Consider the following 72089-nt stretch of genomic DNA (forward strand, 5'->3'; position numbering starts at 1 on the left):
CCTAGTATCTAAGAGTTTGAAGTTCCAAGAATAACAAACTCAAACCACCGAGGACCTAAGGGTAGCTCCAAAACAAAAGGGTAAAAATGAATCACATATTATGAAATCCTAACTCAAAGCTCAAAAATCAAGCATTAGAGATTGTGGGCGCTGAAAGTAATGCTCAAGAGAGTCTTATCATGGGTTTGTTGTGGCAGAACCGCCTGAAATAACTCACTTTTGGAGGTGCTTGTCTTCCATTAGACACTAAGCACCCCAAGAGTGAGCTAATTTAAACAGTTCCGTCGAGCACACCCCATGGGAGAACCTAAAAATCCACATTTTTCCAATAGGATCACAAATGAGAGAATAAACCTTACAACATTCTTAAGTTATTTCTTACATCACTTTCCATGCAACATCATAGTATAATATTTATTGTTTATAACAGTGGAATATAATCAGGTTATGAGAGTTTCAGCGGAAACAAAATCATTTAATGACAAGTTAAACATTAACATGATGATTTGTTATATAAATCATAATAGGTTATAAGTTTTTCCATTGTAAAATATTTTTGTTGGAATTTTCAAATAACTCTATATCCGCAACATTAAGAAAATCCTTGCTGAGCCGACTAGGAGGTTACCGCACACAAGTGTCAGCTCTAGCATCCACCTGTCACCTGCAATAGGGTAGAACAAACCCTGAGTACTCAATTCTACTCCACAAGACTTACCCGTTAGGAGGAAAGAAAAGACTCCAAAGATATGCAAGACTATCTGGCTTGTGGATTTATTGCATCTGTAGGAGCATTACTAAACATGCGTCCTTATATTCAATTTTATTAGCAGTCATCATTAGTTCATTAATAACCATTCTATCTAAGCACCTATGCTACTTTCAAGCAGGCGGTAAGGAATCAGAACAATTTTACCATCTTTCATATTCCAATTCTTACTATGGTGCTAGATCACAGACAAGTCATACTGTATTACATGATGATTCATGAATCAATGTATCCCAGCTGGGTACCTCAAAACACACGCCTCGCTTATACCCCAGGCACAAGTAGGACCAACCCACCACTCTCCTATCAAGGGGTCCAGGTCCCTGTCCAAACTTGGACTCCAATCCCCCACACCTGAGTCCCGGACTCAGTATGGTGCTTAGACCTCAACCATCCCCGCCTCCAATCAGTCGGTCTAGAAAGAGCCAAAACCAACGACAAGAGAGCAACAAGTCTTCCCGCTCCCATAAGCAAGTATGTGCTTATGATAATAAGTATGTGACCTGACTAGAATCCAATGCAATAGACGGTCCTCAATCGACACAGGCGGAACAAGTGTAATCCGAGCCTCGCTCGAATGCCTAACCAAGTCCAGAACCAAAGTACCATTCCGCCCGATCTCCAATTATCATTCATATATATTCTATGTGATAGTAATATAATAACAACAATAATATCTTTCCTATATCTCGCGAGTGACAGGTAATCACTCGACTTCTACCGGAGTCCTTTAGCGTAGCAATCTAAATGATCCTATCATACTACTAGGACTCATAGGATAAGGATATATATGCAAGTGGTTTTTATTCAACTCCTTAAAACTTAATGCACAAGCATAAGATAAAGTGTAGAATAATAGGGGTTATGCACTAGGGCATGCCTGTGTAAGATATAACCAAAAGTTAGCATTCCATCATGGTGACACGATCATCAAGGCACCATCTTTGTCGCTCCTTCGGTCATCTTCATGATCTATCGTTGTTCCTATTATGATATACGTAGATGCAACGCAGAGACACAATTAATCAATAGTAACTGCAACTCTATAATACGATTACGCTCCATGAGCTAACGAGCTAGCTTAATGACCAACGTACTAGTCTACGCATCCATGTCGCCATGTCAGGCTTGTTTTCGAAAAATGTTTTTTTTTCTACAAACCCCCAATTATTTTTGACATTTGATTGATTAAATATATATTTTTGTACTAGGGCTCATTTAGTTACCTTAACAAACTAATTCCTATAGAGCTACAAAAATTATAGTGAGCACTTAATAATGTTAGAAATCTACTATAAAAATTTTAGGCCAGTACTACTATCAATTCATCACAATAATTCCTACAAGTTCATGTCTTACCCATTTTAAGTGCTTTAAATTAATTAGTCTACTCTTGAAAATTCAATGGAACTAAGTGAACAAAATACATTAGAAGATAGGTCATGATTTTAGCAACCTAACAAAATTGGTTTCACAATTTTTAGATTCCTACAAAATTTTATATTAAATTCACAAGTTTGCCTTAGAAACTAGCTTAGAAAGTGTTTTAGAATTCGAAATGGGCCGGCAGCAACCACTTTGGCCCAGCAGTCCAACGCGGCCCATGCGAGGCGTGGCTGCGCACGAGTCGCGATGGCCCAGTGTGGCCCAAGCCTGGGGCACCCGCGCGCGCTTGGTGTTTTGCAAAAGAGGACTCACACTCTTAGAAAATCAAAGGATATAGTGCGGCACTGTTCCACTAGTCTCGAGTTTTGCACAAAGCACCCCGGAATATCTCGTCTTCACAACGGTCGGGTTCCAAACGTGCCTGTGCATGTCGGCGTGGCCCCGGCTGGCACCGCCCGACCACGCCAGCCTACTGAGGCCCACAATGATGCTTCTACTAGACCGACATGGACCTCCAGACCTACGCGCATAGGTAGAAGGCGGTGGCACACTCAATGGTGTACTAATCCCACCTATCCACGTCGACGGAGGATCCATGTGGCGGCGTGAGTACTCCGACGAGTCTACACCCTATCGGACGGGACGTGATGGCGGAGAAGGGTAAGAGGCTCACTGTGGTGCACGCTATGGATATGGTTGAAGTAGGGGAGGGTCGAGGCGGCTTAGCCATGTGCGCCCGAGCACGGCGGCGACGTTCCATGGCAGCACCGGCACATCACCATGTTGCTGATGGGTTTCCTGGCCAAATCAATGCGAGCATTGGATAGAGAAGGTCAAGGTGAGCCTAGAAACGCCACCAATCGAACCCTTACCTCTAGGTTATGGACTTACCCCCAAACCACAGGTCACGTCGGTGCTCATGACCAATGGCGGTAAAACACCAAATTGGCGGCCCATAGTGCACCGATGGACCAAAGAGAAACAAGGCACTTAGCCAACCTTCTAAGCTATCCACAGGAGCGAGAGATTTAGCTACGAAGCTATAACTTGACAATGGGAAGAGGGAGAAATGATGGCACCTCCGAGCATGGTGAGGCGGTGGAGTGGTCTACGAGCAAACCGAGTAGTTAAGGTGGGTAGCTCCGGTTGGTGGCAAAGCGAGCACGTCGTATAGTTGACGAGATGGGAAGGGTTGTCGTGAAGCACATGGCATGAGTGGCAAGACCGAGCGGGATCGCTGGTGGTATCTAGCGGCAGAGCAGAGCAGGGAGGCGTCCATTACCACTGTGACAGGGGTCATCGTCACAGTAGGTGAAACAAACGGTGGGGCGGTTGCCACATCAGCCGAGCCACAGTAGCAGTAGCAGCACGGCACGGTGGTAGGACCGCTAGGCACAAGGGAGCAGCGGGCGCTATGGTAGGACAGCCAGGCGCAAGTGAGCGGCGGGCGGCGGGAGGATGGCTAGGTGCAAGTGAGCGGCGAGCGTGGTGGCTTGCGGTTGGCGGCTAGCAGTGTGCCCACTACAACCATGCTGCGGCAGTAGCAACTGGCTAGCGTGGCCACATGGGTGTGTGCACACGCGCCCAGCGCACCAACGCCACGACACCGGTGCTGAATGGCCTGGTGACCGAGCCCAACATGAGAAGACGACCCTAGTTCTGCACAGATTTTAAAGCGTTCAAAACGTCTAAACCATTGATCTAATCCCCAAACCACTTTTGCTATACCTTAGAGGGTATATTAGGCTACTAAAACAAGCCATAATACTACCCTACTCCTTAACCCAATTTCTCTACAAAAATTGATAAACATCACAATGCCTAACCTTCCAAAAGTTCATGAAATTTTCTAAGTGTTAAATGGATTTCTATTTCTAGTTGTAATTTTAAGCTATTGAATATAGTACTTAACAACATTATCTCTCAACACCAAATATTTCATTGTCATCTACAAATCTCACATTTCAAACTTTATTAAGGTGTCACATACATGTTCTATAGTATTTTTGTTCAATAAAAATTAGTTTTAAACCCTAAATGATATAACATGACTATTGAATCAACTTTCGTTTTGCATTTTTGTTGATCTTTTTGAGTTACAGAAATTAATCTACACACTTTCTCACATGCATTAACACATAAACATGATGCTCATGACATAGTTTAGCAAGTTGTTTAAGTGGTAACACTGATGGTGTTACATTTGTTTAGCCCTAAATAAAGGAGGCTTGGGGGTATATATACTTGAGCCTCCAAATTAGTCATCACTGTGCATGTTCAGGCGCTTGGTGGATCATATGCAAGTAGCTAGATGCTACTACCACAACATACACTAGAGCTTGGACTAAGTTAGTTGGACCATCCAACACATTATTGGGCATTCGGACAAGGAATTAAATCTAGACAGAAAACCCATTGTTGTACACCCCACTAGACTAACCAATGGTTGTCAAACAATCCAAAAAACCCTCTACATACTCAAATGCTAGTAGTGACGGTGCTTCCTCGTAATTTTAGGTGGTGCGATCACACATGATAAACATAATTCATAGTACAAAAATTTCATATTCATAGCATATTCTTATTAATATCACACAAATAATAGTATAAATGTAATGGCGAATTTTAAAATTGAAGATGGTACCTCTTAGTAAAATAGGTTGCAATATATAGCAGCTCCTTAATATAATTAGTAATTCAACATGCACCAATGACCAAGATCCAACTATCCAGGAGCTAAAACAATCAACCTATCAATTTGAAGAATAAATTAATCATTGTATGGTATATGATTATATGTAATAGTACAACTCAGAATTGTACACAGCTATGAGAAGACATACTACTAGCTTAATAGTAAAGAACTAATCATGTCTGGTCTTCTCGGTGGCTTATGCATGTCCATTGCCCGATTTTTTGTGTCTTGAAAATTTTCCTAATTTTACCTCCATCAAGGCCTTTAAAAGATCTCCTTCTCAATGTAACAAAATGTCAAGTCATTAATCCACTCAGCAGATGTCCTATTGTGCGAATATGTCAATATTCGTATCCTAGAAGTTTTTTTGAACAGTGATCGTTGCCACATGTCGAAGCAATTCTAGCTTAATGAGGTGATAAAACTAATCAAAAAGTGATTTTTTAGTTTTTACCATCTTTATAGCCAAACTTCCTCATGACAAGCCTTGAAATGATTAACTCTTCTCATATGAAGGATGTATGTCTAAAGTTGTTCCCTTATAATAGATTGATCAAAAGTAGACAAATATTAATCATATATTTTAGTAAGTTGAGCAATCATTATAATATCAAACTTAGAAAAGGAGTCTCTTGGATCAAAACATGAGATGCAAACAAGTAATTTCGATGGTACCTCATTGAAGTGAAGATCCATATCGTTGTTAATAGTATCAAGAGCATCCAAGAAACCACACGATTGAATAGTACTATGCTTGTCCTCATGAATCATGGATGTGACCATAACAACATAATTCCATACTGACCCATATGAGCTAATGTTGTTAAATGAGAACCCACCTTATTTCTCCGGCTCTAACTAAATTTGTTTTTTAGTGCTTTCCCTTCCCCCAAAAAATCACCACTTTCTAGTCTTCCTAGTACTTTGCAATTAGCTTATCCTTCCTTTAACAAGATGGGCTACCACTAGTCACAATCAAGATCATATAGTTGAAGAAATCATCAAGGAAACAACAAGGGGGCAAAGCTAGGATTTGACCATAGGGGGCCCGTTCAAGCTGACAACAACAATGAATGACAAAATACATACATGACTAGAGTATATATATTAACTAAATAAATATTTGTTTTACAATACAAAAGAAAAATAAAAAACTAAAAAGCACTAAATATTTTATATAAAAGGGAACAAATTAATTAGTTCTAGGTCTCTAACATTCATCCGATCAACATAATTCTTAGGCCAGAGAAAAGACTCATGATAATACCATCAACAAATTAAGCAGATAAGGAAGACTAATGCCAGATAATATAAATATTGTTAGAGATCAATTCAAAGGGAGAGCAAACAAGAAAGCACTAATTACATTTAACAAGCCAATTAAAGGGTGTACTATGGGGATGGACTACATATTTGGTAGGCATAATAGAAATAACAAAAGAGATAGAGAAAATAATAGGAAGACTAAATTTTAATTATATAAGATGATTAGAGGGTGTAATGTAGCATGTAGGATGAGCTAAACATTTGGTAGGCAATAACAAAAACAACAAAAGAGACGAAGAAAATAATAGGAAGACTAATTCTTATTTATACAAGATGATATTAAAGATTAAAATGGGGAGTGGACAAAAAATAAAATACAAATAGTATTATTAACTAGTTAATTTGAATATCATGTAGCTAATTAAGGGGGCATATTATTGAGGTATAGAAATGTTGGGGGTGTTAGCCCCCCTCAGCCCCCTTCCCTCCACCACTGTGAACAACTAGATGTAACATAAACAATGAGCAATTGCAATTGGTGGGCAAAGCAGTTAAGATAGAAAGCATACACAGTGGTGGGCCCAAGATTTTTAGCTTGGGTACTCAAAATGTGAAAGGATGTAAAAAACAATCAACAACCAAACACTTAAAGCCTAATATTTGGCATGTGTAACACAACATAGTTCTAAGTGTATAATATATAGCAAATATATAACACATAGTTGAGTATGGTTTCATAACTTCGTAGAATGTGATCATAACTTGAAATTGTTTAACTACAAACATAAAGAAGTGCCAATAGCTCAACATACCAAAGTAACAACATTCAAAATATGTGGAAGCTATGAAAATAACAAAATGGTAAGAAAATTTATAAATTACAATACAACCTTATGATCCTTCATGCTTTGAAAATAATTGATGATGTTCTCATCCGTTGTTTGTAAGAAGAATTCTATTTCAATAAATTTAACCAAGCAACAATTCAAGCATTTTTCCCATTCTTGTTTCTTCGCATGATTTTGATATAGTTCACTGTAGAAAAGATCCTCTCAACACCAGCTGTTGCGATAGGGAGAACTAGTAGCAATTTGAGAAGTTTGTAACCAATGTCATACCAAGAAACCTTCCCTATTTTAACAAGCACCACAGACAACTCAGCTAGGCCTCACAAATTTGTGAAGTTTTCGTATTTCCTCACATCATCAATATAGAGGTTCAACTAAGAAGGGAGGTAGTTCATTTCTTCAAATTCAAAAATCATGAGGATAGAACCCAGCAAGCTTCGCCAAATTCTCAGCATTTTAAGCCAAATAGAACTAGCTAGAACTGAATGATGCCATGCATCTAAGTAACTTAGTGTTCACCTCATCAAACATGTTATTAAGCTATTGAACCTGCCTATCAATGACACCCAAAAACATATCCACATGAAACATGTGATAATCAATTGCACCTCTGAAGAATTGCTTTGATCTTTGTATATGCTTATACTTGCCATTCATGTCAACAATTTTAACTTTGTGTTTCTCACAAGAAGAAGTGACCTTCTGAAGGAACTCTTTCCATCTAGAATCATCTCTCAAAATATTCAATTCTACCTTTGTGAACTCAATAAGATCCATTGCATTTGAGGTAAGTCTTTTGCAATAAAGTCCTCAAGTATATTGTACCACTCTTTTTTCATGTTTGAGACCTAAAATTAAAATAGGAAATAATAAATTTGGGGACTAAGTAATTTTGGGGTAAACTAGACCAAGGGACTAAGTAATTTGGGGACAAACTCAGGTCAAGTGATTCACGAATTGCTATCCCTAATACATTGAATGGGAAATTGGGAAGCCAAGAGAGTAGTAGACTTAACTTGAACTTGCAAATTAAGATTTAGAAGGACATAACTTCCCTCATCGGTGTGTTGCAGTGTTCTACTGCTAGTCGCTCGTTTGCTCGCACTGTCCTATGCGAGCGCTTCATAGTTGCAACACTTGGGCGACTAGCGCCATCCTGGTCTTGGCTGCCCTGACTCCCTCGCTGGTAGGGGCTGCTCGAAGTGCAGGCGGAGTCTGTCAATCGCCCTACCGCCGTTGTGCCACCCAGTCATCCTCACCCACCAAGTCGATGCTAGGGTTTGGGATTGGAGAAAAGAATACTATTTAGGAGGAGGGAGGAGCAGAAAATGACGACTACGAGGGTGCAAGTGGGGAGGAAAAGGAGTAGGAACATGTGTTTTTGGACTGGTTGCTGCATATGCTATTCAGTTTGGTTATATTTTCTTTTTTCAATATACATACATGTATACACTGTATATATGATTTTTTGCCAAATATTTTGGGTATTCAACTAAATTCCATTGAATATTAGTGGGCTCGCCCTTGGGCATACGAGTTCTCATCATGAATTTATTTTTGTAATCCATTGAATTCTCATCTCATATGTGAAGGTCCATCTATTCTTGTACCTTAACCCTAGCAATAGAAGCTCCATCTATTCTTGTACCTTAAGCCTAGCAATAGATAATCCATACTTAGAAATCATCTGAAGTAAAATTTTCCATAGTGCAATTTATGTTATGTCCTCCACATGCTCAAGACCCAAAAAACTTTCTATATCCATTCCTTTTTATTCACAAACAAGTGGATGACATTACACAATAAGGTCAGCAATAAAAGTCCATTGATAATGAAACTATTCAATTAAAAGCGATATAGAAACTAACCTCACAATCACAACATTTGCTTTACTATTGAGATATCATGAGATTTCATCAATAACAAAACAAAAGAAAGATTATCCCTAATCTCTTTTTTATCCCTTTTACTAGTTGCTTTTGCACAACTTTTGCAAGGTCCTTTTGAATCTGATGAGAAGTCATACGAGCATTTTTGGACATTATTCATCAAATGTAGCCCTCACCATATCTTTTCTTTTCTTGTACTAGTATAGCATCTCTAAGAAATTCCCTTTGTTTAAGGAAAATTCAAATTCATTGTGTCCTCATAGGTCATAATGCATGACCTTGGGCACAAAAAGAAATCTTGCAAAGTCTATAGCAACGATGACACGAATCTCATATCGCTTCTCAGCATTTATAGTATTGGACTCAAACTTATGCGAGATACTTGTCCTTTGATTACTAAAGTCATCAGCACATTACCTTGCCTTTTTGTGGCAACCACCAATAACACAACAATAATTAGGAAATCATCTATTTGTCACATTCTTCCAATTAGTATACCATGTGTTACTAAAAACAACATGACCAAGCTTTCCAGGCTTGGCTTCTTTCCTAAAAAGAAAATAATGTAATCTATAGGCTTCATCCTTTGACACACTATATTCCAATCAATCATAATCATCAAACCATGATGCTCAAAAGACCATAAAAAATCTTGTGAAGAAATGCATGGCCTAGGTTGGGTTGGTCCCTTCAACGAAGAAAGCCTCTTAGAATCAGATCTAATGTTAGGATGAAATCTATCGATTGGTATTTAAAGTAGGATCATCAATACCATGAACATTTGGATCAATAATTCCTTTATACATGACATCAATACATCCATTTTCTTCTGTCCTGTTCTCATCTAATGCAACTTTGACAACCACGAATTCCACATCAGTGTCAATTTGACTTCATGGGTACTTTTTTGAAGACAAACTATGGAGCAAAGCTCCCTAGCACCGAACAATATATTAAAAAACAAAATAGAAATTACAGGGCTATTTGCTAGGAGCTAACAGTTACAAACCTTACAAGGAGGAAAAGAAACTACCAAATTACAAAGATGCTAGCCATTGAATAATTCCACGATGGTGACTGGGGTTAAAGTGACATAAGTGGAGCTTAACCTCACTTATAAAATGTTGCTTCCAAGTCGAGGAGAAGGGACCTTGTGGTTGAATATGTAATTGTTGCATTCCTTCCAAATGCACTAGGTGCCAATCATAAAAAATCCATGAAGAAAGGTATCTGGAGCTGAGCATTTTTCTACGCTATCATCTGACAAATGCTAACCTAAACCTCCCACTGAATGCTGAGGATGAACCATCTAGTTGCACTTGAAGTACATTCAAAAAAGAGATGCAAAGTTGTCTCCTTGATATCATCATGACATAGTACACATGTATAGTCCTCATCTAAGTGTTTACCTCTTCTTCTTAGAATGTACTTGGGCAGGATGACGATCCCAAGGCAACACACACTTGAAAAAAAGAATTCAAATATACACCCATACACAATACAAGTAAAATATCAATTATCACATTTCTAATAAAATAATAAATGCTAACGAGTCATTGTGGTTACTTGGTTTACCTCTTGTTACCATTTTTTGTTGTCAATTTCCCAACATAGATGTCAATCGATTGTCCCTCTCCCTCAACTTCAAGCTTAGCACCAGCACCTTGTCCATGGTCGTGGCCAGCACCAGCACCACCCGCGTGGAGATCGAAATCCACGCTGTCGGTGCCGCTCCACTCCCCTTGTCTCCACCATCCCCTACCCCTCCATAACTACAGAGGCATAGAGAATCAGAGAAGATAGAGTAGATGAGGTGGTGGTGGTATGTGGTGGCCTAAATGCTCTTAGTGGTGTGTGGTGAATTGGTCGGCAGGTGATGTCTGACACTTGGCAGTGCTAGGGTGTTCCACACCAGTCACCCCTCAATACTCATAATTGTCAGCGCTAGACAACAAGCGAAACAAAGTTTGAGATTGTGAGGGTCCATTGTTATTGTTGCATGTAGGGCTGGTGTGAATGTTGGTTGTGCTGCATGTTGTCGTGTTGGGCTTGGGGACTTGGGCCATGGACCATGGCCACGATAGGCAGTCGCAGTGCTTGTTGTTCCATCTAGCCGTCTTCTTCCTCTGGATGCCACACAAACACATATATAGAACCAAAGTTCCCATGAGTGTTTCGTGTCTCTCATAGTGTTGATTAGTTTCAATTGAGCTTAGATACACCTACAATCACAATGATTTGTATTTTGTCGTTAGTAGGACATACCTATATATACTTAGTTTTGAAATAAAAATGAAATTCAAACCTATCTAAAGTCCACATGATGCTTTTCCTTTGGAATTGGTAGGTTTCATGAGTCAATTTGTCTCTTATACATGTTTAAATATGTACATCACTTGATAAAATTCACTAGTTATTAAGTTGTTTGTCATGAATACACCATAAAATACATTGAAGAAATTATCATAGGTTTTGTATCTTTCAACATAGGAAGCACATATTTATAAAAACAAGTGCCATGGACTACCCTTACATCAAATGCGTGGGGTCGTCAAACAAGTGTCAATAAGATATATATAATACACGATAATATGCCAAGAACATCACACAATAAGATAAAAAAACATTACACCAATGCATAGCATCGTATATCATGGCAATGTCCAAGTACTAGCATCACACATATCCGTACAGAATTTTAAAATTTCACATCTAACTTCGCACCACCACACGAAGTTCATCACATCACAAACAGTCACACACATACAATATATATTACTTGTCCATACCAATTAGGCATAGTTTTATCAAAGCTGAGACACGTCTACATACTGTTGGTGCTGCTTATGCAGATATTTTACAACTAATTTTGGTGGCATTATTGACCATATTCATACACTAGCATGCCACTTGCCTCTTGAAAAATTGAAATAATTCCACATTCGATATTTTGGAGTGTATTGAAAAATGACATGAAATTTGAGGACAATGGGACAATCTTGGAAATGGTATACATGGGCATAGACTTAGGATGATCCAATAAGAAAGAAGAACTCGATCCGGCCCAAAGTCCCACAGGAACAACAGATGTCTATGGGCCATATCTCCCTCATCCATAGGCTGAATTGGATGAATGTGGTATGCAAATTTCTCAACTTAGTAAGGATCTACCAAACATTTTAGTCCAATTTTGTGTGGGCCAGCAGCCCCAAAGGCCCAATGTATGTCAGACCCAGCACAAAAAGCCCAGCTGTCACCGATGTCGTAAGTTTCATATTATGTAATGATGAAGAGTGTTGTAAAAGAAAAGGTACAATGGAAGAGTGCATATCAGTTTGAAGCAACCGTAAGGAGGAAGCACAGAAACTCCCTGAAGCTCACAAAACGACTCCGTGAATATATAAGCTTGATTGATGTAGGGTACCCTACCGATTATGGGGGCATGGACCCTAACCCAAGTTTGGAAGAAGCATCCTTCCTTACTTTCCTTGGCAAACCCAATACCCAATTACCCAAACCTCGCTTGAGCTTGTTTGGTTTATAAGCCGTACTTTTTCAGTTTCTCTCACACCAAATCAGCCAACAGTACTTTCATGCATGGCTTATCAGCCAAACAAGCCCAAACGAACAAGGCGCTAGCTTGCACTTAGCCGTGTGCATGCTACACGTCAGAGCATGTACCCTTGCATCGCTTATTCTCTCCTCTCGTACATAACAATCCTTTCCTTGCGAGCCGGACATGCATCGCCTGCTCGACAAAACTCCAAGACCAACCTGGGGCGTATAAGACGCCTGAAAGCTGCAGCACGTCCATTTCACATTCAGACGAGACCCTTCTCAGTTCACCTGTCTCCATGGACTCAACCCTGCCGCGTCTTCCTCCTCCTCTCCCATCGCTTCATCACCAGCAGCACCGTCCGCACCATCCCAAAACCATTCCAAGACACCGCGATGGCAGGATGCCGCCAGCGGCGTGTGTCAAGACGGGCCGAGGAGGACGAGACGCCGGAAAGTTCCGCGCCCAAGGGCTGTTCGGCAACGGCGGCGGCGGGGACGGGCTCCGGACCGTGATGAGGATGGTGAAGCTCAACTCGGCCATCCAGAACCGGAGCGTCCGGGAGCTGCTCGGCGACGAGTGTCTCTACTTCTTCGGCAACCTCCGGTCCGTTGATGTTCCGCAGCTGGGCAAGGTAAAACGAGCTGAGATCGTACAGGCACAGATCCTAGGAAAGCACTGATCCTGAACGATACAACATGCCTGCAATCCTGCATTTTTGACCCGGCCGTGACGACGTTGTTGCAGGACATGTTCCTGCTTCTCCACGCGCTGATGGTCCGGCACCATGTGTCGTTCGTGCTCAAACCGTCGCCGGACGAAGCAGGCTTCGACCTGGGCTTAAAATGGTCTCTAGGTCAGTCAAACAACAATTCTTGGTCAGTTATCAGTTTCAGCATGGGCTACCAAAACTGAAGCCCTGCTGGAACCGTTTGCTGTGCAGAATGGAAGGGGAAGCTGCCGCCTTGGGACCTCGACTGCAACGTCTCCACTAGCCACGTCTACCGGGGCCTCCTGCTCATCAGGTAACAATCCTAGCGTCTGGTTTCGCATACTTGCATAGGAGTATGCAGCAACGTCAACCTTAGGGAAGTAGCTGCAGGGTCAAAGAATCCACTAAATCGTGTTGTTTTCCTGCTGGTGCAGCCAAGTGAACAAGACCTGCGTGCCACTGCTTCAGAGGATTCTTGGGACCATCCAGCAGGCAAGCATCATGCATGACAAACAGATAACAGATTCTGAAACAAAGTTACCACTGATGTACTCCCTCTCCTAAAATTGTTGATACTTTAGCTATGATGAATCTGAACAAATGTCTGTCCATATCCATAACTAAAGTGTCGAACTATTTTGGGACTGAGGGAGTAACAATGACAACCTTGTTTCCAAAAGGCTAAACAGTTTTTTATTTTTATCATGACTGTAGAATCTGGACGCGGTAATTTTGACCATCGTGCACAAGGTCCTGCCAGAAGGTACACTTGACGAGAAGAGCAGCACGATGGATTTCTGCGTCATCATCGGCCTCCTGGTCATGATACTGTTCTACGCATTGTTCAAGAACTTGTAGGGTTCATCATCATCACCAGGAGAACAAGAAACAAGCATCTAGCGTTGTACAGTTGCGGGGTTTTGTAAATGGTCTGCATCATTGCAGAAACAGAAATACCAAATTCTGGAACATGGCCAGCCACGATGCACAGTAGTTGTTTGTTGTAAACAACTACTGTCCACAAGATGGATATGATGATACAGGGTTGAAGAAAAAGGATGAACATTCAGGATAACGATCTAAACTGTATAAGTTAGGTATCACCTACAACATAACATCGGGGGGTAAAGATGCCTCGAGTCAACTTAGGACACTAGCAATGCAAGAGGCTTCCAGGTTAGCTAACGAGAAAGCGACTTCTTACCAGAAAACGCACCTACGGTTGCTGAATTTACATCACGCAAAGTACATCAGCTCTTGCTGTCCTTTTAAACTTCGCATCCAAGCTGCTCCCTATTTAACAAACTAGAAAGTCAGATGGACTACTATGTCTCACTAGATAATATGCCACAACTGCCATTCCCTTTTCCTTGCTACTGTAAATCAGTCTTGACCAATATGGAAGATACAACACTTTGAGCGGATTTCTTGTCCTTTCATCAGTGCCTACTACCAGGATGTTAGCCCAACTGAATCCAGAAAATGTATCACCTGCAGCCAACAGCTAAACAATCACATATTCCTGCATTACCATATGACATTGAAACTGCATAATGTAAGAAATCTGCAAAGTGAATAAAATGACTAAATTTGGTTAAGTCAAAACTTTACAGTACCAATTTGACTGCTGTCAGTACGCTCCTTTTACTAGTGCAACATATTTAAAAGGGGATGGATCTTCTCCAACAAGTACTACTAGGCAGGGAAACATATTTGACTTAATATTACATAAGCATGCTATTAAGAGAGTCTGATAACTAACCAGTCAGATCTTGGTAGATTGCTTGTAAAGGTGGTCTGAAAGCAACTCAGAGACACCATGAGCAGTAAGACTATCACATCCAAAGAGTTGTTTAAGTTTCGAGTCGCATAGTATCACTGTAGGATTCTCTGGATCCTGTAACCATAACAAGAGAAGAAAACCAATCAGACTACAAACCTGTTTGCGCTTATGCAGACACGAGATGGTTATACAAGTATCTATAATCTGTTTTTACAGAAAATATACCCCAGAAAAATAGTTAACTAATGAAGCAAACCACAAATATGAACAGAGGCAATTCACATGGCAGCAAAACAAAAAAGGAAAACAGAAAGGGCAGGTGAAAATAGAAGGATGCATTATACTACACCATAGACAAAACTAGATTCCTGCAGTACAGTAGACAATAATACAAGTCACCTATTGCTTATGTTCAGATTTATCATTACTGAAATGCAATGATTACAGATCGGACGACTAATCACGATTAATCGTGATTAGTCGTCCTTATCGTAAAAAGGTGCTCGATAAGGGTCCTCGATTAGTTTGGACCGATTAGAAACCTTATCGTCCGATAAGTTGCGACTAATCACGATTAGTCGTCCGATCAGACACACATGACGACTAGTTGGGCCAGTATATTCAGCTAAAGAATTCGGCCCAGCTAAAGAATTCGGCCCACCTAATAGCTGGCCCATTAGGGTAAGATAAGAGTGAGTGTCTGAGTGACGACTAACGAGTGAAGGAGCTGGCTGCAGCCGCCGCACACGGCACATTTCTCTCTCGCTCTGGCTCTGCTCTCTCTCGCAGCTCCGTCCGCGGCCTGCAGCTCCCTCGCCGGCGCTGCTCCGTCCGCCGGCGCAGCTCGTCCGCGGCTTGCAGCTCTGTCCGCAGCGGCGCAGCTCCGTCCGCCGGCGCAGCTCCGTCGGTCAAGCGCCAGGGTGCGGACGATCTACGAGAGCAAGCTCCTGGAGCACGACCCCGAGCGCCACCTCGCTTGTCTCCTCCCCTGTCTCGCGCGGACGGCGTTCACGAACAAGGACTGCGGCAAGGGCGAGCGCGAGGCACAGTGGGCGGTAGAGCAGAGGGCACTCCACGGCCTGAACCAGCTCGCCACCTCCTCCTCCTCCGACCTTCTAGTCTGCAGCTCCGTCCGCACCTCTCGCCGGCGTCCGCAGCATCAAGATGAGCCATCACTCTGCCTCCTCTGCCATGTTTACATATATTTACATCATAATATATATAGTATATACATGGTCGATCAGGCCATCTAGGCACAAGGACGACTAAATGTCCGACTAGCCGATTAGACCGATTAGGACCGACTAATCGTCCCTTATCGACTTATCGGTGGTCATACGACTAGCCTCGATAATACGATCTGAAAACATTGTGAAATGTTAGGTAGCAAAATCATTGCTGGCAAATTACGTATGAAAACACCAAAGGAAAAGATGGGCTTATATGGAACATGCTTTGCTTATGCTTCACTCTTGTCATAGGTCAAAAGGGTAGGCAAAAAAACAACTTGCAAAAAATAATGATTCCCATATATCGTCATGGTGTTATAGTATATTGAAAAGTACACTGACCCCATTTAATAGTTCAAGTTCAAAACTTAAACCACATGTGAAATATATACACTCGGTAACATGTATCTAGAAACAGCCACTGTACGCATCTAGTTGATCAACCAACAACTACCATGCCACCAACCAAACTCAAATCTGATAGAAAATAGAAAGCAAGAGATCTACCAAGTAAGAAAAACAGATATTGACCAAGCAGGGTGTCCAACGGTTCAACTAACAAAAATTGTCATGAATTAGACAAGTTTTCATGTATGACATCAGTTTAAAGCACAGGGAATGCAATTACAAGTTACCAATATTGATGCATTTACATTTTCATCCCAAAAGAAATAGTAATCCAACTTTCTGAAAAACATTATGCCCCTTTTTTTCTACACAGATATTCTGGTACTATAAAACAGAGATAGACATTTCTTTTGACCTTCTTTAGTTTCCCAAGGTTGGACAAAATTACTTGCAAAGCCCACTTGAAGTTTAATATTTTAATATTGGACCCAACATTTCAAAAAGGAACAGTAGCACATAACAGTTCTGATAATAATCATCCAAACCTCTAAATTATTGCTTTTAATGTGATCCCAGACACGCTTAACAGCCTCAGAATGGACCGTTTCTCTTTCTCCCGTACCAAAAAAGGTAGCAAGAGCATCAGAAACCGTAAGGGGAAGTTGGTTAACATCAGTTTCAACAGAAGGAATTGGTTCACCACCCTCTGGCTTCAATTTCTTTGCTTCTCGTTTCGAATCATCTGCAAGAATTTGGACCACAGGTTCAGTACACAAGATATGATTGTTTTGTAAAAGAAGTAGATATGGTGTGTCAGGAGAAACACCTACTTTTACTCTCCAGAGGACGTATATGCTTAGATAGAAGCTTATTCATCTGGAACATGTCCGTGCTATCAGTCTCAAAAACTAATCGGAGCTCATCATTGCATATAATCTTTCTCTTATTGTTAGGATCCTGCAAATTGTTCCTGCGAATGTACGCCCAAAGCTGCTTAACAATCTGCATTGATTAACAGTGTCAGGTTACCTGCCATAATGTAAACATATAGACAAGGCATTAGAAAGATGTGCTAGAAAGACTGGACCTCAGTTCTAGCCATTGCTGGTTCACCAACGATAGCTTGCAGCTCTGGAGACACACCACAGACTTTGTTTAACCCTCCAGGACCACCTCTTCGTTTTGCTCCAGCACTAGCACTGCTACATTGCCACAACAAGAACAGCGAGTTCAGTGAACAGGCTGAACATCAGCAAATGACAGCCGAAGGTGACAATTGGGAACAGGGGACATATCCATATCTTGTTCCAAGAGAGTGAAGTGAGAGTCGAGATTTATATCAGGAACATTGTCACATGCAGACAGTTTGATGTTTGCAGAATAGTAGTACGGATTTAGTACATATAAAGTGTCATAAACTCCTTTCAAGTGAATCGACATAGCAAACAGAAAGGCTCCTTTCTAGTTCCAGCTAGTTGTACCTAAACGCAAAGCCCACTCTGCAAGTCAAATTGACAGTTATGGATAAGTGCCTGTCTAGTTGCACTTCATTTTGCAAAAAAAATTCAAGATTCCCCGTCACATCGAATCTTTGGACGCATGCATGAAGCATTAAATATAAATAAAAAATAAAACTAATTACACAGTTTAGACGAAATTCACGATACGAATCTTTTAAGCCTAATTAGACTATGATTGGACACTAATTGCCAAATAACAACGAAAGTGCTACAATACCATTTCGCCAAAAATTTTACCAACTAAACGAGGCCTAAGCTTCTTTGTTTGAAGTCGGTTGCTTGAAAAGCAAACATTTTGATGAATCCATTTCAACGTTAATGACTTCAGGGGATTTAATTCTGCATGAATGGTTGACATGACTACGGGAGCATTCAAAGGTTTTCACAGGTACACTCGCAAGACGATTGCCTCCCCTAAGCTTGGAAACGGGCATTAAATGTCTAGTACAAGTAGAAATAGCACCACAAAATTCCTCAAATGAACCTATGGAGCCCTTGAAAACAAGTTCCTTCCACTTCACCCCACCCCACTAATCATATCCTGATAAAATATTTCTGTCCACCAGAAACAATCAAGCCCAAATCCGTACCACTACAAACCGTGAATCCAGCCAAAAAAAAAACTTTTCCGGTTAATCCCACCTCAAATCACCAAACAAATCTGGAAAGGGGAAAATTTTCAATCCTAGAGGTTTAGGAGCTTAGCTTCGCGTAGAAGCTACTCTACCTAACTAAATGTAACCGCACGAGCACGCGCATCTGGCACCTAAGTGGATGCTCCAAACCCTAACTCGAAGGGGGAAAAGAAGAGGAACTAACAGTGCAGGAAGTGTCACCTGTCCTTCTTAGAGCCAGCCGGCACCGGTGCCGGCGCTGGCGCACGGGGGCTCTCCCCCGGAGTGGGTGCCGCTGCAGCCGCCGCTCTCGCCGCGGCGGCCAACTGCTGTTGCTGTTGTTGCTGCTGCTGCTGCTGCTGTAGCTGGACGAGCCTCTGCAGGTGCGCCTGGTCGGCCTGCGGGAAGGGCTGGTGCCCGTAGCGGTACGACGCGGGGGCGTCGAACGGCGAGGGAGGCGCGCCGGAACGTTGGTGCTGCTGGTGCTGGTACTGCTGCGGGGCGGAGAGGAAAGACTGCATCTGGTGCTGGTGCTGCTGGGGGAAGAAGTGGGGAACGGCGGGCGACGGGGCGGGGGCCGACGACGCGGCGGCGGCGGAGGTGGAGAAGGGCAGCTGCTGCGCAGGAGCCTCGGCGCGGGCCCCGCCGCCGCCGCCGGCGGCGGTTGCGGGGTCGAAAGGGTCCTTCCGCGAGGCGGCGGGGTCTGGCGCCGGCGCGGCGGCGGGGCCGAGGAGCGCGACGAGGACGCTGCGGATGAGCTGCGCCTTGGGGGAGAGGTCGACGCCGAGCTGCGCCCCGAGCTGGCGCACCACGGCATCCGCCGATATCCCGGTGCCGCCCTGCGCGGCGGTGTGCTGGACGAGGGACTCCACGTACTGGGCCAGCTCCTGGTCGGACAACATCGGGCTGGCTCGGGGAGGGGACGGGGGGAAGGCCTGGCGTTTCCTCCCTCGTCGGTGTCGCGTGGCGGCGGCGGCGGTGCGGCGCCTCCACGCCCTTTTGAATGAAAATTGAAACGGGTCGGGGGGGATGCGGGATCCCTCGCTGCGGAGGGAGGCGCGTTTGGGTTTCGTGGGGTGGTGGGCGGGGGCTCGCGGTGGTTCGGGCGCCTTGACGCTCGGCTTGGTGGTTTTGTGGTTTCCGCCGCTGGGCTTGCGGCTTCCGGTCCGGGCGGGGGATCTTTTGCGATCCAGCACCACGGCCGATAACCCCTACCACCGCCCCGGCCCTTGCGGTCGCCCCCGCCGGGACGCAACGCAACCCCTTTCCCCTGCGCGCCCACCGTGGTGGTTGCCCGACCCGTGCCAAACGACCCAACCCGTGCCATCCTGGGGTTGGCGCTGGCCGCTCACCTGCTGCTGCACGCCTCCGCTCCGTGGCCGGTGGTGACGACAGGCGATGGCGCACAAAACAGTGGCCCCGGTTATATTCTCGCAGAAGCAGCGTGAGGCGGCCTGCCACGGCACTCGCGCCGCGTGCCGACGTAACAACCGGTCTTTTTTTCACTTAAATTATTACTAGGGCCGCGTTTAGTTTGCTACCGAATCCGCATTTGTACAGTAACCGATGTGACGGCAAACACTGTAGCAACTTTGTTTGTATTTGTGAATTATTGTCCAAACATTGACTAATTAGGCTTAAAAGATTCATCTCGCAAAGTTCAACCAAATTGTGCAATTAATTTTTGATTTCATCTACATTTAGTACTCCATACATATACCGTAAGTTTGATGTGACGGGGAATCTTCTTTTTGCATAGTGTCAAAGTTAGGAGTTTTGTGGGAACTAAACAAGGGCTAGGAGAGATCGAGTGACTAAGGCCATGTTTAGATTTCAAAAATTTTCAACCCAAAGTGTCACATCAAATCTTGCGGTACATGGAGTACTAAATGTAGACGAAAAACAAAATTAATTGCACAGTTAAGTACTAAATTAGTCGCAAGTTATGTAATTAGTTTTGTAATTAGTCTATATTTAATACTTTATACATGTGTCTAAACATTCGAGGTGACAGAAATTTTAGAAGCGTACGTAGAAACGACCTGACTCAAGTCGGCTCCAACTTTAAGTTAGCTGTGTTTTCTTTTCCCTTTTTATTTTTGATAAAAGTTAGCTGTTTTTTTTTTCAGAAGTAGGATCCACGTTTATTTTTTGGGCCCAAAACTCGTTCCTTGGTCGTTGGCTTCCAACCACGCCTAGGATGATGATGGGCTGGCCCACATTTTCTCTAGCAAAGACAGACCAACAGAAGAGTAGTCAGACTCCCCGTGGTCCGGACTGGATTAGCAGCCCAAACTGATGCTCCGGCCGTCTAGGCCCATCTTCATGCTTGACAAATGGGCCCACCCTGCTCGTGATCGCGAGATGCCATTATATTAGATCATCCCCGATCTCACTCTCGTGATCATCATTTAGAGAGTTATTTACATAAAAATCGCTTTCTATATCTTTTCATCGTTTAATAGTTTTTCTATATCTCATGCGCACTTTAGAGAGTCATTCTCGTATTCTATTTTTGGCTAGCGAAAATCCAGAATAAAAGATGGTTATATTTGGATGACCATTTAGAAGTGCCGTTGGAGGATAGTTTTTCACCAAAATTTCTATTCCTAGCATTTAGAAAGGATATGAAGAGACTCTTGGACATGCTCTTACCGGGCCGGATGATAAGGATGAAAGAGATCGCAGAAGAACACCGACTTCATTAATCAACGAACATTCGATAGATTAGAAACCAACGTCCACGGCTTTCACTGTTGATTTTTTTTTGCAACTTTTATTTTTTTCTAAAAGAAAGTTACAAAGCTATACTTAACTTTGTGTATGACATTTTGAGGAACAAAATTTATTATAAATTTTTCAATATTATGTTTGCTCATGGAAGGATCAATGGGGTTACCGCCTTTGTGGTTGTATTGTTCTTGCTTTTACCCTCTTATAACAAAATACGTATCAATGGGCGCGTTAAAAAAAGAAGTCCAGAGGATTTATATGGGCCCTGAGATTAGTACTATTGTATTAGCTTTGTTGTGGCTATCCTAACGTGAACTTGGGCGTTCTCTCGTGGCAAAAGAAGACTATGGGCGACGTTCAATTTCTATGATTTTGGGTACCTAATCTTTGAAGTTAAGGGTGTTCCTTATCTCAACACCTAATTATGGTGTGTATATTTTTCTTAGCTGATCAGTTCAACTAAACCTCTTTATATGATTATTATAAGCATGTTGTCCTGCAAATAAATAACTTTTTTTTCTTTTTCATTACTTACACCGACGATTAAACCTTTGATCAGATATTGTGAAGTCATTTTAGATATCCACAAAGTCTGAATGGTGAAACTTTGACTATTGACTCTCATAGAACATGATATGTTAAATTAAAAAAAAACTTTTTACGGATGTTTTTTCCTGTTTGAAATCTAGTGAAATCAAAAGTCAACAACTGTGTATAACATTTTTTTCATGCATGATGAAATATAGTAACACCAAATCTCAACATTGCCAATATCTATGTTGTTCTTTATCTAAATGTTGTGAAAGCTATAAAATAGTTACATTTTAAACTCTTGTGTTAATTTTTTCATATAGTTAAGTAAAAAAACTGTCATAATGATAGTTGAGGAATAGATCTCAGAAGGAAAAGGGGACGGGACGTAGGAGTTCATGGTAGAAATATATATGGGGTCAGATCAGACATAAGTACCTACAGTGTTTCAAAAGAGAGAGAGTAAAATTTCACTGCTGATGGTCTGCTGGATGGTTGGTGCATGCAGAACGCTATCCAAAACAAGCAATCCACATCCACATCATTGATAAGAGGATGAACTAGCTGAAAACAAGAGAGACACGCCTGATCCGGCATATTTGAAGGTCAGGGTGCCCCTGGACACATTAAGGCGCCATTTTTTTTTGACATATTACATGCACAAAATTATCAATAATAGTTGTTTTTTACACCATATCTGAGACTAGCCAAGTTGTCAAGTTGTACTCATTTGACCACTATCAATTCGCTTGATGGCCTATGTGCCTGCGAGGTTTAATTTCTTATTGACTAGCAGAGCAGCAGACTGAGCATAGCTGCAAAAACTCAGCTACTACACACACCATTTATAGAGACGTTAAAAATAATTTGTAGAGACTGTCAAGGGCGTCGAACCCCTGACCGGCCGGACCGCGGCTACGCAGTTCGTAGCCGTCGGCCGTTTTCTCCGGTGAGGTTATTCCCCTCCACCGCAGGCTTAACAGGGAGAGAGATTAGGGATATAATTCTTCTTCCTTCATTGTCAAGCGATTACAAGTATATATGGCCAATGGCCCAACCGAAATAGAGAAGGCTCTCCTTGATTCTGGGAATTTCCAAACAACTAACTAATCTGATTTTCTATCTTTAGCCACTAGAGGATAATTCATGCGGCGCCTGCCCAGCGCGCTCAGCCGCGCGGCGCCCTGGCATATGTGCGCCCGCACATGACATCTCTCCCCGCCTCGAAGTCCAGCTCGTCCTCGAGCTGAAAGGAAGGGAACCGAGCACGAAGGTCGTCCAGATCCTCCCATGTAGCCGAAACTGGTGGTTCGCCCTGCCATTCAACGAGCACCTGGCGCACTCCCCGGGCCAGCCGAGCTCGAGTCACCTGGGCAGGTGCAGGCACCACAGCACCGTGCAGGAGCGGAGGCAGCAGCGGTGGAACGGCCGGCGGGGTACCAACAAACTTCTTGAGGACGCCGACGTGGAACACATCATGAAGACGAGCACCGGGAGGAAGCTGTAGCCGCACAGCCACCTCGTTGATGAGCTCCGCCACCTGGTACGGCCCGACGTATCGCGGCTTGAGCTTCCCTGTTGCCGAGCGTGGGAGGGATGCTGCTGCCCGCTGCCGAAGGCGAAGAAGAGCCCAATCGCCGACCTGGAAGGACACGGGCCTATGGTGCTGGTCGTAGACGCGCTTCTGGACCGCCTGTGCCTGTTCAAGGCGATAGCGGATGTCGTCGAGGAAGGCAGCGCGCTCCTCCATCTCCTGGGCGACCGCTGCGACGCGTGTCTCGCCGGGCTCATAGGAGCGGATGGTCGGGGGGTCCTGACCATAGACTACACGAAACGGAGTTTCACGGAGCGATGACTGATAGGCGGTGTTGTAGGTGTACTCTGCCCACGGCAGCCAACGGAGCCACTGCCGAGGACGGTCGCCGGTGAAGCAGCGCAAGTACATGACGATGACCCGGTTGGCGGCCTCGGTCTGGCCGTCCGTCTGCGGGTGAAAGGCGGATGACATGTAGAGCTTCGTCCCCGTGAGCCGCATGAGCTCCTGCCAGAACGCCGAGGTGAACACTGGATCGCGGTCCGAGACGATGGACTGCGGAACGCCATGGAGGCGAACGATGTCGGTGAAGAAGGCGTGAGCGACGGACTCGGCGGTGTAGGGGTGCGCCAGGGGGATGAAATGGTAGTACTTGCTGAAGCGATCCACGACGGAGAGGATGACCGTCTTGCCTTGCACCTTGGGCAGCGCCTCGATGAAGTCGATGCCGATGTCAGCCCACACAACAGACGGAACCGGCAGTGGTTGCAGCAGACCGGCCGCCCTGAGGTGGTCGGGTACTGCTGACAGGTGACGCAGGCCTTCACGAAATCCTGCACCAAACGACGCATGGTGGGAAAATGAAAATCCCGCCTGAGCCTATGGAGGGTGCGGTGGATGCCTTCATGGCCGTCGTTGTGGACCGCGGCCAAGATCTCCTACAGCAGCGGCGACGTCGGGGGAATGTACAGGCGGCCGTCGAAGGCGACCATGCCGTCCACCAGCGCCCACGGAGCGGTGCGGGTGCCAGCCCGGACCTCATCGTGGATGGCGACCAAGGCCGGATCAGTGGCCTGGGCATGGCGGAGGCGTTCTATGAAGTCAAAGCGGGGTGCCGAAATAGCCAACACCTCCCCTTCGTCATTGTCGCGACGGGAGAGGGCGTCGGCGACGACGTTCGTGGCGCCCGACCGGTACTCCACCTAGAAATCGAAACCCAGGAGCTTGCCGACCCAGTGGTGCTGAGGGATCGTGGCGAGGCGTTGATCGAGGAGGTACTTCAGGCTGTAGTGGTCAGTCTTGACGATGAAGCGCCGCCCCCAGAGATACGGGCGCCAGTGTCGTACCGCCTGGACGAGGCCGATGAGCTCGCGCTCGTAGGTGGCTAGCGAGCGGTGGTGAGGCGCCACCGGCCTGCTGAAGAAGGCGACCGGATGGCCCTCCTAGACCAGGACCGCGCCGAAGCCGAACGTCGACACATCGCACTCGACGGTGAACAGCTTGGCGAAGTCGGGCATGGCGAGGACGGGGGCGGACGTGACGGCGGCCTTGAGCGCTGTGAAGGCCGCGGCCGTCGCGTCATCCCAGGAGAAACCCTCCTTCTTGAGTAGGGCCGTCAGTGGAGCAGCGATCGCCCTGAAGTTGTGGACGAACTTGCGGTAGTACCCGGCGAGGCCGAGGAAACCGCACACAGCCCAGGGCGAATGTGGAGCTGGCCAATCATGGATCACCTACACCTTGGCCGGGTCCATGGCCACATCCGCCGCGGATATGACATGGCCGAGGTAGGCGACGGAGGAAGCCCCAAAAGAGCACTTGGTGCGCTTGACGAAGAGTTGGTGTCGGCGTAGTTCATCGAGGATAGCCCGGAGGTGGCGAAGATGATCAGCCCACGACTTGCTGTAAATCAGAATATCGTCAAAAAATACCAGGACGAAGCGGCACAGGAACGGGCGGAGCACGTCGTTCATCAAAGCCTGGAATGTCACCGGGGCGTTGCACAGGCCGAACGCCATCACCAGGAACTCGTACAGACCATCGTGGGTGTGGAACGCCATCTTGTGCATGTCCTCCGGGCGCATGCGCACCTGGTGGTACCCAGACCGGAGGTCCAGCTTGGTGAAGAACTTGGCGCCATGGAGCTCGTCGACCACCGAGATCGGGAAAGCATCCTTGACGGTGAGCGCGTTCAGCGCCCGGTAGTCGACGCAGAAGCGCCACGAACCATTAGGCTTCTTGACGAGGAGGATGGGCGACGAGAACGGTGAGTCACTATGGCAGACGATCCCTTGATCAATCATGGCGGCACACTGCCGCTCCAACTCGTCCTTGTGCGCCGCGGGGTACCGGTAAGGGCGGACGGCGACCGGTTGGGCGTCGGGCTTGAGAATAATGCGGTGGTCGTGTGCACGCTTGGGGGGCAGACCGATGGGGTCCACGAAGAGCCCCCCAAACGAGAGCAGCAGCGCCTCCAGGAGGGGACCGGCCTCTGTTGTTGCGCCCAGAGCCGGCATAGAGGGGCTGGCCACGCCGGTCCAGGAGACGGGGTGCCCCTGGCGTTGGAAGGACATGCGCCGGCAGCCGAGGTCCCACACAATGGGCCCCAACTAGCCGAGCCACCAGGTGCCGAGGACGACGTCGTACCCGGCCAGTGGCATGACGTAGAGGTCGGCCGGGAACGACTCGCCGGCGATGAGCAGGGGCGCGTCGCGGATGACGCCAGCGTAGGTGACCCGCTCGCCATTTGCGACCAAGGCTGTGAGGCGGGGGCATTGGCGGAGGGGTAGACCGAAGCACCGCGCCGCCTCCTTCGAGATGAAGTTGTGCGTGCTGCCGGAGTCGAGTAGGGCGACGAGGGACGTGGCGCTGAGTGCCACGGCGATCTGCATGGTGCCTGCCATGGGAACCCCAGCCACGGCCTGCAGGGAAAAACAGGGCACCTCAGCGTCGTGCTCCGCGTCTCCCGCGGCGTCCACGGCGTCCTCGATCTCCACGCCTTCAAGGAAGAAGATGCGCCGACAAAACCTGTTATGGCCACGGGTATATTTTTCATTGCAATTAAAACAGAGACCCAGACGGCGTCGTTCCGCCATCTCGTCTGGGGTGAGGCGCCTCTGGTTGCCCTCGCCGTGACCCTGCTGGGCGGCCACCGGAGGGGCAGGGAGCGCCAGCGGCTGGTGGGGTGCCTGGAGCGCTGGCCAGGGCGCGGGGACGGGAAGGAGGCCACGCGGGGGCGCCGAGGGGGAGGCTGCACCGGGCGGTCGATCTCCATCAACTCCAGTTGGCGCGCCAGGCTCATGGCGGCCGTGAGCGTCTTTGGGTTGTGGATGCGGACGGCGTGGCTGAGCGGCGGCAGGAGTCCACCGGTGAAGAGTTGGACACGCTGAGCCTCATCAAGACGACCCGCGCGAGGCAGGAGGGCCTGGAAGCGATTGGAGTACTCCTCCACGGTCCCTGTACGCCGGCACTCGGTGAGCTCGAACAGCGGGGCCGAGCGGAGGGGAGGCCCAAACCGCAAGTTCAGGAGCTCCTTGAATCGCCCCCACGGCGGCGTGCTCTCGTCCTCCTGGAGTTGGATGTACCAGAGTTGTGCGACGTCCTCCAAATTGTACGAAGCCATCCACACGCGCTCCTCCGCCATGGTGCGCTGCTGGCGAAAATAGGATTCGCACTTGTTGATGAAGAGCATCGGATCGGTCTTGCCGTCGTATCGGGGAAAATCCAATTTTTGGAATTTTGGGGGGCGATCAAGATCGCGCGGCCCCTCCGGGCGGCCGCCGGCGCCGCTGTCCGACGATGAGGCCGACTTCTCCTTCATAGCCGCCATGTCGGCCTTCATGGTTGTCATCTCCGTGGTGATGGATTTCAACATCGCCATCACATCGGTGATGGTGGGATCGCTCATGGCTGCTGGCTGCAGTGCGAAAGCTGTGGAGGACTGCGGCGATGGAGGAGGGCTAGGGTGGTGGGCGGCGGCTGTGGAAGAATGGGTGGAGCGGGTGGGAGAGGACCGACGTGACCGTGATACCAGGTTGTCAAGGGCGTCGAACCCCCGACCGGCCGGACCGCGGCTACGTAGTTCGTAGCCATCGGCTGTCTTCTCCGGTGAGGTTATTCCCCTCCACCGTAGGCTTAACAGAGAGAGAGAGAGAGATTAGGGATATAATTCTTCTTCCTTCATTGTCAAGCGATTACAAGTATATATGGCCAATGGCCCAACCAAAATAGAGAAGGCTCTCCTTGATTCTAGGAATTTCCAAACAACTAACTAATCTGATTTTCTATCTTTAGTCACTAGAGGATAATTCATGCGGCGCCTGCCCAGCGCACTCAGCCGCACGGCGCACGTCGTGGGCGCGCCCGCGCCTGGCATATGTGCGCCCGCACATGACAGAGACATTTGTGAAAATCGATTCTATTAATTAACTAGCCTCTAGAAATTAATTTCTAGAGACGACCAGTACATAATATGACCTTTCTTTAAAAGTCCTTTTATAGAAATTTAAAATCAACCGTTAAAAATAGAAATAAAAAACAAGGAGGAGCATAGTTAAGTATAATATTGATTTCACAAAGTACTTCAGAAGTTTAACTCAAAATAAAACTGATTGGCATGAGACAAAATAGAAAAAAATGGAAGATTGGGAAAATAATAATGCGCTCGATCTTTTTGGCTTCTCCATTGCAGATTCAAGTGAGACTAAATTTGTGAAATGCTCAACTGATACTCTAGTTCCACAGCCCACATGTATTTTGTGAACCTTTTTCATGAATTTTTTTATTCAAGTGCTTAGAGTATAGGAGAACACAACCAGCTTTACCTTGAAATGTGTGTTGGATATATTATGGGCTTGGCCCGTATAATATTTAATAAATCAAATAAAACTCTATGGTACGTAACATTAACCGTTGTATGGTTTAATACCATACGGGATTTGACTGAACGTTGACTCAGCTTATATGGTTGGAAATTATTCATCTTAATTGAGAAGCTGAGAAAACGACAAAGGGGTGCCACACGCGTGCGCGCCGCCGGCCGGGCCGGGCCGTGGCCGTGGTAGGCGGTGAGCGGGCGTGCGTGGCCGGTCTTTTGCCACTTAAATCCACATAATCACGGGAGTTTCTCTTCTTGATGGTGGAGGCGAGCTGATTGCGGCAGTTACCGTCCCTTCCACTTTCCGTCTCCTGAGATTCTCCGCTGCCTTTCTTCCTTCCCCGTTGCAGCCATATGTCCGCAGTCTTCCGTCAGTCCTTCCTGACTTCCGCAACCGCTCCCGAGAGAAATTACATCTCAGCAGCCCTCTGGCATCCCCGTCCTGTACCTCTGCGCGCACGGAGTAGCGGGAGAGCAGGTGCCTCCGGAACCCTCGTCCGTCTGAGAACCTTGCACGGGGTGAGCGGCGATTAGGTTTTTGGGGAGCGATCCGCGACTGCTCGTCCACGTACGTCTTCTTCCTGGTGGTGATCGCTCGCGGAACACATCTTCTTCCTGGTGATCCGTTCGCGGGACTGCACTGTTAACACCGTCCTGCATCGACACTGGTCCATGACTTCGAGCAACGTACTATGTCGACTAGTGCGAATAGAGCATCTGATGCCCTCGGCATGGGACCCTCCGCTGGGTACAATCTAATCTCTGTGATTACTGTACTTTTGCGCTTTTACTGTATCGATTTGTATGTCATGTCTGCATGCTGTAGCGTTCATTAGAGATATCCACATGCACATATATGTCGTCATGAACCTGCTGATGTTATATTTCTGGATTAAATTAACCATGAAAATGCCTAAAATTCTAACAATCCAGAAACCTAATCTTAGGTAATTTTCTGTCAGTGGTTTTGCTGCTGCTTTGAAGCCAAATAATTTTGATGGCAAGAATTCCATGATATGGCGTGCCAAGATGGTATTGTGGTTGACTACGATGAACTGCTATCACGCCGCACAGGGGAAGCCTGAACAGTTTACTCCTGAGGAGGAGCAAAAGTTCTTGGCTACCGATAAACTATTTCGAGGCACTGTGATTAGTGCATTTTATCCTAAGTATGAGAAAAACTGCATATCTTGCACATCAGGCAAAGAGTGGGATGCTCTTGAGGCAAAGTTTGGAGTTTCTGATGCTGGTAGTGAGTTGTATTTTATGGAATAGTTGTATGACCACAAAATGGTTGAAAACCATTCTGTAGTCAAACAGGCTCATGAGATACAGCGCGCTAGCAAAGAAACTAGAATATTTCCCATGTTTGTTGCCCGACAAGTTTGTGGCCGACGGTATAATCGCTAAGCTGCCACCTTCTTGGAGGGATTTTGCTACTTCTCTAAAATACAAGAGACAAGAGTTTAGCGTGGCTTAGCTTATTGGATCTCTTGATGTTAAGGAGAGGGCGAGAGCAAAAGACAACTGTGAAAAAGGAGTTGAGTCTTCCGCTGCCACTATGGTGTAGAAGAAAAACTCATTTGCATCCCGTAATAAAAACAAGAAGAACATACAAGAGAACAATAATGCAAAGCTTAAGCAATCTGCACAGTTTAAGAAGAAAAACAACAAGAAAGGTGGAGGTTGCTTTGTTTGCGGGAGTGATGAGCATTGGGCAAGTACGTGCCTAGACCGCAAATATAAGCAAGAAAAGAAATCAGCAAACGTGGTGATTAGCGAGACTAGAGGAGGAACATCTAGGTATGGTAATTCTTTACCTTTTGTTCTTTCAGTTTATCTTTCACCTAAATGGTGGATGGATAGCGGTGCTAATATTCATGTGCGTGCTGATGTTTTTTTGTTTACTTCCTATCAGGCCGGCAGGACTGGAGCCTTACTGATGGGAAACGGTTTGTATGCGCGTGTTCTTGGTGCTAGTACAGTCGTTCTGAAGTTTACTTCGGGAAAGACGGTGATATTAAAGAACGTGCAACATGTCCCCTCCATCAAGAAGAATCTTGTTAGTGGTTCTCAAATGTGTCGCGATGGCTTTAAAATTGTGTTTCAGTCCAATAAGTGTGTTGTGTCGAGACATGGAACATTTGTTGGAAAATGTTATAATTGCAGAGGCTTGTTCCGCTTATCTTTGCTTGATGATGTGTGTAATAAAGTAGTGAACAATATTAATGTTTCAGATGAGTCCAATATATGGCATTCACGACTTTGTCACATTAATTTTGGCTGTCTCACGCGGCTTGCAAATCTGAATTTAATCCCAAAATTTAACTTAGTCAAAGATTCTAAGTGCCAGGTGTGTGTGCAATCGAAGCAACCGTGCAAGCCTCACAAGAGTGCTGAGGCGAGGAACTTGGTACCATTAGAACTCGTTCATTCTGATTTATGCAAAATGAATGACGAATTGACTAAAGGCGGTAGATGATACTTCATGACATTTATAGATGATTATACTAGATTTTGCTACGTGTATTTATTGAAAACTAAAGATGAAGCGTGGCATTATTTTAAAGTTTATAAAGCTGAGGTAGAAAATCAACTTGAGAAGAAAATCAAGCGTTTGCAGTCCGATCACGGAGGAGAATATTTCTTAAATGAATTTTCTAAGTTGTGCGCGGTGCATGAAATTATTCATGAGAGGACGCCACCATACTCACCATAGTCCAATGGGATTGCAGAGAGAAAGAACCGCACTCTAACTGATTTGGTTAATGCCATGTTAGAGACTACGGGACTATCTAAGGAATGGTGGGGTGAGGCTATATTAACAGCATATCATGTCCTGAATGGAGTGCCCATAAAGAACAAAGAAATTACACCATTCGAGGAATGGGAGAAGAAGAGATTAAATCTTTCTTACCTGCGAACTTGGGTTGTTTGGCAAATGTGAATGTGCCAATAAACAAAAACAAAAGCTTGGACCAAAGACTATTGATTGTGTTTTTCTTGGTTATGCTATTCACAGCGTGGGTTATAGATTTTTAATCATAAATTCTAGTGTTCCTGAGATGGTTGTTGATACAATAATGGAATCTAGAGACGCTACATTTTTTGAGAATGAGTTTCCCATGAAAAATGCACATAGCACGACTGGTCATGAATTTATAATTCCCCATGAGCATAAAAATTTTACTCCGATAGAACAAATTGAGGAACCCTATATGCAAAATCCTGAGAAGGATGACACTATAGTCACTAGAAAAAGTAAGAGACAGAGGACTGCAAAGTCTTTTGGTGATGACTATATTGTGTACCTTGTGGATGACATACCAATGACCATTGAAGAGGCATATTCCTCTCCTGATGCTGACTTATGGAAGGAAGCAGTACGGAGTGAGATGGATTCTGTTATGTCTAATGAACCTTGGAAAATTATTGATCATCCTTATGGGTGCAAGCCTATAGGGTGCAAATGGGTGTTCAAGAAAAAATCTTAGGCCTGATGGTACTACCGAGAGGTACAAGGCAAGGCTTGTGGCCAAGGGTTATACTCAAAAGGAAGGTAAGGATTTCTTTGATACTTATTCACCGATTGCCCGATTGACCACAATTCGAGTTTTGCTTTCCCTGGCATCCTCTTATGGTCTCATCGTTCATCAAGTAGACGTTAAGACAGCTTTCCTAAACGGAGAGTTGGAGGAGGAGATCTATATGGATCAACCGGATGGATTTGTAGCAAATGGTCAAGAAGGTAAGGTGTGTAAATTATTAAAGTCATTATATGGCCTAAAACAAGCTTCTAAGCAGTGGCATGAGAAGTTTGACAAAACTTTAACATCTGTTGGCTTTGTTGTGAATGAAGCTGACAAATGTGTGTACTATCGGTATGGTGGGGGCGAAGGAGTAATTTTGTGCTTATATGTTGATGACACATTGATCTTTGGATCCAGCCTCAAAGTGATCGAGGAGGTGAAGGAATTTTTATCTAAAAATTTTGAGATGAAAGATTTGGGAGAGACTGATGTTATTCTTAATATCAAGCTTCTGAGAGAAGGTGATGGTGGGGTAACTCTGTTACAATCCCACTATGTGGAAAAGGTGCTGAGTCGCTTTGGGTTTAGTGACTGTGCACCTGCTCCTACACCTTATGACCCGAGTGTGCTATTGAGGAAAAATCAGAGAATAGCAAGGGATCAGTTGAGATATTCCTAGATCATCGGTTCGCTCATGTATCTTGCTAGTGCAACAAGGCCTAACATCTTATTTGCTGTGTGCAAGCTGAGCCAGTTTGTGTCAAACCAGGAAGATGATCACTGACGTGCTCTTGAGAGAGTGATGCGCTATCTAAAGGGCACTATGAGCTATGGTATTCGTTATACCGGACATCCACAGGTGTTGGAAGGCTATTGTGATGCCAACTGGATTTATGATGCTGATGAGCTTTATGCGACAAGTGGATATGTGTTTTTGCTTGGAGGTGGCGTTGTTTCCTGGAAGTCTTGCAAGCAGACTATCTTAACAAAGTCTACAATGGAAGCAGAACTCACAGCATTAGACACCGCTGGCTCTGAGGCCGAGTGGTTTCGTGATCTCCTTATGGATTTACCGGTTGTTGAAAAACTCATACCGACTATTTCTATGAACTACGATAACCAGACTATGATTACGAAGGTTAACAATTCTAAGGATAACATGAAGTCTACAAGGCATGTTAAGAGACGACTGAAATCTATCAGAAAATTGAGAAACTCCGGAGTAATAGCGTTAGACTATGTTCACGCGTCTAACAATCTAGCAGATTAATTTAGTAAGGGTCTGTCACGCAATGTGATAGAAAGTGCACCGAGAGAGATGAGTTTGAGACCCACTTGAAATTTACTATAGTGGTAACCTGTTCTATGTGATCGGAGATCCCGCGAAGTAGTTTGGTGAAACAAGCTATTAGTAAATTGCGAGGAAATATCCTTAGTAAGACTCATTTCTGATGCATATCTTTCGTTTCGGTAAGGCAGGTTGGTTTTTACCTTAATGTGTTCCAAGTGGCTTGCTAAAACAAAAATGTTGTCCAACAGAACATCTTTTGAGGAGCACGCCTATATGAGTCAGACTGCTGGTCACAGTCTATGAGATTTGGGTGATCTCTAAATACTCATGAAAGGCACTGGAGTATGACTTATATGCTTCAAATAGAGGGGATGCCTTTTGCAGCCAAGTATCAGCTAAGGACTTTAGTGACATTTACCTCACACAAAACTGTCAATTCAAGGCTTAGTCTATTGTTTAGTTGTGACTGAGTGAAACTATTGCTCTAGATGGATGTTCAACTTAACAGTCTCCATCAAAACACTGGTATATAAAAGAAATGTGGCTTTGAGACTACTTTATTACAAACCCTAGAGTTTGGTGGGGATTGTTGGATATATTATGGGCTTGGCCCGTATAATATTTAATAAATCAAATAAAACTCTATGGTACGTATGGTTTAATACCATATGAGATTTTGACTGAACGTTGACTCAGTTTATATGGTTGGAAATTATTCATCTTAATTGAAAAGCTGGGAAAAGGACAAAGGGGTGCCACACGCGCGCGCACCGCCGCCGTCGCTGGCGGGGCCGGGCCGTGGGCGTGGGCGTGGGCGTGGGGCCTCGGCCGTGGCAGGCAGGAAGGCGGGCGGTGAGCGAGCAGGCGTGGCCAATCTTTTGCCACTTAAATCCACATAATCACGGGAGTTTCTCTCCTTGATGGTGAAGGCGAACTGATTGCGGCAGTTACCGTCCCTTCCGCTTTCCGTCTCCTAAGATTCTCCGCTGCCTTTCTTCCTTCCCCGTTGCAGCCATATATCCGCAGTCCTCCGTCAGTCCTTCCTGACTTCCACAACCGCTTCTGAGAGAAACCACATCTTAGCAGCCCTCTGGCTTCCCCGTACCTCTGCGCGCACGGAGTAGTGGGAGAGCAGGTGCCTCTGGAACCCTCGTCCGCCTGAGAACCTTGCACGGGGTGAGCGGCGATTAGGTTTTTGGGGAGCGATCCGCGACTACTCGTCCACGTACGTCTTCTTTCTGGTGGTGATCGCTCGCGGAACACGTCTTCTTCCTGGCGATCCGTTCGCGGAACTGCACTACGAACACCGTCCTGCATCGACTATGGTCCACGACTTCGAGCAACGCACTATGTTGACTAGTGCGAATGGAGCCTCCGATGCCCTCGGCATGGGACCCTCCGCTGGGTACAATCTAATCTCTGTGATTACTGTACTTTGCGCTTTTACTGTATCGATCTGTATGTCATGTCTGCATGTTGTAGTGTTCATTAGAGATATACACATGCACATATATGCCATCACGAACCTGCTGATGTTATATTTCTGGATTAAATTAACCATGAAAATGCCTAAATTTCTAACAACGTGATCTTGAAAAAAATGTAACGCAACGACTGACTTCTATGTGCAAACAAAACATATGAATAGTCAAAGAAACGTACATATTTTCAGCCTGTTCGCTTGGTCGAAAACGATCGTAAATTTCTAGCAAGAACAGTATTTTTCTCTCACACCAAACCAGCCAGCAGTAATAATCCACGATCATATACGATCGTTTCAGCCCCAGTCGAACAGGCTGTTTATAGTTACAATCTTGTGAAACGAACTTATATTGTGATACTTTCACTATCAGTATACTTATCTTAATTTTACCTAGCAATTGTTCAAGAAGAACATCATTAATTAATTAGCACAAATCGGACTAGACTAGCCGATTTGCAAAAAACCGACCTAGCTGAAATTCTCGAGTTTCATCGGAGAAGGGTAGGTATCATGCTTATGTGGTGAAGGACAACTAGATTTCCTAGCAAACTAGCGAAGAACAATCAAATCTCTCACCTAAGAGAGACCTCAGCAAGGCGTGAATGTTGTCAGGTTGCCCAAGGTCGGCCACAAGCCCATGACTTCAACTCTAGTTGTCAGATCAAGAGATAAACAACAAGTAGAATTTAAAAAACTTAGACAAAAGGCCAAACATGATAAAAAAGTAATTGTAGATTGTTTTGGATTGATAGGTTATTTTTCAATTGGCTATGTCTCTTTATATTTATAGGGTGGAGAGATCTTGCCTCGACGGAAATTGGAGTCTTACAAATTTCATACCAAAATCTGGCTTCTAATTCGGACTTGGCTGATAAAATTGGCACAGACAGTTATTTTCTTTGGAAATCGGCATAGCTGGTTTCCACGAGCATGGATCTTCCTACGATGTGGCTAGCGTCCAGACGCTAGCACCCATCCGGGTGCACGCGCCTGCCCCGCATGCTGCAGCGCTTGCTGCTATGCATGCCCGCGTGCTGCTACGTGCCTGCGCCTATTGCTCGCGTGTCGCTGCGCTCCCATGTGTGTTGTTGCGCATGCACGTGGGGACTGCCCTACGCACGTGGGGACCGCCTTCGCCTGCTAATGAAAACACTTGCAACATGAAGCATTTGCTGCAAAATACATCTGAAACATGTGAAATATTTAGTACATAAGCTTGCAAGATTTGTGTATGCAATTGCAACATCCAGATAAACAATTGCAACATACGTCTGAAACAGCTGAAGCATTTGAAATATACACTTGTAACATATATGTATAGCTACTGCAACATATGCAACATCCAGATAAAACACTTGCAACTTACAACATGAAAACACTTTAGATGAAACATTTGGAATATACCCTTGCAACATATGTGTGAAACACATGCATCATCCAGATCAAAATGCTTGCAACAAATGTCTGTTGATGCTTGCAACATTTATCTAAAACATTTGCAACATGTACAACATTACGATCTAATTTTGCAACATCCATACGAAGAACTTGTAATATATTTATGAAACATCTAAAACACTTGAAAATATACACTTGCAACATGCGCTTTCAGCGCAGCACAAGATCTCCTTGCTGCTTGAGAGAATGGAGGCTCATCAGTGTGTGGAGTTCACCGGAGGTAGCGGCCCAGCGATGCTTGTAGGCGGTGGGCCGCCGACGGCAGCAGCTGCATGACGCGGCAAGGAGGCAGATCCGTTGGGGAGTCACTCGTGCCGGGCCTACCGTGCTGGTCCGCCCGTGACAGGGGCCATCGACGTAGCCCGCATCGCACTAAGAGAGAGGGAGGGAGTAGCACTAGAGGCGCGTGAGAGAGAGAGAAAGCGGAGGCAGGAGGCATGAGAGAGAGGAGCGGTGGCTGATATTTTTCAAGGCGCGAACGAACCAATGAACGACAACACATGTGGACCGTATAGGTACAGATGCGAGCGGATCGGGGTTCGTCTAGACGGATGGATGTCCTCATCCTATCATTATCGATCTAGCTTCCTACGGCCAAGATTACAAGACTAATCTAATGACCTGTCTTTCATTGACATTCAGGTATATGTGAAATCTATCTCAATACAATTTCAGTATATCATAGCAAGTTGAAAACTAAGCATAAACCTTCTATAGCAACTTGAACTGAATAGCGCCATGCTTGTTTTTGGCTACACTCTGATCCACTTGTACTTAAATAACAAAACCGAAGTAGGTGAAGTTATTATATCAGCCTGTTCACTTGCTCGTATCTGGCTTATAAACCATGACTTATCAGCCAACGAATATTATTTTTCTCTCACACCAAACCAGCCAACAGTACTTTCAGTCATGGCTTATAAGCCAAATTAGCCCAAACAAACAGGGCGTATATCGTTTTATGCAGAGAGAATTCCTTATTTGACACTAGACAAATGACCCGTTCCTTTCTTGGCCCTGAAAAATTTTTCGTTCCCTATTTGACACCGAGTTCATCTTTCATTCCTTATACGACACCCCGTTGGATTTTCCATCCGTGAACCGTTAACTGCCATGTGAAAAGACGATTTTGCCCTTGTGGGCCCCACCACCCTTCTCCCTCCTCTCCTCCCTTTCTCCCTCATGTCTGCACCCGTATCAGCAGCACGCCCCTTCCTTCCTCCTCTTCCCTCTATCTCCTCTTCCTCTAGATCTAGCGGCGCAGCGGCCGGGCCCCCACGACCGCCACCCCCTTCGGTGTGGCCGGACCCCACCAGTGCCGGCAACCATGGGCCCGTGGCTACTATCCCACCTCCCATCCCCCCGCTGTGCGCGCATCTCTCTCTCTCTCTCTCCTCCCTCCCAATGTGGCCACCCACGTGGGAGGCGTGTCGACGCAAGCATGGCCCCTCTCAGGCGGTGCACTACCGTGGGTGGCCCCCCAGAGCGCATCATATTCCAGATTGGACCCTAGCATGGACGGCCTGAGCGCGTCGGGCCCCTGCGCATGCGGCGCACTGCCGTGGGCGGCCCCCTAGAGCTGTAGCCCCCGGCACGGTCGCCTATGCCACCGTAGGTATGGTCACCCGGAGGAGCCGGTACTCGGCTCGCTACGCCTCCACTGCTGGGCCCCTGCTCCTCTCTCATTGCGCTGTGTGCACTACTCGCCGCCGTAGCCCCTTTGCCATGCGTGGTCTCCTCTTCCTCTTCCCTGCCTGCGGCTCCGGTTTGTGGCTGGCCCTGTCGGCGGCGCGTCGCCACTTCTTCTCCGTCGGCGATGGCGGCGACGCACCTCGGCGGCCGAATCTATCGGCAGCTCACCCTCTTCTCCTCCTCCTCCTTAAAGGAGGGTGGCGTGGCTCGTCGGAGGAGGGAGGGGGCTCCGGCCATAGCGGCGGGGACGGCCGGCGGGGGGCGCGACGCGCCTGCCTTCTCCACCACCGGCGTGCTGCTTATACGGGCGCGGACAGGAGGGAGAAGGGGAGGAGAGGAGGGAGAAGGGTGGTGGGGCCATAGGGGCAAAATCGTCTTTTCACATGGCAGTTAACGGTTCATGGATGAAAAATCCAATGGGGTGTCGTATAAGGAATGAAAGTTGAACTCGGTGTCAAATAGGGAACGGAATTTTTTTGAGGGCCAAGAAAGAAACGGATCATTTGTCTGGTGTCAAATAAGGAAATCTCTCTGTATGGCCCGGTCCAGCTGTTGTAAAATGAAAGAGTCTGTCTACTGTACACACGTGTGTTTTAACATAAACCAACACATGGTTGTTGGTTGTATGAAAAACACACAGATTTCAACATAGGAAAAACCATGTGTTTTTGGACTAGTTAGCACATGGTTGTTAGATGCCTAAGAAACACATGAATTGAAACACTGGAAAAACACATGTGTTTTAAGAGAATGCAACACACAAATTCCATCAGGCAAACAAGGCCCATAACAGTTGTTCAGCCCAATAAAGACATGCCAGAGCGGCCCACTAACTAAGAAGACAGAGAGGCCTAGTTCAGCCTAGAGCCCAATAATTAAGAAGACAGAGATGAGATCAGATCTCTTCGTGGGGAAGCCTCTTCGTGGAGATCAGATCTCTTCGTGGGGGCACAGGGGGAAGCCTCTGCCCTCCGTGGAGATCAGATCTCTTCGTGGGGGCAAGCAAAGCACTGCTCTGCGTGGAGATGAGATCAGATCAGAGCAGGGAAAAGGAGAAAACAACCGACAGATCAAAGATGAAGATCTCCTCTGCGTGGGGGCAAGCAGACCAGAGGAAAGGGGCAACCAACCAACACATTCAAGAGGAACCACTAACCTCAACAGCCAAGGTAAGCACACCGACTTCCTCGTAAAGATGTAATCCAAGATTGCTAGTATTTGCTGCAACCAAATTCAGAAATCAGAAATACAGATTCGCAAATTAAGGAACTCAGGAAATAAAAATACAGAATACCTAAAAACAAATTGCATATTTTAAATACTGCAACTGGTATTTGCTGCTAATGTAATTATACTGATTAAACAAGCATTTTTGAAAAAAGGTAAAGTGAAGCTTATATGTGTTTTTGTTTTGTTTCTCTAAAGTTATTTAAATTTTCCACTCTTGACCTTTTTATTGAGACTCAGCAGCAAGAAATCATAAATAAATTTATATTCTGTATCTGACCCTTGTCTTGAAGGCAAGGTGCTAGCTATAGGTTGACTTACACCTTAGTAACAGAAAACAAGTATGAAAAGCAACATCAACATAGAATGGAGAGTGATTACCTCTTAGTGAATAGAGAGGCATGAAATCTTTAGCCATGCCATCTGCTTCATAACTGAAAGACAATAAGTACCATCTGGATCAGGTTCATTTTTTTTAGATGAAGACATGGGTTTATATATGCAAAACCCCAAATCACAGGTGCCTGATATATTACCCTGATCCTGTTATCCTATGTTCACACTAATCAGAAGACTAATGTACCTAATGCATCTGACATTTGACGACAAGGCAAGAAGAGAGATTATCTTTCTGTCACACCAATTACTTCATCTACATATTACTTCATCTAGATATATTAGGTTGAAGGATGAAAGGAAGCCAAACAAAATAGGTTTCCTTGTCGCTAAAGCAACATTTTTAGATTCCAGCAAAAGCTACAAACCTCACGAGGTCGTAGAGAAACACTTCCCTTATGGCATAGTGCAAAACCAGCCCATCCGCCACTTAGCCCCTTCTTGTAGGCAAGGTAGTTGGTGTCGAATTCTTCATCCTTCTCATCCAGCAAGGTGATAATGGCCTCTTGCTTCAGTATGTAAGTGTCATAGAAATGGCTCGGGAGACCCTTTCGATCATATATACAGAAAAACCAGCACATGGCATAAGTTGCTAGGGAGAGCAAATCCATAAGTGCCTCAGCAAATCTATAGTATGATAGACAAAATACTGAAATGTGTTGCCACAAATCATAAATAATTCAGGCCCCACGAATTCAATATATGTTGCACCTACAAAAGAAGAGCCCCCACAACCAAGCACACCATACCTGGAAGAGAATCCCAAATGAGCTTGTACCCACGACATGTTCTGCCATGTAACTGATGATCTACATTTAAGCTCAGAACAAGAACAACACATGAGCTACTGAAGACAAGATGAGGCTACCAAAAGTAAGCAGGCTACCATGTAACTGAACCACGTTAGAGCAATATTATTTCTCATCAGGACTACATATTGCACATGTTGGGCACCATAATTGCTGAAAATGAAGTATGCAATTTACTACTTATAAATGTGCAATGAAGAAATGGATACTAAACGTAGCCTTCTTGTACACTATATGCAACACACAGTTAAAATATATGAGAGCTCCTACAATTCTACAGTATATGTACAGAATCAAGACCTAATATATAGCTGAATGATATCTCAGGATCAGTACAAAAATGTGCACGTCTCACTCTAACTCAAAAAGACTTATCCAAGGCTATACACAGCTGAGTGGACCATGTCAATCTTCTAGCTTCACCGCTGAGAGCAAAAACATTCACAATTAACATGCCACAAATCACAATTGATAAACTTCAACATGTGTTAGCACAAATGACAAGGACAAAAATGAGATGTGTGTCGGCACAAATCACAAGTAACTAAGTTGAAGGATGTGTTACCACAAATCACAAGAGATAATTTTTTTCTATGAAAGGACAAGGACAAAATTTTGGTGTGGGCTCACTGTTATTTCTTGTTAACACTAGCTGAAGTTTATTTTGATCACCAGCGATGCGCTCTTCGCATTCCTTCAATAGACGAGTAAACCTTAGTACATAGACAAAAATGTAGCACATGGAATTATGGGAGTGTTCATGTATAACTTTTATTGAAAAAAGAAGAGTGCCACTAACCATTTCTGGTAGTAGGCTTTATGTATCGTAGGATCAAGTTCAATTGCTTTGTTAGCATCCGCCACAGCTTCTGCAAGTTTAGTTAGTAATTCCTTTAGTGCTATACATTTATTGTGTTCAAAAACAAATATGCAAGCCAATGATGGTAGCATGAATAACACTACAAACTATGCTTCCTATTTATAGCTGATTCTAACTACTTACAATAGCCCTACTGTGTGTTAGATGCATGGAATATGTAATGATGACAAACCTTCTAACTGGCAAAATATGAAATCTGGATGTTTTAACAGAACATGAATCTAGAAAGAAGAACAAGGCTACAGGAAATGTCAGAGGCACAATATCAGATTCACAATTATGAGGATATGATTCACCAAGAAGAAAGCAACAATGATGTAAAATTACTCCTAATCCAAAACAGTTGACACAAACAATAAATAAATGAGAACTAATGGATTCTTCATTTTCTTGCAGGTTTCAATTGCTTCCCTTATGCAACTAATACAAGCACTAGTCGAGTTTGATCAACTACTTGAGGTAAGAAACACAATTCAATGATGCAATGAAAAACTATGTAAGTACTCATCTGCTTGCTTTTTTTATGAAGCAGAATAATATGTATGTCACAACAAGTAGATGTGATGATTATCCAACATCAGTGAAATCACAAGAAGCAATTAAGGAAGTGCAGTCAGCTCCTTACCAAATATTTGCAGGCACAAATTATTCCAGTGACCTTTCAAATACCTACAGATACAAAAAGGTGAGCAAAATCATTGCTTAGAATCAAAAAAATGCCAACATAAGAAGGTTGTTTTTCGACTAGAATATATTTCAATGCAGGGAGGCTACACTAAACTTATGATGGAACAGATCAGGAACTCTCAGAAAGATGATCAAACTGACTAGAATACGCAGGTAAAATTTTATAATACCAGTACACAAAAATTACAATTCACACATATGTAAATTACACACATATGTGCAATGTAATTTCAGCATAACAGTACTTTAATTTCAAGGCTTCATTATAAACTGTGCAGCAACAAGACTAGTTGTGTTATATTATAAATGGTAACCATTCTCATTATCAAACAAATAAAATAGAATATGAGACTTGAAGATCTAGATGGAATCTTTGGACCACAAACTGACTGGTCAATATCAGACTCAAGGCTATCATATGAGGTACATACAGACAGCTGAGCTAGTTTGATTACATTTATAACCAATACAAATATGTACTGGCATGAAAGTAAAACTTATCTTTGCAAAAACAGGATGGAGAAATGGCAATCGTCGCTGATGATGATGGAGCAACGACAAGCATAGCTGATGATGATAGATCTGAAATTCAACAATACCATTGGCAAACTGATATATTCAATAACATGGACATTGATGAGGTACATAAAAATGATCTCTTCAACTATTTCAGTCCACACTGAAAAAAATATATTTTATTATAAATCGCATTACTCAGAAACTGAGACTGCTGCTAATATATTTACAGGTGCAGCATGAAAATCAAGATGACCAACCAACAATGGGAGAAAATGACTTGAGGATCATAGCAGTAGAACCAACAAGTTCAGATATTACATCAACAGTAACAGATGATAATGAACATGTAAATGGCAGCCAGGAACTGATAGAGGAAGAGATTGAAGAATTCATCAAAAATGAGCAGGTTGCAGCATCTGAAGGCAACAATGCACCAATCAACAGCAAGTACACCCCACAGCTATCGATGGAATTTAAAAGTAGGGATGATGCTCACCATTTCTTCAACTTCTATGCGTTCCTAGCTGGATTTCAAGTTGCCATAACACATACAACAAGAACTCAAAGTAAGAAGAGAAATAATGAGGTAGTCAAAGTAACAATGAGATGCACTCGTCATGGAAAAGAAAAGGAACCAAAGTGTTTAGAGCAAGAAGAAGCTGAAGTAGACAAGGATGTTGGAAAGAAACTGGTAAGAAGAAGGAAAACAAATGTTCAGCAGAAGTCAGATTGTCCTTGTGTTATGATGGTGAAAGAAGAAGGAGCTGTATGGAAGGTTAAAACTCTTGATTTGGAGCATAATCATGAGCTATGCCCTGGAGACAGGGATCAGCTATTTTCTGGTCACAAGTATATGACAGAAATAGAAAAAGGACTTATCAAGACTCTGAACGATAACAATATCCCGACTAGGAAGATGGTTTCTATTCTATCGTATCTTAGAGGGGGGGGGCTTACAACTATACCGATGAAAAAGAAAGATATCAGCAACTATAGGACAAGGCTGAACAGAGAAGTTAGAGGATCAGATATGACACAAGTACTAGATTATTTCAGAAAGAAACAAACTGGGGATCCGTCTTTCTTTTACAAGTTTGATTTAGATGAGGACAAGAGAGTGAGAAACTTGTTCTGGACAGACTGTTCTTCTATGAAATATTATGCAGATTATGGAGAATGTGTAAGTTTTGACACAACATATATGACCAACCGATACAACTTACCTTTTGCACCATTTGTTGGAATCACTGGACATGGGCAAAGTTGCCTTTTCGGATGTGCTTTCCTGCATGATGAGACAGTTGACACTTTTAAGTGGGTATTTCAAACTTTCCTTCAAGCAATGGGAGGAAAACACCCTTAAACAATCATCACAGACCAAGACATGGCGATGAAATCAGCAATAGAGCAAGTCTTCATAAACACAAAGCACAGAAATTGCTTGTTCCACATAAAGACCAAATGCTACAATAAGAATGTCAAGGTCTTTGCAGCAAACGAAGGACTATATGAAGACTTCGAAGATATAGTGAACAATAGTCTAACGGTGGAAGAATTTGAGCGACTTTGGAAGAGAATGATTGAGGAAAGAAACCTTCAAGGGAATAACTACTTTTCCAAGATGTGGGAAATGAGGAAAAGGTTTATCCCGGTCTACTACAAAAATGACTTTTTCCCTTTCATACAGACCACATCCAGGAGTGAGGCAACAAATGCGAGGTTCAAAGACAATGTAGGGCCAACCTATAGTATCATCAGCTTTCTGAAAGAGTACAATCAGATTGTTCATACCATAAATCGAGCAGAAAGGCTAGAGGACAGCTATAGCAAGCAGAAAAGGCCAAAGGAATTTATATTCGGCTACAGAATAGAGCAGCAGGCACAACAACTATACAACAGAAACATATTCAAAAAGTTTCAGCTACAACTGAAGGCAACATCAAGGCTGAACTACAGGGAAACTGAGGGCCTGTTTGGAACACAGGATTGAGAAACGTAGGAAATAAAGAAAACACAGGAATAGAAAGGTATGGTAGGAGGAAAACAGAGGATTGGAAAAATACAGGAACTTCATAAGAGAGGTGTTTGGAACGCAGGAATGGGAAAGTAAATATTGAATTGGAAATGAATGTCAAAGTATCTTCTAACCTTGAAATGACACAGACTAAACACTACTAATCGTATGGTCCATGAATTTATTGGAAAAAAATAAGCAGCCTAGAAGAATCTCACGGCTCATGGACCAAATGCATTACCTGGGGGCCACTGAAAAGGCAGGTGCTCATCTCTGTCGCAAGCGTTTGCCTCGGGCTTCCACGAAAAATTTGAGTCAGAGTAGATGTTCTGGTTCCCGTATTTTGTGAAGGCCACTCCGCATTTCCTTCGAAACGGTAGGATTCATTCCTTTGATCCAAACAGCATGTGACGTCAGCCAACTAAAGGAATTGCTTTCATGTGAAATTCCTACGAGAAACCTCTATTCCAAACATGCCCTGAAGATGGAAAAACATTTGAGGTGTGGCAAAAAAGTAACCAGATTCAGGAGGTTCATAGGTTCAGGAGATATACAGTAAACACTGAACTAACACAAGGAGAAGAAGAATTTACCTGCATATGTGCAAAATTCAGCAAAGATGGCATACTCTGCTCTCATATCCTGAAAATAGTCATTGAAAAGGAAATCAGCACAATTCCAGACAAATACTTCTTAGACAGGTGGAGAAAAAAGGATATGAAGGTACATGTTGAAAGACAAGAAGAAGAAACACTTGAAACAAGCTCATTGTTGAGATTCAACATATTATCCAGGAGATCAACAATACTGAATTCAAAAGGATCAAAAAATGAAAAAGCTATGGAATACCTTATGGCAGAATTCGACAAGATGGAAATCAATTTAGATAGAATGCTATGTGCTCAGCAAACAGGTGAAGCACAAAATGACCAGCAAGGAAATGAAGAAGGACAAACTATAGCAACACAAGCTGGAGATCCACAGACTGAAATAGATGATCCAGAAAGAATTCAGAGAAAGGGAAGGCCACCTAAACTTATCAGAATGAAGACACATATAGAAGAAATAAAGAAGAAACTGGTGGCAGCAGAAAAAAAGAAAAAGAAGAAAACAAATGACATAGACAGTGCAGGTATAAAATTTAAGGACATACAAATAGAATTTGAATCCAAATGCAAAAATTCTTATTTATATGAACTAATAATGTTTTGTAGGCTCCCCGGTGAAGCCAAAAAGAAAGAAGAGGAAGGAAACATCAAATGGTAGCACTGATCCCGAAGCCACACCACACTAAGGACACGGTGATCAAAGACATGCAGCATTTCATAATGATCAGCAGATAGAAGCAAAATTTAAGTAGCCAACATATTTATGTAATTTATGTAATGAGCACCCTCACATAGTCTGCAAAAATAGAAGGTAAGACTTAAGAGTTGGCTTTGTGTATAAAGACAAATGGTGACTGTGGTGACTTAAGACTTAATATTTAAGAGTTAGTCTACAAAACAAAGAGATGGGGAACATCTATTTGAAATCACAGGATCATTTATGCCATTATTAGCTACATTTTAGAACAAGGAAGGTCCTAGGTGTGTGCTGGCACAATCACAATAAACAGAATACAATTTTTACTACAGAAAAACAAAGACAAATATTTCAAATGTGTTACATAAATCACAAAAAACAATTTTTTTCTATGGAAGGACAAGGACAAAAATATGGTGTGTGCTAGCACAAATCACAATAAACAAAGGACAAGGAGGCAAATAGTTCAACGCCAGCATATTGCATATGCTCAGAATTACAATTGCGGTGCCCGATACTTGCAATTTCCATTATAGCTTATTGCAATTTACTACTTATAAATGTGCAATCAATAAATGGATACTAAACACAGGTCTCTTGTATATTATAATAGAGTTAGAAGATGTGAGTTCATGATATTCTACTACAACAACCACAAGACAGCCCAGCTATCCAAAACCATCAGCTACTAGTTTGAGGTTCAATTAGCTGAAGCCAGCATGCTAAACTATCAAATGACTTTATCGGGTAATTATGATGTCAAAAGAAATACAAATGTATTAGCAACCATCAGACAATCAAGTACACAAGTAGGAAATTAACATTAGGAGAATAGGTTAGCATATTAAACTGAGATAACAGAAATACAATGAGTGTATCGTACCGCCTTAGCCACCTTGTATTCGTTAACAACCTTGTGAGAAGTGTAGGAGAACTTGGTGTTAGGGCCCAATTCAGGGACAATAAAATGGCTGTAAAAGTAGAACAAAGTTTGTCAGAAAAATATTCAATACAAAATCTGAAACTGAAATTACCATTAGTAGCAGGCAAAGGACTTACTAGTTGGTGTCGAACCACTTGGTCATCTCCATAGCAGGGACAGTGGCATTGCCCCTGGCCATGGAGAAGTAGGTGTCAAACCCAATCTCTCCTCCAGTCCATGAGTAGCGCTCTGGGACAGCGCCGAGCATGGCGATGTGTGTTGACACAAATCACAATTAACAGATTTCAAGATGTGTTAGCACAAACAAGTCACAAGAGATAATTTGGAGCACACAATAACAGAGAAAGCACACACTAACCGAATCAGACATCATCTTTAGAAGAACAAGAGGGACCTCCACAAATCTCAAGCTTGTCCTTGTCTTCGCTATCAAAGGTTACTACACTGACACATAGTGGACAAAAATAACAAACAAACAAAGAAGAACATAAACTTAGAATAATGGTTCAAAAAACAGTTAACATCAAGCATCCAAACAAACCATCCAACCAAATATTATCATCCACTTTAGTTTAGCCTCTTGACTGTAGATTAATATTTACAACCATTTCAGCACCAACTATTCTCATTAACGTAGCTGCTTCTTTACAAAGTACCATGCACTCATAGCATCAACCTACACACTACATGACAGGAACCTAAACACAAGATCCAAACACAACACGTAGGTCATGCTCTCTTATAGTACTGTTCGTAGACCTGAGAAAAAAAAATTAGAAACAAAAATCAATTGAGTACATGATGGAACAATACACAAATTGACATTGCAACTAGTACTACCTCAGCATCATATTTCATCACTTTAGATCGACCATCTTCGGAACTATTGTATTCATTGAAAATCATGTCATTGATGTACTTGATACGAAGATGCCCAATATCAGCTTCACAAAACTTGTCCATCAAATAGACATTTAGCTCCCAAAGCTCTAGATTCTTCATCGCAAAGATACCACTATCATTGCTAAAGCTGAAACAAAGATATGAGAAAGACAAGACAGAATATTATAAGCACCACACAAAATGATATGATCTAAAAAAAGACTATACATTACCTACTTCTCAGTCTGCTGAGGTACATCTGCATAGATTACTTCATATCCATGGATCCCAAAGTCAATTTGAACAACTTCACTCCAGACCGTGGTTAAGTTTGGTATCTAAAAGCAGGTAGAGGAAATAATTAGAGTGCAGATATATATTTTTTCTTATTTGAACAAAATTTCACATTGCATTCAAACAAAATGATGTGAATCCATGTGCTGCTGCCACTTACAAATTCATCACGGACAGCTTTATGGAAATGTGAGTCTGCTCCAAAATATAGAGTACAGGAATCCAAGATTACAATCAATCTTCAAGTGATATACACAACAACCACATACCACCGATCATGGAAGAGAATTGGAAAATAAAGCTGACAAAATAACCCAAAATGAAAAGGAAGGGATTATTAGCACAACTGCAATGCACACAACATATGTGCTAAAGCTTAAAAAAATTAAAAGAATGTGTTACTCACATATTGGTTGTTTGCTAATGACCTTGCACGACCAGCACCCTTAAAGCATTTCACTGCATTATCATATAGCTCCTTCTCCTTGCTATCATTAGGATCGTGATTTCCAATAAAATAGTCCTACAAAAATAGATTGGTCAATATTATTTTATTTGATATAGTTACCACATGTAATTGAGAAAAAAAAAGAGAAACAAATGACACTTACACCAACTTTAGAGAAGAAATAATGCTTGTAAGAATTCTTAGGGTGTTTCCTAGGGAATAACAATCTGCACAAAGCATTCACTACAAAGTAATGGACCTTTCCTTGAGGCTTAAGAGAACTTGCAAGTGCACTTAATTTCACAACCACTTGCCCATAATCGATTACTACAAGACTGAGACAAATGAAAATAATTCATAATTACTTGATTCAAGTCTACTCAAGAGTGGTGAAAACGGTAAGGACATTGTAAACATTGAAAACTTACTTGGAATGTTCAGTTTCTGCCATCTTCAAAACAACCTTATATATGTCAGTTTCAAGTCTGGAGACTGTTATCTTTGAATGAGGCATCATATAAGGGCTCAACTTGTATTTGCTTGGGATCACTGTCCTCCTAGGACGATGAACAGCTAACTTTGCACAAGAAGAGTACCAAGGACCTTGGTTTGAAAAGGACTCAGAGTTGTCTGATAAACCATTGCTTCCCATACTTTTTGCAGAAACAGAAGTCCCACTTCGATGGGATGGAAGAGGTGTAGGTGCCTGCAAAATCAAGAAAAAAAACATAAACTTGTTCGAAAATCATAAACTAAAAATTGACATAATAGGTACCTCTATTATGTCTGATTTAAAATTGACATAATAGAGGTATAAAGAATGGGACAATAGAAATGCTTCTATTGCCTTCATTGTCTATATATACACCACTAGTACCGCTAAGGTACACTAGAGTATCGATACTACATGACTGAGAGCACTTGTACTAGCTATTACATGACTGAGAGTAGCCCCAACTACTAACAAATTGTTCCAAATTGATAAAACTACAAATCCCATTTTACAATGTCAATGTGTACTCCAGAAGGGCTGATTGCAGCTAGAGGAACAGGAGCAATTGATTCTTCAGGAGTCTCAGTAAAAGGTAAAGACTCCATTTGCACAAGGTCCTAATCAAGAAAAACTACGATATTAGTTACAGAAAAGAGGTCACAAGATATGTCACAATACAAAATTGATCCAATCTAATAAACAAGCTTACAGTTTCAACATTGTCATTTCTTTCGGTCTGAACAGTTTCCTGATTGCTCACATTACCGCCTCCACCAAATGGATTAGACCTCATCCGGTCAACAAACGTCCAACCATCTAATGCAGGGCAAAATTGGAAGTAGAAGCTGCTCTCGGATTGAACCTATCAAAGAGTGAAAGTAACTCAAGTGTTAGTACAATAAGACAAGTTACAAGAAACTCTTTTTTTGTTCTATGACTTCAAACAAAACAAAAAAAAACACAGAAAATACAAAACTCACATTTAGTTGGACATTTTGATGTGTAGTTGGAGCTTTAGAAGGTAGCACTCGGGCTTCTCTTTGAAGATTATCATCTGAAGTACAAGCTGTACCAGATACTGGATCGACAGGACGCCTCAGTTTAGGATCTTCAACATAATTTCCTAAATCATCCTCATCATCAAACATTCTAAAAGATGGCATGCTAGGACTACTAAAGTAGGGAGCATTATTCTTCATACAAGGTTTCTGAACAGGTGCTTTCCCTGCTTTATCAAATACTAAATTGGTAAAGAAGGTTCAAACTTACAGGTGACAAAGAACAGATATTGCACATGTCAAATACCATAATTGCAGTATTTCAAATCTTTGATTTACTGCTAACAAATGTGCAATCTAGAAATAGGTACTAACCAGTACAATCCAAAGCAGGAGTTGTATTTTCAGCCAGTTGAGTTTCTTTTGAATGGCAGGGAATTGTTTTTGGGTCTGAAACATGCAAATTAGGACTAGAAGCATTTTGGACATTCTTCACTGCACAAAGACCTTGATCACTCTGATTCAGAGAACCAATAGGATTCCTTCTACTAGATGCATCTCCTACACAGAGACCATGCTCAAACATGTGTCGTGTTTGTATCATAGATTTTGTTAAACATTTTTTCATCAGTAGGACAAACCTGGAGTGTTCTCAATCGTATCGGTCGAGGGTCTAGCAGCTCCACTAATTCTTTCACCTACCTGAACAATGACAATTTAGTCAGCTCCAACAAAAAACAAAAAATACTTGAACTGAAATAAAATTGAACTGAAATAAACTGAATGTGATCTGAACTAAACCAGACGCAAATACACACAAAAAAGATCCAAGCAATAATCCAGTAAACCAATGTGATCTAAACTAAACCTAGTGCTTTACATACTAAACTGAAATAAAATCGAACACTGATGGATAGAGGCGATACACAGCCTTATGGTGTTCAAAAATAGAGCTGAAAATAAAAATTTGTGAGGTGCACACACAGAAAAAAAAACAGCAAAACACAGAAACTCACTTTTAATTCAAGCTTCTGATGTTTGGTTCTAGCTTTAGAAGCTAATATTTGGGCTTCTTCAACAAGTACAGCATTATCCTTTGTACCTCCAATTCCAGCATGATCCAGTACACTTGCCTAAAATTCACAAATACATATTATTTACTGCTAATAATAATATGCAGTAGCAAGAACCCTTCAACTTTGTCACAATACATATTATCTACAAAAGGAAAATGAATAAGATGTAGAAACATTGACCTCAACATAATCATCTTTTCTGCAACTAAGAGGGGATTTTCCAAGACCTTGAGATAGTCCATATCGAGTCCTAGAAGCTACACTATCAAGAGTGGAAGTTTGTGATGCATAGTTTTTCCTCTTCCTCTTTCTTCTACCTGAATCTGCACCTCAAAAATATTCATAAGAGTATGAACAAGAGATACAAAGTTAACTCAATGCTGAAAAAATGCTACAAAAAACACTTTATGTACCTTGAGCTGATGAGTTATTGGAAGAAATAATTAAGTTGCCTGAGAAACACCACAATTCTCACTACCAAAAACATTGTATGCACTATCTGAATCAACTTTTTCAGTCACAGAAACTTCTTCATCATTATTTTTAGTAGCAGCAGCCATTGTCGGATCAACAACTTCCACATTAAATACACCAGCAGCAGGCAATGTGGTATCCAAAACATCTTCCACAATGGTATGAGTTGAAGCAGCAGGCATTGAGGCTTCAAATTCATGAGCCATTGCATCATCATCTTTGTGACTAACATTGGCTGGAGAAGGGATTCCGGCAGCAGAATTCTCAGGCAGTGGATCATCATCAACTACACGACCATGACGGTTTTTCATGTACTGGAACATTGAGATGACAAGTTTATCAGGGCTCCTGAAACCATGTGCTGTGTGATGTTCTTGGAAAATGGCACACAAAGCTTCATTGTCCTATCATGTCAAATTAATAGTAATTTAAAATGGCAAAAATTACGGATTATGCATATTAAAATAGTAATGAACTAAACCACACAAATATTAAACTAAATGAAATACTCATGAACATACTGAACAAGGCACCTACTTGTTCATCAAATAATCTACAATCAGTATACAGAGAATCCCTAAAAGAAGCACAAGCATCAACCGGTAACAAAGATTCAGCATAACAAGTTTCATCAATAGATTTGACCTACACAAAAAATTACAGTTAGTCAGTCAGTAATCTAAACAAGAACAAAACAAACATGACAACACTTATAAAACCTCAAACCAAGACTTACCGGGCGCTTTCCATACTTCTCACCAGACACACGATCATAAGAAGCATATTTGTTAATTATCGAGCCCTTCCAACAGAGGATCCTTGGCAGATTTGGGGGGAGCTCATTACGTTTTCCAAAGTTGACAAAATCAAGATAATAAGTCTACAAAAGATTTCAAAGACACCACTAAAATAGGGTACATATCCAAGACAAACAACAGAATACAGAAACACTTACAGCAAGAAAATATCTGCAGCCACCAATAGTGCTTCTATTCTTCTTTCTGTAGTTTGAAATCGAAGCAAACAGCCAATCAAACACAAACTTCGACCAATCCCATTCTTTCACCTTAGATACACCAATCAAAGCACCAAGGTACTACGGGCTGGGAAGAGTACTAGAGTTTGCACACAGAAAAGTGGACAAAGCAACAACCATAAAGTACCGAAACACATCATCATCTGACAAAGTGTCACCTAACAACTTCTCGCCAAAGGTCTTGATCAGAGGTAGAGAAGCCTCATCGATTTCACAAAGAAACTTGGTCTTTGCAGAGTCATTATGATTTTCCCTAATGCCTTCACCACCTATTGGAAGGCCTAAGAAAAGATGAACTGCCTCTGCAGAAAATGGGATCACTTTCCCACCAACAACTATGTCACAGCAATTCAAATCAACTTGATCTGCTATCCACTGCACAAAGCCTCTAGGTGCAAAACAACCATCATACTCTAGCAAGGTACTGAAACCGTGATCCCGAATAATCTTCTTCTTACGCTCATCCAATTTCACAATTATCTCTCCAAAATACTTACTATTGAACCTAGAGGATGCTCTCTCTGATGTACTTGCAGCAGCACTTGATTTCCCTTTACCCCTGCCTCTGACAGTTCTGTTAATCTGAAACCAATGCAAAAAAATAATATAAAAATTCCAGTTAAGCTACTGAATTTAGTAAACATGGTGACAAACAAAAAAGAAGATTAGATAGGTACTGAATTTACCTTTCTAGAACGCACCCGGACGCCAGACCGTCTTGATTTCCCTTTGTTGCCAACAAACTTAGAAAACTGTAAGAAAAAATACTTGTTAATCTAAATATTTTTTATATTTGCTGTGCGGGATCATGTGGCATGTGTGCACAATTGATATTCTGACACCCCCTGGAACTCCCCGTGTTCAACTTTAGTATTTGGTATTAGTGCTTAATTTTCCTACTTGTTAATCAATGATAGACAAAATCAACTAATGCTTATGCCCCAAAAGAGTACTTTAAAACAACCTTCACTATGCGTTAGATTGAGCTAACTTTTGCTGATATAAAGCACATTTTTAAAGAATGTGTTATGCATGTGTTTCATTAAGAGGGGAAACAACCCACAGAAGTATAGTACAAAAAAACAGGAAACAGAACAGCACATGAAGTGCCTAGGATGACAAATTTCAGAACATACTCCAGATAAAGCTTCCTGCACATGCTTGAAAGTCTTCAGCATCTCAGCAGTATCAATATCATCATCTGTGGGATTTCGATCCTAAAAAAGGCAACAACATATATCATATTATTATAATACACAAGTGCACAAACAAAACAAAATCAAGTGAACTTAGTACCTCACCAACATTCATAGAATCAGAGTTGTTTTCTTCTTCAGACTTCATAGCAAAGTCATCCTCACTCTCACCATATCGAGAATCACCATCAGAAAGAAATAAATCGTCATCCATGGCTACATAACATAACAAAAAAAATTGGTTAATGACCTCATTGCTAGCTGCAGCCAATAAAAGAAGAAGCAAAACAACTAGCTCGAAAAGTAATTGGACGCTTACAGAACAAATAAAAAAACTGAGAGCCTTCCTGAAAAAATAACCTGAAACTCCAAGATCACTGGAATAACTAGAGCCAAATATATTATATATCATAGTTCAATATAATAATTACAAGCCAGCAATAGCTGGTATTCATAAAAAAACCAATACTTATAATATCAACTAACCAAACTACAACTTAACATCATCACCATCGTTTACACTAGGATACCTATATCGGCACAGAGGGCACGACTTATCGCTACCAAGCCACTCAAAAATGCATATCTTGTGGAAGACATACATACAAGGCAGCACCCTCAGTGTCTCCATGGCAGCCTCTAAAGCAGCTTCGTCATCGTCCTCTTTTCTGATATCTAAGACACCCAAGCAGATAGCACATACCTCGTCGTCTTTCAAAGGCAACTCTACTAAAATAGGTTCCCTTTCAACGCGAGGAGCTGACGATTGAATAACAGGGGGACATGAAGAGCTCCGCATGTGCCTGTCCATCTAAACTCAAACGATCAAAGATGAAAATATTAAATCAATGTGTTTCACTGGGAACTACAAATATTGCATCATCTATGTCAGACCCCAATGTTGTACAATAGAAAATGAGATGCACTCCTTAAAAATGTACTGTCCAGTCCCAAATAGCCCATCCAGAAGAATATCGATGCCCTAAAGCAAGAACAATTGCATGCTCCAAGTTAACTAAAATTGCATGCTCCAATAACAGATATTGCACATGTTACACACCGTAATTGCAGTAGTTGAAGTGTGCAATTTACTACTAATAAATGTGCAATCAAGAAAATGGTGCTTCTAAATAAAGTAATAGAATAAAATCACAGTTCAGTAGAATTCTAATGCAGTATATAATCAAACAGGCACTTTAAAAGAAATGACAAAAAAAAGATACTGGATGATAAGCATCCTACCGAATCAGAAATGTAAAGTTGCTGAATTCATTCATGACTTTGATATCATGAATTACATTTACAGTTGCTGAATTAACAGCCTATCCTACTTCAATTCTTGGACCAAACACAGAAGTTCAAAAATCATGTCAATATCATAATTACTTGATAAAAAATCATGTCAATATGACTATAACAGTCCTCAATCACCTTAATTCAAGTCTCTTGTGAAATTGATAGAAATTGAAAAGGGACAACTGAAAACATATAAACATACAAGACACAGAAATGATAGGACTCGCTACAATATTATTACCTTGCTGACAGCCTTCAGTGGGTACCCTCCTCCAAGCCTTGGATCTCTGCAAGCTAGGGTTACTAGCCATCAACAAAAAATCAGGATGTCAACTAGCCATCAACAAGCTTGATGTACAAAAAAACTTAACGTATCACTAGACCACATAGGATGAACATAAAAGTTTAGCATATAAGATGGACAATCTCTCTTGTGCCTAGTTACAGAGAACAGAAGCACAACAACTTAACGAATCACTACATCATGCAAACCCAATCTTATTAACAAATGATAGGTCACAAAAACTCATAAACAACACAAAAACTCACAAAAACCCAATCTTATTAACAAATGATACAAACCAGGGAAGAACAATAACTCATAAACAACACAAAAAAACTGAATCTGATTGAATCATGAGTTCAATAACTCATAAACATCAAACAAAACCCAACAACACAAAAGAACAATCCATCAAACCAAACCCTAATTAACAAGTTCACCAAAAAACAAGATCTACACAGAGCCCGCAAACCAAACCAAACCCTAACAAGGACTAACAGAACAAACCCTAGACGCATTCGAACCTCACCCACACAGAGCCCGCATCCGCTCATCGACAGACACCGCCTGAGCGAGGCAACACAGCACTGTGGGAAGCGAAGTGCAAGGAAAGCGCCCCCACCCACAACTCCGCCCCACCTGTTCCCTGCCGCGGACAACCTCCAACCCACCCTCCGCCTGCCACCGCCACCGTGCGATGCGGAGAGGATTCGGCTGCAACCTAATCCTCAACCACATCCGCTGCCGCAACCGAAACCCAAACCAAATCGGAACGGAATCCAAATCTTACCAACACAGAAACGGGATCGACTACGAACCTCAACAACGAATCCGAGACGAAGAAGAACGAGCCGGAGCAACTGCCGCTTCCGCCGATCAAATCGCCTCCAGCGCACCGGGAAGCAGCTAGTCGACAGGTCACCGAGCAGATCAACAGGACGAGGCGCCGCTGCCGCCGATACACCGCCTGGTCACCGCGCCGGGAGGGAGAGGGTTGCCGTCGCCGCGATGTGAGCGAGAGAAATGGGACGCGACCCCTCGGCTACCCGGCGATGTGAACGAGAGAAATGGGGATGTGAGCGAGAGAAATGGGGGAGCCACGCGACCCATCGGATACCCGGCGCGACTTCCAAAATACAAACAATAGCAGTGGGACCCACGCATCAGCCAACCAGCGAAAGGCCACCTCACTCTCAACCAACACCAGCGCTCCCAGCCCTCCATCGCCAGATGAACGCGGCAAAAATTCGTGTGCTACCAACGAAACAAACACACGGGCAACCGATAGCAATCCTGAAAATGAAAACAAATTGACGAACCTCCTTCTGGCGTCCCTGAATAGCATATCGACGAACCTATTCGTGTCTATAAATATACATCCCCTCTTCATCTATCTCGTCACAAACACAGCAAACTACTAAATACTCTTTTCCTTTCAGAGCCAACAAATCCTTGCCAATGGCCCATCCTAGCCATGCCCTGGCCACTATCCTTTTCATGTCACCTCTGATCTTAGTCATGGCTACTGCTTCACTTGGATGCCCATGCCCCTATACTTGTGAAAATGAGATAATTGGCGCTTGTATTTGAAACAAGTTGGTGGTACTGGACCAGATCATAACCAGGAAGGAATTTTCGTACCTCCGCATGCTAATCTGTTCGGCCAGACTGTTGTTCAAGATTGGACAATAGTGGATGCACCCGCTCCAGATGCAAAGGTTGTAGTGCATGTCATGTCTGATCTAGCCAATGTGAACTGGTTCGTTTCCCTCAACATAGTGTTTCAAGGTGACAGGTAACTTTTTTGCTTCCTTCTGTTCATAGCATCAAAGTATGCTATCTATTGTTAGTTTTGTATCTTACGTTCAAACACTGTATGGTGCATCATCAATGATGGATTATTAATTTATTACGTATAACATTTTCCGTGCTTGTGAAATAGGTTTAGTGGATCTACACTCCAAGTGATGGGAGTTCTTCCACCAGAGGGAGAGTGGGCTATTGTTGGAGGGACAGGAGAACTGGCTTTGGCGCGTGGTACTATCAAGCACAAAGTAGCTGCAACCACACCCACCACCGATTTCCGGCAGCTGGATATTCATGCGCTCTATGCGAACAACTCAGTCAACTGTAAGTTGTTTTCAGCATTTTATTTTATTACTCGATCCACGGTGGCCAGACAGCCCCCGGTATTCTAGCTTAAGAAGAAGATATTCTTATGTAGATCGAGAAAACCCCTGAACCCCTATCCCACCCATACACAGCGGCACCGCAGCTCCATGAGATGAGCTGGCCACAGACCTGTGCTTTGGATGTGGGGCAGACGAGAGAGTTTTTTTTTCCTTGATCGCTACGGCCGAAGCTACAAATAAAGAGTGAGTCTCTTGGGACTCGAACTCTGACCACCCCAAGGAGAGGTACTGAGCCTGCACTGATCACTCAGTCAGCATTTTATTTTATTACTGTTGCCCAACAATCCAAGCATGTTTGTACTATGATAAACCCGTTGCTTATATATATATATATATATTGTATTTTCTATACTCCCGGAAGTAGTTACTCCTACATGCATGTAATGCAGGTGAGAAGGGCACTGCAGCAGATAACGGGTTTCCAAAGATCCATTAATGAGCTAACTAATCTGTGTGATTTAGTTAATTAATTAACAAATAATTTTTTGTGTGCGTGTAACCCATTATTTTTGGTTGGCTGGCTTATCCGTTGGTTACCGCTTTTCAAAGTTGTGCTAGTGAAAGGATTAAGATGCCCAATAGGTAGGGTGAATTGGGCTAATTCTAAAATTCTTTGCAATAATTAAACCATACACTTAACTCACTTCACCCCTTGTGCCTAGAATATGATTCTATCATTCTACCGCATAAAAGTTTTGTACCCTAAGTTCCAATCTTCCTCTAGCATGGCAATTCTAGAAATGTAAAGACATAAAATAAATTGCTTAAATGTAAATGCTTAAAGTAAAGAGAGGGAAAGGAACACGGCGATGTTTTTGCCGAGGTATCGGAGAGTCGCCACTCTCCACTAGTTCTCGTTGGAGCACCCGCGTAAGGGTGTAGCTCCCTCTTGATCCGTGCAAGGATCAAGTGCTCTCTATGGGCCGATTCTTCGACACTCCATCGCGGTGAATCACCCACAACCGCTCACAACTTGAGTTGGATCATCCACAAGCTCCGTCGGATGATCACCAAACTCTCAATCACCACCGAGCCGTCTAGGTGATGACGATCACCAAGAGTAACAAGCACAAACTCTCACTTGACCACGACAAGCCTAATGAGAAGGGTGGATGCACACTTGCTACTCTCCTTGCACTAATAAGGACCTTAATCTTGGATTCTCAAATGTCAATCACCTCACTAGACTCTTGTTTTCCTTTGCACTCTCAAGGATGTTTCTCAGATTAATAAATGGGCAAGAGACCTCCATTGGACGAGTGGAGTAAGTATTTATACCCCCTCATTCAAAACATAACGTTTGGAGGCTAAGTCATCACTCTGCGGGGTGACCGGACGCTCCGGTAAGGGTGACCGGACGCTCCGGTCAGTTATCCCCACCACTATGTCAGAAAGAGCCACTAAGTTCTGACCGGACTCTGACCTGCATCCGGTCAGCACTGACCGAACATGTTCGGTCAAGAAAAACGCTCTCTGGAACCTTAGTGATGTTGACCGAACGCTGGTTCTGTCTGCTCCTCTGGCTGTGTCTACTGCTCTATCTCCCCCTAAGGCTGACTCTCCACTAAAGAGACACGCCGTCCTCCTAGCATGATAGTCCTAGGTGGACAACCATGAAGTGTCTTAGTCCTCTCGACAGCGGCCCTCTGTGCTGGTGACAACTAATCAGCAATGCGAACGCCATGCCTAGATTCGCCTCTCGCCACTCGCTCTGCGGCGTCTGCCACTGCTGCTGATCTCTCTATATCAGCATCTACAAACTTACGCTTCTTCATCGTAGTCTTCTTCGCCTTTCCTTTCTCCTGAGCAGTCAGGCGAGGCGGAGGCCTTGGATCCTCATCGTCGGGACCACCTCCGGCATTCTTGCAACGTGCCATTGCTGTAGCTGAAGAGAATTACTGCCACTGACAATGTCAATTGACACTCGTGAGGCTTGGCCTCGATCTGTACTCAAAGGCTTGGCCCCGAGTTTACTGACAACTGGAAAGACAACCACAAGAGCACCAACTCGCTGCACGATAGAATAGATAGGATATATAAATAATCATAATATTCATCTAGAGGTACGAAACCCTAAGAAGCAAGTAGTAGATACGAAATTGAAAGCGATGGCTTGCTACCTGACGAGCCAGCGACGGACGAGCAAAGGAGAGGATCACGGGGCACCACCGGGTTGTCAAAGAAACGCCTAGGGTTAGGGTTTGGTGGCATCTGGACAGAAATCACAATGGCGCAGCCAAGATTGCGGTGGAGGAACGATGCGGCCGAAGTGTAGGCAAGGTCGTGGCTAGGGCACATTGAGGCAGTGCGGGGCTGGTGCGGCGGTGCGATGGCAGAGATGGGCGTGGTGGCATGGCATAGGTGCGGCGCAGACGGGCGTGGGCACGTGTGTGGCAGTGCTGTGGCAGTGCGTAGGTGGAGCAGGCGTGGGCGTGGGTGCGGCTATGCTACAGCGCGACGATGAAGGCAGGTGACGGTGGCACGGGCGTGGTGATGGCAGGCGTGGGCTCGGCGGCTCGATGCGACGGCGCGGGGGCGGTGGTTGAGGGATTAGGGCAGCAACACAGCGTACGGAAAGGAATTTATAGTGCCCCCCATGATAGATAAGGAAACAAAATAGAGTTGGAGATCCACCCGATTTCAACTGACCAGACGCACCGGTGGCAATGACCGGATGCTGCCACCTAGAGTCCGGTCGACAACAGAGAGGTCCAAAACCCCTCAAATCACGACCGGACGCGTCCGATTACCCTTGACCGGACGCAGCCAGAGTCCGGTCGATCCTGAGTACGTCTTCTTCGATTGACCGGACGCAGGGACACCTTCACACTAGACGCAGGATGAGCACTGTTTCAGCGTCCGGTCACTCCTGTGCTGCTTCTATTCACCTCCTATGAATAGACCGGACGCTGGAAGTAGAGTCCGGTGCAGCGTCTGGTCACCCTTTTTCAGCGAATCTTCAAAGTTCCTTCACGCTGCCTGTTCCAAATCAAGTCACAACTTCAATAAGACCTAAATAAACACCAATTGGGACTGATGTGAGTGACCTCTCTCAAACCCTCAATTTTTTTCAAAATATTTTGCCTTAGGCTATAATTCCTTTTAAGAAAATATGCAATAAAAAAGGGGCGAGGAGCAACATGTGGTCACACATAGGGTTTTATGATCAATGGAAGCTTCAAATGCTCTCCCTATTTGTGGATAAACACAGTGGGTGCTCAAAAGATAACAAAAAAGAAATGCCAAAGCAACACACATGCATATGCAATGCAATACTTGAAAGTAATTCTAGTTGCTTGTCAAGTTTGATCCAAGGTTAAGCTTCTTCACACGCTTTTCGGCAGTTATCTTAACCATGTTAGACAAGCCCTAAGTGCATTGCCAAAAATTAAACATGTTTTATATTACAATGCAATGCAAGGGACAACACAAGCTTATTTTTTAGTGAAGTTACTAAAATCAAGCACATTGAGCTCATTCCTCAACCGACAAAATGCAGCCTCATCTAGCGATTTAGTGAAGATATTCGGCAATTGATCCTCGGTCCTCACACCTTCTAGTGATATATCATTTTTAGCAACATGATCTCTAAGAAAGTGATGACAGATATCTATGTGCTTGATGCGAGAGTGTTGAATCGGATTATTAGCAAGCTTTACCGTGCTCTCATTGTCACACAAAAGAGGTACCTTTTCTAGAACTACACCACAGTATAGCAAAGTTTGCTTCATGTAAAGAATTTGTGCACAACAAGCACCGGCGGCAATGTATTCGGCTTCGGCGGTAGACAAAGTCACACTATTTTGCTTCTTGGAGGACCAAGACACTAGTGATCTACCAAGCAAATGGCACCCTCCGAATGTGCTTTTCCTATCAATTTTGCAACCGGCATAATCCGAATCAGAATAGCCAACTAGTTGAAATCTAGCTCCTTTGGGATACCAAAGACCAATGCTTGGTGTGTGCTTAAGGTACCTAAGGATTCTTTTAACGGCAACCATGTGAGCCTCTTTAAGATTAGCTTGAAATCTAGCACACATACACACACTAAACATGATGTCGGGCCTAGATGCGGTCAAATATAACAAGCTACCAATCATAGAGCGGTAGAGAGTTTGATCTACCGTTTTACCTCTCTCATCTAGGTCGAGATGTCCATTAGATGGCATTGGTGTCTTGATTGGCTTACACTCATCCATATTGAACCGCTTGAGAAGATCCTTGGTATACTTCTCTTGAGAGATGAAAATCTATTCTCTCATTTGCTTGACTTGAAAACCAAGAAAGAATATAAGCTCTTCAATCATCGACATCTTGAACTCCTTCAACATCAATTCACCAAACTGTTTGCAACAATCTTCATTTGATGATCCAAATATAATATCATCAACATATACTTGACAAATGAAGATTTCTCCATCAAGCCTCTTGGTGAATAGTGTGGTGTTGACCTTCTCAATGGTGAAGCCCTTCTCAATGAGGAAATCCTGAAGGCGTTCATACCAAGCTCTTAGGGCTTGCTTGAGCCCATATAGCGCCTTGGATAACCTATAAACATGATTAGGATATCTAGGGTCTTCAAACCCGGGAGGTTGATCAACATAGACTAGTTCATTTATGAAACCATTTAAAAATGCACTTTTAACATCTATTTGATATAATTTCATTTCATGATGTGATGCATATGCAAGGAGGATACGAATGGCTTCAAGTCTTGCAGCTGGTGCAAAGGTCTCTCCAAAATCCAATCCTTCAACTTGAGAGAACCCCTTTGCAACTAGTCTTGCCTTGTTCCTCATATCAATGCCTTGATCATCTTGCTTATTGCGGAACACCCACTTTGTTCCAATGACTCTTGCACCTTGGGGTCGCTCTTCAAGAGTCTAAACTTCATTGTGGGTGAAGTTGTTCAACTCTTCATGCATGGCATTTATCCAATCCGAATCTTGAAGAGCTTCTTCTACATTCTTAGGTTCAACACAAGAGACAAAAGAGTGCTGTTCAATAAATGAAGTAAGTTTTTGAGGGCAAGACATTACACCCTTTGAAGGACTCCCTATAATGAGATCTTGTGGATGTGCTTGTAGTAGAGGTGAATTTATTCTATCAACCACTTGAGGGGGAGGTTGTGGAGCATCAACATCTTGAGCTTGAGCCACCATTTGATCATGAGAGACATGAGTGTCTTCGTTTTCTACTCTCCCATCTTTATCACCATCTTGTGGCACATTTGATGAAGAAGGTGGATCAATCACTTGTATATCATCTTTATCATCTTTAGGCTTGATGTCTCTAATCGAAATGTTCTTCATGGCCTCCCTCAATGGTTCATCACCTACATCATCAAGATTCTCATGTGCTCCTTGGGAGCCGTTAGATTCATCAAATTCCACATCATATGTTTCTTTAACTAAGCCGGTGGCATGATTAAATACTCGATATACCTTGGACTTTGATGAGTAACCAACAAGAAAGTCAATATCACAACATCTTTGAAACTTTTCTAGGTGTTGTCACTTCTTGTAGATGTAGCATTGGCAACCAAACACCCGAAAGAATAACACGTTCGGCTTCTTCCCATTGAGCAACTCATAAGGTGTCTTGCTAAGAAACTTTTGAAGAAATAGGCGGTTGAATGCATAACATGCGGTGTTGATAGCTTCCGCCCATAGAGCTTCGGGTGTATTGTACTCATCAAGCATTATTCTTGCAAGTGTGATAAGTGTTCGTTTCTTTCTCTCAACTACACCATTTTGTTGAGGAGTATATGTTGCGGAGACCTCATGCTCGATTCCAACTTCATCACAATAAGCTTCAATGTTTGTGTTGTCAAATTCCTTTCTATTGTCACTTCGTATCTTCTTGAGCTTCACTTCAAATTCATTTTATGCTCTTTTGGCAAACTTCTTGAAATATGAAGCCACTTCAGTCTTGTCATGAAGGGAGAATACCTAAGTATATCTAGAGTAGTCATCAACAATCAGAAGACACTAGAGATTTTCTCCCAAACTCTTGTAAGTTGTTGGTCCAAATAGATCCATATGAAGGAGCTCTAGTACTCTTGTTGTTGACATGTAAGCTTTTGTAGGATGAGTGTTTACAACTTGCTTGCCGGCTTGACATGCACTACAAAGCTTGTCCTTCTTAAATTTCACATCCTTCAAACCTCTCACCAATTTATTCTTCATGAGCTTCTTGAGTGAGCTCATCCCAACATGAGCAAGTCTTCTATGCCATAGCCACCTAAGTGATGTTTTGGTGAATAGGCATGTCTTCAAGTTGGCATCTTTGGAGGTAAAATCCACTAGATATAGGTTGTTGTATCTAAATCCCTTGAATATAACTTGATCATCATCTTTCGTAGATATAATCACTTCCTTCTCGGTAAACAAGCATTGAAAGCCAAGATCACATAATTGACCAACGGATAGCAAGTTGAAGCTCATTGAAGCAACATATAGGACATTTGATATTGAATGATTATTTGATATTGCCACTTTGCCCACTCCTTGAACCTTGCCCTTTGAATTATCATCAAATGTTATCCTTTCTTGACTATCTACTTCTTCATCTAGTGAGGTGAACATACGAGGATCACCGATCATATGTTGAGTGCAACCACTATCAATTACCCAATGACTTCCACTGGTCTTATAGTTCACCAACACATAAGAGATCAAGCTTGTTTAGGGATCCAAACTTGATGAGGGCCCTTGACTTTCTCAACAAGTGACTTTGCAACCCAAATTTTCTTAGGCCTATTCTTGTTGGGTGGACCTAAGAATATGACTTTTATTTTTCCACTAGAATCCTTTCTAAGCATGTAATGAGCATTGAAGGCAAAGGGTCTAGCATGTTTGGGCAAGTGTTGTGGTGGTGGAGCTTGACACTCATGGGCAAAGTGACCTTCTTGTCCACACTCAAAACACCTCTTTGGCTTTGGCTTTGGCTTTGACTTGTGTTGTTGTTGATGTTGAGCTTGAGCCTTCTTCTCTTGATGTGCCAAATACCCAATGCCACTTCTATCCATCTTCATTATGATGTTCATGAGTAGCTCACTTTAAAGATATTGGCCTCTTGTGAACTTGCTCAAGCCGATCTTGAGATGTTCTTTCTCCAACTTGAGCTTCTTGTTCTCTTCTTTAAGTTCATCATAATTTTTCTCCATCTTGAGTCTCTTGTTCTCTTCTTTAAGCTTCTCATTCTCAAGAGCTATATCACAATTATGGTCAAGGTTCTCTATTAGAAATTGTATTGGTGGTTGATAGCTTTTCAAGATCTTTCTTGAGCTTCTCATTCTCATTCTTGAGCTTGACATACTCATCATAGTTGTCGGCCTCAACCACCTTCTTGCATTTGCTACTAGAACCTTGCTCAATGCACTCAACAATCAAATCATCACATGATGTAGCTATATCAATCTTAACAACATGGTTAGTAGCATCATGTGGCTCATTGGATAATAGCTCATGAGAAACAACAAGATTATCATGATTAACTTTGAGATTGATATACTCTTCTTTTAGCAAATTGTAGCTAATGGTGAGCTCATTATGTATCCCTTCAAGTTTATCATGTTTTTCTTTAAGCTCCTTTTTAGAGGATTTGAGCTCCTTGAGTTTGGATGATATAGTTTTATTTTCTTCTCTAAGCTCAACACTAGCTTTTTTGGCTATGTCATATTTTGCTAAGAGTGAGTCATTCTCAGGTTCTAGCTTTTCATTTTTTACTCTTGTCTTCCTAATGATTTTAGTATATTGGTTTAACAACTTGACAAGATCATCATAAGAAGGTGATTCAAATTCATCATCACTATCACTATCATCATTGCTAGCATGATCATCACCACTACTATCATCATCATTTTGTACCTTTCGTTCACCCTTGGCCATAAGACATAGGTTTGTAGAGGATGACGACGGTGGTGTCGGTGAAGATAGTGAAGAGTCAATTACAATAGCGGTCACCTTCTCGTTCTCACTTTCATCATCGGATGAGCAACTTGATGAATCAATATCCATGAGCCAACCACCGACGATGTATGCCTTGCTATTCTTCTTATTCCTGTGGAAATCCTTCTTCTTGCCATCCTTCTTGTATGGCTTGTTTTTCTTCTTCTCATCATCATCTTCATCACTTGAGTCATCTTTCTTGCCCTTGTATTTCTTCTTGTACTTGTCTTTCTTGGGCTTGGGGCATTGATGAGCTAGATGACCAAGTTCTCCACAATTATAGCAATCCATCTCGAAGATTGGCTTCCTTCTATTGCTAGTGAAGAATTTCTTCTTCTTGCCATCAAACTTGACACCGTTCTTGTTGAGCTTCTTAAGCATCTTGGCGGTTCTTCTCCCTATGAGAGCAAGACTTGCATCATCACTTGAGCTCTCATGTTCAACTCTTGCTTTGCCCTTCTTCTCTTGGCTAGCCTTGAATACCAAGTCTTTCTTCTTGGTGGAAGAAGAGCCATCTTATGGTGTGATGTGCATAAACATCTCATGTGCATTGATCTTTCCCAATATTTGAGTTGGTGTAGTGGTGGAAAGATCACCTTGATGAAGCACGGTCATAATATGCCCATATTTGTCAATGGGGAGGACACTCAAGATCTTTCTTACAACATCGGATGGTTGCATTTGAGTGAGTCCAGGCCCATTTACTTGCTCTACAAGAACATTCAAGCGTGAATACATCTCATTAGCACTTTCTTTAGGAAGCATCTCAAATGAATTAAGCTTTTTCATAACAAGATGATAGCGTTCCTCACGCTCACTCTTTGTTCCCTCATAGAGCGCACAAATGTCCGACCATAGTGCATGGGTGTCCTTGTGGTTCTAAACACGGTTAAAAACATCTTTGCAAAGGCCTCTAAAGATGGTGTTTCTAGCCTTTGCATTCTATTTCTCGTAATTAACTTCATCGTCTTGAAGGTGTGTGGATCCTTAGGTTTTGGGAAGCCTTGTGAGGCGGCTCTAAGAATTCCAACATCTAAAGCTTCTAAATAAGCCTCCATGCGGATTTTCCAATAAGGAAAATCATCTTCCTCAAAGGTAGGAGGAGGTCCATCCCCGTGGGACATCTTTCTCTAGGTGGTTAAGCCTAATTTAGCCAGCACGAGGCTCCAATACCAATTGAAAGCATCAAGATGCCCAAGAGGGGAGGGTGAATTGGGCTAATTCTAAAATTCTTTGCAATAATTAAACCCTACACTTAGCCCACTTCACCCCTTGTGCCTAGAATGTGATTCTATTATTCTACAGCACAAAAGTTTTACACCCTAAGTTCCAATCTTACTCTAGCATGGCAATTCTAGAAATGTAAAGACATGAAATGAATTGATCAAATGTAAATGCTTAAAGTAAAGAGAGGAAAAGGAACGCGACGATATTTTACCGAGGTATCGGAGAGTCACCACTCCCCACTAGTCCTCGTTGGAGCACCCGCGCAAGGGTGTAGCTCCCCTTGATCCGCGTAAGGATCAAGTGCTCTCTACAGGCTGATTCTTTGACACTCTGTCGTGGTGAATCGCCCACAACCGCTCACAACTTGAGTTGGGTCATCCACAAGCTCCGCTAGATGATCACCAAATTCTCAATCACCACCGAGCTGTCTAGGTGATGGCGATCACCAAGAGTAACAAGTACAAACTCTCACTTGACCACGACAAGCCTAATGAGAAGGGTGGATGCACACTTGCTACTCTCCTTGCACTAATGAGGACCTTAATATTGGATTCTCAAATCTCAATCACATCACTAGGCTCTTGCTTTCTTTTGCACTCTCAAGGGTGTTTCTCAGCTGAACAAATGGGCAAGAGACCTCCATTGGACGAGTGGAGTAAGTATTTATACCCCCTCATTCAAAACATAACGTTTGGAGGCTGAGTCATCACTCTGCGGGGTGACCGAACGCTCCGGTCCGGGTGACCGGATGCTCCGGTCAGTTATCCCCGCCACTGTGTCAGAAAGAGCCGTTAAGTTCTGACCGGACTCTGACCTGCATCCGATCAGCACTGACCGGACGCGTCCGGTCAAGAAAAATGCTCTCTGAAACCTTACTGATGTTGACCGGACGCTGGCACCCAGAGTCCGATCACTTCGTTGTTCAGCGTCCGGTCAGTTACCGGATCCTGACCAGCGTCCGGTCAGCACTGACCGGACGCGTTCGATCAAGAAAATCCCTCTCCGGAACCTCTCTGGAGTTGACCGGACGTAGGAACCCATCGTCCGGTCACTTTTCACTTAGCGTCTGATCACATCCAGACGACTTCAGTTGATCAAATGAACTAACCGGACTCACCCTCCAGCGTCCGGTCACAACCAGACCAGCGTCCGGTCAGTCATTTGACCCTCCATTCACTTCCAACTCGAAATCCTATGTGAATGAAGTTTACTCCAATTGATCTTAGGGCTACTCCTGAGCTAACTAGTGCTAGATTTGATAAGTGTGCACCACACCTAACCCACTAGACTCACCTAGGTCAAGCTACTAGTCCATACCCCCTTAATAGTACAGCCAAAGGAAAAACAAAGTCCTAAAATACTCTAAGTGTCTCTTCAACATCAAACGACACTTAGAACTAGTCTACTTAACCTTGTCGTCCATCCTTTGAAAACTGAAACGATTTCCATCGACAGGGGCATGACAACCATGATTGCTCAATCAATTACCATTATCATGACCTAACTCAAATTGCCTCTGCAAAAGACACGTTAGTCATAGTAATCTCATATCGTCATTAATCACCGAAACCCAACTAGGAGCCTAGATGCTTTTAACTAGTATTTGAAATTTCGCATGCAAGGAGTATGTGTACATACACGGTTTGTGGGAGTATGCGTATGTACACAGTCTGTGCGTTGTATGAATGCATACATGTTCAGTGGGAGTATGTCTACATACATGGGTAAGAGGAGTATGCAGACATACATATTATACATATTTAGCAAGAAGAGTATGCACACATACGTGTTGAAGGAAACTGAGTAGTATATTATTATACAAAAATTACCATGGATCCCGGATGATAATTTGTGAAATAAGTATCTACAGGACTACAACTTGTATAATGTGAAAAATTACCATGGATCCTGGATGCACACATACTTTTTGGAATGGAGTATCTATACATACTTTTTAGAATAGAGTATTTATACATACTTTTTGGAATGGGGTATGCATACATACACCAACATTTAGATAGTATAAGTGCATACTTAAACCACACGACCGTAGTATATGTACATACATTAACGTATGGTGATATACAAAACAACGAGAGTATGTGTTCATACTATTTTTTTAGAATAAAATATATGTATATGATGATCGGAGAATGGAGTATGCATACATACGCCAAGATTTAGATAGTATAAGTGCATACTTAAACCACACCATTCGTAGTATATGTGCATACATTCACATATGGAGATATACTAAACAACGAGAGTATGTATTTAGACTATTTTTTACAATAATTCACGTATGGAGATATACAAAACAACAAGAGTATGTATTTAGACTATTTTTGACAATAGAATATATGTACATGATGATAGGAGCAGCTTCACGTGGACGGAAACTCCAATTAATGACATTTGACATGATGATCTGCAGTCTCATGTTGAAGTCCGATCTGAAACTGGTGGTGAAAAAAAAATCAGTGCTTAAAAATCCTAATGGAACCTGAATCCATCATATCCACCACATAAAAGCTTCGGATGTGAGTACTCAAGGATCTGTATTACAGAAAATGAGGCATCCGTAGGCATAGAGAGAGAGAAGAAAAGGGTCACCGATCACCGCGGGTCCTGATGGATCGCTGTTCCGATGGGGGTGATTGAGGACGATTGGGACGTACGCCCGACTGCAGGAGAAGGAAGAAAGGCGCAGTTCGCAACGGTGGAAGCATGGTCTGGATGCCAGGATCTGGATCGCGGCGTCGCTCGGCGGAGAGAAGAGAGACGCATCCAGTACAGCCTGCGGTCACCCTGCTTCCGCTCCATGCAGCGCCGTCAGCCGGCGGCGGCGCCCTGTCTCCCTGCCGTGTGGTGGAGACGACGAACTAGATGAGAACGAAGGCGTGTTGATGGACATTTTGAAGGAAACTAGCGTGTAGATTGGAACCAACAAATCAAGATCGAGAAAAAAATAGTGCGTACCGACGAACGCATGCAGCTGTCGCACCGCCGACGGAGATCAGAGCGGTGTCAGGCTCCTCCATTTTTAGGCATGTTGGTGGCCAGTCACAATCATGTGGTGGCGACTGTCCCGACGAGGCCCCTGCTACAAATGGCGGCGCTGAAAAAGAAAATGGAAAGCCGCCCGATGAAACCAGTGAATTGAAAGCCGCCGCCACAGCCGAATACCCTAAACACCGTAACACAAAACTTTCTTATATAGGCTGGATTAACGGGTCCGCCATTTTGAACCCGCTAGGCAACCTGCCCACCACGGTCAGCCGTGAGATGGTTCCGAAGGTGTATCCACGTGAGATTAAGAGAGGGAGTAGCTACTCATTGGGAGTAGAAAAAATTATATATATATATATATATATATATATATATATATATATATATATATATATATATATATATATATATATATATATATATATATATATATACCTTGGCTTAATTCTTCAGTTTCTGTTACTCATCTTGCAGCTTTTATGGACAAACTTCAGTTTACAACCTTGTCTTTTACCTTTCTATTCTAATCTAAGTGATCTAAGGACGAACTATAAGACGACATGTGGACTATATGCATAAACATCATTTTCTAAATTTTGGTTTCATTTTTGTACAGGTTCTGCTCCAGTGATAGTTGAGAATGGTTCTGCTTAAGAAAAGTAATGCCATGGGAAACAGATGCAATTGTCTGACGTGGAAACCTACAAAAAAATATAAATAACCACTTCGACGGATATATGTTTACAAATGAAGTAAGGCCCGTTCGGCTGGTGCCAAATTTTTACTGTTTACGGCTGAAAGTTACTGTTCACGATCGATTTCCTCTCACAGATTCCTCCAAGCGAACGGGGCCTAAATCAAGTGTTGGTGGTGTCCTTTATGTCATGAAAATTAGGCAAAGGCACCATTTGTGTGTTTTACAAATAAATAAGACATGGGTTTCTAGATGGAATTATCAATCCAGCATCCATCTACCATGACCCATTGTGGTTGTTGCTGTACGCAATTATTATTGTTGTTGTAATGTTTGTTGTATATTGTGGACCTTACAGATAAGTTTGCATGAGAAAAGGGTTTGCATAACATCTAAGTTGTTTTTGTGCATACAAAAAAGTTGTTATGGATTTTATTTTTTTAAGTCAATCTCTTTTTATCCCAGCTTTAAAATTAACACGGTTGCTCACATAGGACTCTTTTGTGAAACATTTGAGTAGTATAAGCAGATGACTAAGCTATCCTGCAGCATTAGGACAAGAGAGCTTTTAAAGTTAGACTAATTTGTCAAAAGAGACCGATCAACAAAAGAAAAAAAAATCAAGGCAAAGGATTCCCAACTGAGGGACATCAACTTGGTGCAGGTCTTGCAGTAAGGATTGAATGTGAGGACATATCAGTAGAAGAAAGTCTCATAACTGAATCATTGTTGATGGAGTATCAGCAGGAGAAAATCTTCAGAGGATACGATCTGATTAGCTGCAAGTAGTAATAACTGCTTACTATTATAACAAGTTAAAATATGCTAGTACAGAGGAGGATATGCGGACGCGGCCCTTCTCAGTTGTTGGGTTCATCTATGTTTTCCTTTGAGGCTTTGAGATAAGAAAAAAGAACCATTTTATCTCCCCAAACTATATATATTTCCTTGCCCTGGTTTGAAGGTGGCTATATATTTTTCTAAAGTAAAAAAGAATATGGTAAATACTTGATAAGGTTTTTAAACTTAAAAAAACATCTTTGAGCTTCTAAAATTTCCAAGAAAAAAGTATAGAGATATATTGGAATATGAAAATGCCAACAAAATATTTATAGCTCATGAAAATATCTCTACAAGCTTCCAGAAATTTGATTTACCTATAGGAAAATAGTAAAAAATATCCAAAAAGATCTAGAAAATTCTGAAAACATTATAATTGATGTGTAACTTGTTTTGAGAAATTTCTACAACAGATACATAACCAACGTGAATGCTTTTAGCAATAATATATGTTGCATCCATGTTGGTTGTATCTCTTTTTTTATCATGAATATCTAGACATTTTCTTAATTTTCTAGAGCTAAACCTAATTTTTGGAAGTTTCTAGAGATATTTTCACGAGTTGTAAACATTTTATTCGGATTCATCACATCCCAATCCATCTCTAGGATTTCTATCGAAATATTTAGAAGCCTAGAGACATTTTCTGTGGTTTAAAAACATGATCAAATATTCATCTGATTTTTTTAGCTAAAAATACAAAAAAAACCGTTTTCAAAACCACTTGAAACCAAGGCAGAGAGGTAATTTGAACGGGTTGAGAGTTCAACGGTAAAATGTTTCGTGGGTGAAAATTCTGATTATGGCGATGGTCAGGAAGCTAAAAATAAAATTGACTTTTTCTTTGAGACAAACCTTCAAAACTCGAGTCATTCTACACGGCAGGGACGGGTCAGTGCGGCCCAAATTGATGCGTATTGAGCCGAGATATTTGTAAACCGAAAGTGATGAGTGACTCGTGACTCCTGGTGTACAAACTCTGAAACATCACGGTCTCTTGGTCGTGGTCCTTGGCACAAGAAAGAAGAGGACTCAAGTGTATGCAACGTGTAGTGTAAAAAGTATATTTGGCTTGATTGGAGCTGAGGCAGAGCAGACAAAGAGGCAGCGTGGGATACTTCCAACCCCGTGCTCTTCACCTGATCCTTCGGTACAGCTCGCCCGTCAATTTTTCTATTT

The 72089-nt window shown here is 43.0% G+C and overlaps 2 protein-coding genes, 1 long non-coding RNA gene and 3 pseudogenes across 4 annotated transcripts; 4 read left to right on the plus strand and 2 right to left on the minus strand.

Annotated features, from left to right (window-relative positions):
* The first annotated feature begins 12507 nt into the window (after window positions 1–12507).
* Window positions 12508–13994, plus strand: LOC136501175 (uncharacterized). Its single transcript, XM_066496668.1, has 4 exons — window positions 12508–13043; window positions 13157–13265; window positions 13353–13434; window positions 13556–13994. Exons 1-4 carry the CDS (start codon window positions 12708–12710, stop codon window positions 13683–13685), a joined length of 657 nt encoding a protein of 218 aa, XP_066352765.1. The 5' UTR covers window positions 12508–12707; the 3' UTR covers window positions 13686–13994.
* Window positions 13995–24294: 10300 nt separating this feature from the next.
* LOC136500224 (uncharacterized) lies at window positions 24295–25680 on the plus strand (annotated as a pseudogene).
* Window positions 25681–26019: 339 nt separating this feature from the next.
* On the minus strand, window positions 26020–27239 carry LOC136500226 (uncharacterized). The gene is made up of 2 exons (XM_066495598.1): window positions 26599–27239; window positions 26020–26437 (listed from the first exon to the last, which is right to left on the minus strand). The coding sequence occupies exons 1-2, from the start codon at window positions 27237–27239 to the stop codon at window positions 26020–26022; spliced, it is 1059 nt and encodes a 352-aa protein (XP_066351695.1).
* LOC136500227 (protein FAR1-RELATED SEQUENCE 5-like) lies at window positions 27238–45566 on the plus strand (annotated as a pseudogene).
* A 10888-nt stretch (window positions 45567–56454) lies between these two features.
* LOC136500228 (uncharacterized) lies at window positions 56455–57194 on the plus strand (annotated as a pseudogene).
* An 11434-nt stretch (window positions 57195–68628) lies between these two features.
* Window positions 68629–69522, minus strand: LOC136499120 (uncharacterized). Of its 2 annotated transcripts, none has more exons than XR_010769908.1 (3): window positions 69347–69522; window positions 68981–69225; window positions 68629–68826 (listed from the first exon to the last, which is right to left on the minus strand). It is a non-coding gene; the product is annotated as an uncharacterized lncRNA (long non-coding RNA). The 2 variants fall into 2 exon arrangements; XR_010769909.1 differs by having other exon boundaries at window positions 68981–69249.
* Between the last annotated feature and the right edge of the window lie 2567 nt (window positions 69523–72089).

This window comes from Miscanthus floridulus, chromosome 13, assembly GCF_019320115.1.
Source record: "Miscanthus floridulus cultivar M001 chromosome 13, ASM1932011v1, whole genome shotgun sequence".
Taxonomy (NCBI): Eukaryota; Viridiplantae; Streptophyta; class Magnoliopsida; order Poales; family Poaceae; genus Miscanthus; species Miscanthus floridulus.

Excerpts from the sequence above, each read along its gene's own strand:
- LOC136501175 (XM_066496668.1), top strand. The coding sequence starts at position 12,708 with ATGGACTCAACCCTGCCGCGTCTTCCTCCTCCTCTCCCATCGCTTCAT. Across the intron at positions 13,044-13,156 it reads ATGTTCCGCAGCTGGGCAAG|GACATGTTCCTGCTTCTCCA; the intron begins GTAAAACGAGCT and ends ACGTTGTTGCAG. Across the intron at positions 13,266-13,352 it reads GGGCTTAAAATGGTCTCTAG|AATGGAAGGGGAAGCTGCCG; the intron begins GTCAGTCAAACA and ends TTTGCTGTGCAG.
- LOC136500226 (XM_066495598.1), bottom strand. The coding sequence starts at position 27,239 with ATGGCGGCTATGAAGGAGAAGTCGGCCTCATCGTCGGACAGCGGCGCC. Across the intron at positions 26,438-26,598 it reads CGCCCTGGCCAGCGCTCCAG|GTTTTGTCGGCGCATCTTCT; the intron begins GCACCCCACCAG and ends TGGCCATAACAG.